We start from the raw sequence: 72,089 nt of genomic DNA on the forward strand, positions 1-72,089 counted from the left end.
ATGACGAATGTCCATGAAATATAACACAAACCTGCAATAAAAACATGTTAGAATGCAATAAACATAACAATATAGTTGGCTTTCTTGGCTTGTAATAGAGAAGATGTCTATAGTTCAACTTCAGTCCTGTTCATCCTGCAGGAACGTTCTCAATTGGTAATATCAAAATGAGTTCGTTAATTGGCCTTGCGAATGTTTTAAGCTCGCCCTTCCTGAAGATCTTCAACTCCACTTTTAGGACTTTGCCATCCTTGCTAGGGAAAACCTTTGTAATTAGTCCCATAGGCCAAGCAATCCTTTCGGTTTGTTGCTCCTTCATCAATACAAGGTCTCCTTCTTTCAAGTTTGGTTTTTGGTGTTGCCATTTTCTTCTTCCTTGAAGAATATTGAGATACTCCTTTCGCCATCTGTTCCAGAAGTAATCCGCCAGGTATTGTACACGTTTCCAGTGTTTTTGGTAGATATTTGCGTGAGTAAATTCTTCACTAGGCATTAGTATATTCTCGGTTTTTTGGGTAAGTAGAGTAGCTGGAGTCAGTATGGCTGGTGTTTCAGGATCCATAAACACTGGCACAAGGGGTCTTGAATTGATAATAGCCGAAACTTCAGCAAGAAGGGTGACAAGAGTCTCATGTGTGAGTCTTGAAGAGTTTACATCCATCAACATAGAATTTAAGATGTTGCGTGAGATCCCGATCATTCTCTCCCAGGAACCCCCCATATGGGAACTATGAGGAGGATTGAAGATCCAGGTGCAACCTTTCTCCGCCAACTGATCTTGAATGGGCTTAGTGTCGATGTTCAGTTCTCTACAGGCTCCAATGAAGTTACTTCCTTGGTCTGACCTCAACTGTTTCACTGGTCCTCTGATTGCAAAGAACCGTCTTAAGGCATTAATGAGACTGGATGTGTCCATGGATTCTATCACCTCTATGTGAACGGCTCGCACACTCATGCAAGTAAATAGCACAGCCCAACGTTTACTGTTTGCGTGACCGCCACGGGTTCTGCGTGCGGACACCAGCCATGGCCCAAAGACGTCCAGGCCAGTATAGGTGAAGGGCGGTTCTGAACATAGTCTATCCGCAGGCAAATCGGCCATTTGTTGGTGTAGCAATTTCCCTCTTGCTTTGCGACAGTGCACACAGTCATGCAGTATTCGGGCTACAAGTTTTTTCATACCTATAATCCAAAGACCTGCAGACCTTAATTTGCCTTCGGTGATTTGTCTGCCCTGGTGTTCAGCCTTTTTGTGGTAATATCGGATCAGCAACACGGTGATATGATGTTTGCTGGGAATAATTAGAGGATTTTGTTCTGCAACTCCTAGGTGGGCTTGATTCAAACGACCACCAACTCTGAGCAGGCCAAAACTGTCTATAAATGGATTTAGGTTGGCAAGAGGACTCTTTATAGGAATCTGCTGTTTGTTGTACAAGCACTTCCATTCTACGTTAAATTCTCCCTGCTGGACGTGACGTATTATGAGAGACTCGCTATGAGAAATGTCCTCAGCAGAGAAGGGTTTATGGCAGACATGCCAACCATGACAATCTTTATCTTCCTGAGCATTTCGATAACATCTAGCGATGTGCACTAACCTTGCAATAGTTCTGATGAGTCTCATCCAACTGGAGAAATGTTCAAAGCGATGACAATGGAGGCTGGAGGCTTGCCTTACTTCAGTGACTAATGCACTAACTTCAGCGTGGATTTCTGGATCATTATCCGGATCCTGGATGCTGAAGTCTTCCTGTACACGTTCATCCGCCTCTCGTAAAAGAAACTCTGGACCTGTAAGCCAAGAAGAGTTAGTAAAAGAACCTATAGACATAGGCCTAGTGGCATGATCTGCTGGATTGAGTTTGGATGGTACATAGTGCCATTTTTCAGGTTTGCTGTTCATGGTACACTGAAGAGAGTTAAATCTGGATAGCGCTTGCTCTCGATTGTTCGGGAGTCTTACCCTGGTGGCTCGGAAGGGTAATGGAGAAACCCAGTGATTGGTTTTGTCTTTAAAGAACTCACTGTCCATTATCTTGACAAACTCTCTGTCCTCTACTGACAAGGCTACTTTATCGTCATCTTTGGTTGTGTGAAAGACCGATCTCCCCAAGTTGTCAGCAAAGAGAGGAGAAATTATGTCAGGTGGTTGTATGAGGTCTGGAGACTTCTCTTTCACTTCATAGTGATGAGGACATGGCTTAATGCAAGTTGTGCGTCCATCTCCACGCACGTACGTTTTGAAGGAGTTAATTCTTGGTTGATCCAAGCATACATTTCCTATGACTACCCATCCCAAGTCCAGTCTCTGGGCATATGGCGCGTAGTCGGGACCATTACATTGTTGGCGCACCTTGTGCACCCTTAGATTGTCTCTGCCGAGCAGGAGTAGAATCTCTGCGTTGTTGTCCATAGGTGGGATAACGTTAGCAAGGTGCCTTAGGTGTGGCTGGTGAAATGCAGCTTCTGGGGTAGGGATCTCATCCCTATGGTTAGGTATTTGATCGCATTCGATCAGTGTTGGTAGGGGTATTTCTGTATTCCCATTGATGGGAGAAGCAATGAATCCTTGTGCCCTCCTTCCGCTAGTCTCTATGCGGCCCGAGCAGGTGTTTAAGATGTAGGGTTCTGATGGTCCCTCTATTCCAAAGGCATCGAAGAATTTAGGTCCTGCTAGGGACCTGTTGCTTTGGTCGTCAATGATAGCATACATTTTTACTGCCTTTTCTGGTAGTCCCTCTGGATAGACCTTGATTAGGCATATTCGGGCACAACATTTCTCACTCTGGCTGTCGCCACATACTTCCAAACATGAGCAGGAAACAGCGGTGGCTGTGTTAGCGTGATTCTGAGGCTCCCCGCCATGACTTGGAGCAGGACTGGTGGTGAAGACAGCTGGTGAGTCTCTGGTGAACGGAATTGGGTGCATAGCTGAGGCATGTCTTTCACTATGACACTCCTCACACTTGATGATGGATTTACAGTCCTTAGCCATGTGCTCCAATGAAGCGCAGCATCTGAAACATACCCCAAGCTCGCTGAGAACTTTCTTCCGCTCCTGCATGGTTTTAGATCTAAACCCTCTGCATTTGTTCAGTGAGTGTGGTTTTTTATGAATGGGACATTCACGATTGAAGGACTTGTCTACTGATGAGGTATTGTACTGTTTACCCGTGGGTGCTGCAGGTGATGGTAGGTTAGTCTTTCTGACACTCACACTGCTCTTAAAGTCTCTGTTTTTATGCAAGACACTTTCATACCTTGAAGATGGTGTCGCTGAAGCTGCAGTGTTGAACTCCAGGAAGTCGAGGCTGGGGTCATTCCTCATCTGGGACTGTTCATCGATGAATCTGCAGAAATGAATAAATGGGGGAAAGGTGACGTTATGCACTCTTTTGTACCTTGAGACTGATGCCGCCCACTTTTCTTGCAGACTGTAGGGTAACTTCACGACAATTGGGTTCACTCCATGGGCTGTATCCAGGTAGCACAGGCCGGTCAAGCGAGGGTCTCTTTTGGCAAGCTCTAATTCCATGAGCAGATCACTCAAATCCTGAAGCTTATGGACATCCTTGAGATTGATTTTTGGGACGTTCTGCAGTCTCTTGAATAGGGCTTTCTCTATTGCTTCTGCACTGCCGAATGTACGTTCAAGTCTCTGCCAGGCGGCAGCGAGACCTGCTTCTGCTTGTCCCACATAGACAGTTCTGAGGCTCTTAATACGACTTGTGGAGCCTGGGCCCAGCCATTTGATCAAGAGGTCGAGCTCCTGCTCTGCGGTCAGGTTGAGGTTGGCAATGGCGGCTTCGAAGGTTGCTTTCCAGGCTCTGTAGCTCTCTGCACGGTCATCAAATTTTGAGAGACTTGTGTTAATTAGCTCTCTGCTCACCATAAACCTGGCAAACTCGGACATATCCGATTTCTCACTGCTTGTTGCCATGACAACTTGTGATGCCCCCAGGGCGTGTGGGCTGCGTGGCGTGAAAGGGTGAGATGCTTCCGGGTAGAATGATGTTGCTGCAGGGTTGAGCTGTGGTCTAGCCTCTGCAGATTGTGATGACTGCTGCTTGAGCTGTGGCGGTAGGCCGGGAAATGCCGGGTAGCCTTTTTGCTGTAACACCTGTCCTTGAGAGAGCACATCTGGGTGAACGTCATCAGGTTGCTCAGGTGCTGTGAGTGGCACTGGCACTGTAGGTAGAGTCGACTTGAGCATTTCAGTGTTGTCGGCTTGGACAGTACTGCAAACTGGGGGTGGTACAGGTAACTGTTTCAGTACATAGTCACTGGTGCGATCAGCTGGATCATCTATCTCCTGTGGTGGCAAGCAGACTGGGTCAAGGCCTTGGCTCAATGCTTACTCAAGTAGTCTTACTTTAGCTAATGCAATTTCCTCTTCCATCTCTGATTCAAGAATCTTTATTCGAGCCTCTGCTTCTGCCCTCTTAGCCTCTGCGTCTGCTGTGGCCCTCTTAGCCTCCGCCTCTGCTTCTGCTATGGCCCTTTTAGCCTCCGCCTCTGTTTCTGCCCTCTTAGCCTCTGCGTCTACTCTTTTTGTCTCTGCTTCTGCCCTTGCGAGAGCTTCTTTTTCAGTGAAGGAACGTCTCACCTTGGATTTCTCTGCATTTATGCGGGCCTCTAGTAGTCGGTCGCTTAGGGCTGAGCTTCTTGAGCACGATGATCTGTATGACCGAGAGGAATGTTTAGATGAATTTGATCTGTGGGATCTAGTTTCTTGCAGATGGGAGATACGGAGTTCCGCTTTATCTTTAGTGCGCAGCACCATGGCGTCTCTTTGTCTGTCTATTAATTCTGCCTTGCTCAGTTCTGACGGGGCTTCATCATTATTAACATCTTTTAGAAAGGTTATATACCTTGTGGACAGTCTCTTATATCTTTCATGAGCTGTATTCAGCCGCCCTATAGCGACTTGTAAGCTTGTGGCATCACCCGAGGATTTAAGTCCTGACATGATGGAGGAGACCCGTTCCCATAGCTCTTCCAGGCTATCGCATAGCTCATCTTTCCTTGTTTGATAGTTTTCTCTGACTTTTATTGTCGGTTTGAGAGAGCGTCTTGGTCGCACGACTTGGTCTGCTGGAAGTGTGGAATCTGCTTCCTGTTCTTCATAATGATCAGTATCAGGTTGCATTATCGTTGTTTCATCACTGGGGAACTGTGGGAGGTCTTTTTCGGCCATTTTGATTTAAGGTGCGCTGTCTCTTTAAGAAAATAAACTTTTGAATTGGGGGCTGTAAATAGCAGTGCAGCTCCGCCGAGGCACCCTGACAAGGTTCCTAAAGTGTTTTCAGTGAATTGTGGGGTTTGGATGGAGGGGGACCCCACGTGCATTAACAGTTCTTGTACTATGCGAGCAAAGGTTAATACAGGACGTAGAAAATGGCTTGATGGGTTGTGGAGGACTTTCAGGTGAGAGTATAGATACTGCAGACACGTGGTGCTTGCTCTTTGGCTTCTGTGACGTGCACTGTATCTGGGCAGATTTGCTGCAGGTGGGCCTGTTGCCAGGGAGATTCCTAAGTGTGGTACTGAACTGTGAGGTAATCTGTGGCCAGGGTATGGGCATTAAGGCAGTTTTTGACTGTTCTGTCCCCACATGAAGGCGAATGAAGGTATAACTAATAGTAGCTGTGTGACTTCCTACCTTCGTATCCAAGCAGTGGGGCAGACCGGACCGGCAGACGCTCAGGTTGGATGGATTCAAACGTAGACACAGGGATGAAATCAGCCTGGGTTTATTTGATCCAGAATACAGCAATATATGGTGATACAATACTGTCTGTAGTAGTGGTATCAATACTGTCCTGTATATGACTTTCCTGAGGCTAACTGCTGGTCAAAAACTGATGCCTTCACAAGCCCAAAATGTCTGAATGTCCAGTCACACAGTAATGAGGCACTGAAAATGGCTGCCGGAAGTGAGAAGGACTGAGCTGCAGAAAACCACGCCCCTGAGAGGAAAAACTTTACTAACAAGAACAGAGGTGTGCAGCATGCAAATTTTGTCCAGCAGAAAGCAGCAGTACAACAATGCACAGAAAATAACATAGATAAGAAGGATTGATAATAATGTAAGCAATTAACTATGAGGAGAACAGCACAGAAACAGTCCAGAGCCACTGAGGATTATAATGCTGTTAAACAAACATATTCCTTCTTTTTTTTGGCATGGTTTTACAAAGAATACATACTCAGCTTCCAAATCCTTTCCTTTCCATTGGTCTAGAAAAACACCTAATGATGTGCTGGTTAAAAGCAAAATATTAATTGCATAATTTAGTTTGTGTGTACTGTAACCAGCAGCAGATTATTGAATTCATTACATTTCTCAGGCACAAGTAATATTTTCTGTTACAGACTGTTAGATCTGGAAAATATTTAGTAACATAGAAACATAGTAAGTTAGGTTGAAAAAACACACACGTCCATCAAGTTCAATCATTTTATTTTTTTTAAAATCTGCCTATCTGCCAGTTGATCCAGAGGTTAGCAAAAAAAACCCATCTGAAGCCTCTCCAATTTGCCTCAGAGGGGGAAAAATTTCCTTACTGACTCCAAAATGGCAATCGTACTAGTCCCTGGATCAACTTGTACTATGAGCTATCTTCCATTACCCTGTATTCCTTCACATGCTAAAAAGCCATCCATCCCCTTCTTAAAGCTATCTAATGTATCAGCCAATACAACTGGTTCATGGAGAGAATTCAACATCTTCACAGCTCTCACTGTAAAAAACCCCTTCCGAATATTTAGGCGGAACCTCTTTTCTTCTAATCGGAATGGGTGACCTTGTGTCAGCTGGAAAGACCTACTGGTAAATAAATCATTAGAGAGATTATTATATGATCCCCTTATATATTTCTACATAGTTATCATATCACCCCTTAAGCGCCTCTTCTCCAGCGTGAACATCCCCAATTTGGCCAGTCTTTCTTCATAGCTAAGATTTTCCATACCTTTTACCAGCTTAGTTGCCCTTCTCTGCACCCTCTCTAATACAATATTATCCTGTGTGAGTGATGGGGACCAAAACTGTACAGCGTATTCTAGATGGGGCCTTACCAGTGCTCTATAAAGTGGAAGAATGACCCCCTCCTTCCGTGAATCTTTGCCCTTGATGCTGCTAACTGCCAGTGCTTGCTACAGCCAAGTTTATAATCTACAAGGACTCCAAGGTCCTTTTCCATAATGGATTTGCCTAGTGCAGTCCCATTAAGGGTATAAGTGGCTTGGAAATTTTTACATCCCAGGTGCATGACTTTACATTTATCAACATTGAATCTCATTTGCCACTTAGCTGCCCAGATTGCCAGTTTATCAAGATCCTGTTGCAAGGATGGCACATCCTGTATGGAATTTATTGGGCTGGATAGTTTTATGTCATCTGCAAACACTGATACATTACTTACAATACCCTCCCCTAAATCATTAATGAACAAGTTAAATAAAAGTGGACCCAATACCGAGCCCTGAGGGTCCCCACTAAGAACCTTACTCCAAGCAAAGAATGTACCATTAACAACCACCCTCTGTACACGATCCTGTAGCCAGTTTCCTGTCCATGTGCAAATGGCTTCATTAAGCCCGACAGACCTACTGCCCTCCCACTGTCCAGCATCTTACTTACCTCATCATAAAAAGCAATCAAATTTGTCTGACATGACCTATCCTTTATAAAGCCATGCTGATTGCTGCTCATAATGCCATTCACTAGGACAACTATTTGAATGTGATCCCTTAACAAGCCTTCAAATACTGTAATTTGCCCACCACAGATGTCAAATTCACTGGCCTATAATTGCCAGGCTGAGATCGTAATCCCTTTTTAAATATTGGAATGACATCATCTTTTCTCCAATCCATAGGTAGCATACCAGATGAAAGTGAATCTGAGAAAATCAGAAATAGGGGCTGGTCTAAAACTGAACTAAGCTCTCTTAGAACCCGGGGGTGTATGCCATCAGGCCCTGGAGCCTTGTTTACATTTATTTTTACTAAAGCTTTATGGATCATATCCTGAGTCAGCCACTGACTAGAATGAGCTGAGCCATCAGTGCAGCTATGAAGTAAGCCTGGGAATTCAGACACCATTTTGCGAGGGTGGTACACGCCTAAAGATGGAAGGTACCAGCACTCTTCACTTTCTAAGTCCCTAAAAAACGCTGGATTCTTTTACTTTTTATAGGGTGATTTTTAAGGTACCCTCCTTCCCACCTACATTTGATAACATATTGCACCTAAACTATACTGTGGGCACATGTGTAGAGCATTAGAACACATTTATTAAGGTTCCCTGGCCTTGTGTAGTGTAATGTGTTTGCGGCTGCATATACGGCCATTGTACTTTAACTGCACGCCGTATGCAAATTTGCCAACGCTAGAGCAACTTCGAACCTCTGATCGTAACATTGGTAGCGCAACTTTGTAAATGATCGGTAACTTGTGCGCAACTTCGGATTTTCGTCAATTTGCGCAGCCCTGGCAAATCTACGCCTGGGAAGTGCGACGAAGCCAACACTGTCGCAACTTCAGAGGTAAGTAAATTTGCCCCATAGTTGGTAATGCATTCAAAACCCTTTATGCCTGTTGAACTGCTACAATTTCTTTCACTCTCGTGAGCCTCTTGTTCTAAAACATTCATCCGTGCCAGAGCTGTGGCATGTTCACACTGCTTTTCCAAGGACTCCATTTCTTCTTTCTTGCGTGCAGCTTCTGCTTCCATTTCTGCTTTCCTTTGCGCAAAGGCTGCCAGGACCTTAGTAACTTCAGCGTCGGCACGTGCCTGAATAAGCTGTTTGACGGAAAAAGGAAGATCCTGATTGTAGGGATTTAGAGGATCTTGTGGAGTGTCTACTAGATACAGAACGATGAGATCTGGATTCATGAAGTTGTGCAATTCTCACTTCTGCCTTTGTCTTTGTTTGCAATAACAAGCTGTTTAGATTCAGCTCATCAAATTCCTTTACTTCTTTCTGTGACTCAGTAGTGTTGTACCGCTTTAAGAAGTCGGTATATTCCAAACACAATTACTGGTAGCTCTCATGGGTAGCAATTCATTGTTTAAGAGTGCCCTCGAGTTGAAGAGGATTGAAGGCAGTTTGAGAAACAGTAGACATACAGTTAACAGTCTTAGAACACAAATGGTTAATACCAGAAAGCAATTCCTCTTTATCAGTCTCAAACCTTTGCTGAGCCTTCGAAGTCAATTTGGTTGTGTGCTTTGATATTGCACCAGGTTCAGGTTTTACTCCCTGATCTGGAAGGAATTCTAATTTTTGCTGTGGATCAACTTCCCCAGAATGTGCAGCACTGTGCTGAGACATTGTATCAGGAAAGGAGAAAGTTTTCAGAGCCTGTGTTTGCAAGGCAATTCAGACAGGTTTCTCTTTAGCTTAATTCATAGAATAGCGACAGGAGTCAGGATGCCAAATGCTAATGAATACAGCTATACCATGCATGTATGATACGCGGCTGATTTGAATGATGAGTCATTACAGGGTTGATAAACTGAAAGCTGCCGTTAGTTTGCTGGCATATACAGACTATATGGCAATGGCTGTGATGCTGCACTGTCTTTAAATTGATATATCTCTAGTGTCCATGTATAACATTATATTCCAGAGTTATCAAAGAGTCTTTTGAAAGATATTTTGAATAGTCTTTTGACTGTTCTGCCTCCCTTCCTAAGCATTGGAAGTGTGATCTCTTTAACTTATCAAGTTGTCTTTAGATAGCAATAACTTCAGGGATTTCAGCAGCCAGTTGAATTCAATCAGAATGACACCCTGGAGATCGTTGAATAGTTTATTTCATACTGTGAGGATCTTGACAGCAGTAAACATCCAAATAGGTCAAAAGACCAACTTAAAGATCAACTCTAGCAATATACATGTAGTTCAAAATGGAGCCTAGCATATACTACTGGACAAGTGGAACAAACCAAACGGACAGAGATCAGAGGGGTTAACAGGAGGAGAGATGGGACAACACAAGGAAAGCAAACCATGAAGCAAATTATGCATGCGTAACATTACACCCCCCATCTGAAATCTTTACATTTCAAATAATATACAAACATTAGAAATAAATCCTAATGAACATGGCAATCACTCTGCGCTAGGCATCTGAAAAAGAGAGGGAAGGGGAGAAACAAAGAAGATAATGAAAACATCAGTGTCAGTAAAAAAGACTGATATTCTGTCTACACCCACTTCAGTTCCTGGAAAGGCTTATCAAAACAACAAAATTGAGGACCCAAATCGTCAGTGCCCTTTACATAACAAGCCACATCCGCTTAGGAAATGTATTGGCTTCAGGAAAAAACCCCTGCAAGCACTGCCGGGCCAGGCCAGCCAAGCACCCTAGGCAGCCTGTCTGTCCCCGGCGCCGGCTGAGAGCACGCAGGCGAATTGACTTTCGTGCGCGCACATGCCCCTATTGGCGCACAATGGAGCTCTTTCGTGCGCACCATCTGAACTAGCTCCTGCGTGCGTGCACAAAAATGGACCATGGGCATGCGCAGGAGCGCAATAGGTGAAGAAAATGCCAGCGGTAGCTGGGGAGAGAGGGGACCGGACATGGGGTAGGCGACAGGGAGGTACGTGCCTGGCGCCCTCTGGCTTTGCGCCCTAGGCACGTGCCTACTCTGCCTACCCCTTGTTCCGGCCCTGCCTGCAAGAGCGCAAGGAACTTTTAAGGAAATTTGGGGTCTGCTTCAAATGCTGTGCCTCCACAGAACACCTTGCCAAAGACTGTAAGGCGATTATTTAGTGTATAGAATGTAATAGTGATGATCATGTACAAGCACTTCATCCACTTCAACACAGTTCCTCTGTGTTGCCAGATGACTCTCCTGTGGCAAAGCAAGGTGGGGAGAGCACAGATCAGACAGCACCTTCCACCTCAGTATCCTCTACATGTACTAAAGTATGTGGAGAAGGACTGCATAAAAAGTCCTGTTCAAAAATATGTTTGGTTCGTGTATACCCCAAGAGACAACCTGAAAGGGCTGTGAGATTGTATGCAATTCTAGATGATCAGAATAACCAATTTCTTGCAAGTTCAAAATTTTTTGACCTGTTAAACATTCAAACAGATGCCCTTCCCTACATCCTGGGCACCTGTGCCGGCACTATGGAAGCCTCAGGAAGGTGAGCCAGTTGTCTCGTAGTTGCTCCTCTGAATGGCAGTACGGAAATACCATTGTCTACTCTCACTGAGTGCATCAGATTCCAACTAACAAAGAAGAGATCCCTGCTCCCGCAGCTGCCTCTCACCACCCTCACTTGAAAGTTATAGCTGATCAGATACCTGCCTTTGACAAAAATTCTGATATCCTTCTCCTACTTGGCAGAGATATTCTAAGAGCGCACAAGGTCCGTCAAAAAATCAATGGACCTCATGATGCCCCGTTTGCCCAACACCTGGATCTCGGCTGGGTAATCATAGGCAATGTCTGCCTGGGAAGAGATAGAAAGCCTGCTATGGTTTCTACATTTAAGACATACTTTTCATCTAATGGAAGCAATACTTGTTTTGAACAGTATCCACACCATTACTGTGAAAGAAAGTCTATGCAGTAAAGGTATACATCAGAGCCTCGCACAAGGAGATAACCTTGGCACCACAGTTTTTGATGAAACCACTCAAGACAATGAGTTGGCAGCCACAATTGAAGACATGGAGTTCCTGAAAATGAATGACTCCAACAGCTGGGTAGCACCCCTACCATTATGTGTCCCTAGTAGGAGAAATAATAGCCAGCTTGCAGAATCACAATTTGCTTCCTTAGAGCGCACCCTAAGCAGGAAACCTGAGCCTGCACCACCACTTGAGAAAGGAGAGCAGTGCTGGTACCTTCCATCTTTTGGCGTGTACCATCCTCGCAAACTGGTGTGTCTCCAGGATTGACATGTGCTGTTCTCTTCCTGGCACAGTTTGCACTTTCAGGACATGACAACAATAATTAATGTTGTTAATGTTTGCATTATCTTCTTTTGTTTCTCCTCGTCTCTCTCATTTTCAGATGCCAAGGACAGTGATCGTAATGTACATTAGGACTTATTACAAATGTTTATTATTTGAAATCTAAAGATTTTTTTAGACTGGGAGTGTCATGTTACAGATGTATAATTTGTTTCATGGTTGCTTTTCTTGTTTTGTTCCATCTCCCCTCCTGTTGTCCCCTCTGATTTCTGTCTGTTGGTTTGCTCCACTTGTCCAGTAGTTTATGCAAGGCTCCATTTTAAACTGCATTTATATTGCTAGAGTGGTTCATATTATAGTCTTTTGACCTATCTGGATGTTCACTGCTGTCAAGATCCTCACAGTTTTCAAATAAACTACTCAACGATCTTCAGGTCTTCTGAGGTTGCACATTTGCAATACGTTCTGGGTCATTTGAGATCACTAGATCCAGAATAGCATTTTTCCTGGTTGGCTCCTCAACAACCTGTGCCATAAAATTGTCATGCAACAAGTTTATAAACTTGTTCCCATTAACTGATCTGGCAGTACTATTGCTCCAGTCAATATCTGGCTAATTAAAATCCCCAATTATCATTACTTTACCCAAACTAGCAGCCTTTTCTATTTGCATTAAGCTTAGCCTCCTCCTCACTTACATTAGGGGGTCTATAGCATACCCCTACAATTAATGTGCTAGAATCTTTACAATTGGTGAAGAAATCCACCCATAACACTTCTGCCCCCTCATTTTCTAACATAACCTCCTTCTTTGTGTAACACTAATTTGGTTACTGTCTCTTTAAATCACCACTGGAGATCACACACAGCTCTGCAGCAGAAACAATCTCACTAGTGGCACCTTTCTCCTTCTGAGTTTGCAGCAACTTGGCAGGGGACAGGCTGGGCTCAATCTCCCCAGATTCAGCAGCTTCTTCTCTGCACCTCACAGTCTTACAGCTACTCACGCTGGCTCTCTCTGCTCTCTCTCTCTGGGAGACCCCGTGCTTTTGGCTCCAAAGTCAGGCACACCCTTTCTCCCCAGGATGCACTGGGGTTCCCAGCCAATTGGGTCACTATCCAGCATGCAACTGGGCTGGATGATGTCACTGGAAGACAAACAGGGGAAGGATTCTTCCTGTCCCCTACATTTGTATAAGCTTTGAAATCCTGCCTATCAAACAGACATACCCTTCTCCTTTTCTATTGCCTCTGTCCCTCCAAAACAAAGTACAGCGCTGATATTAACTGCCCAGTCATGCGAGTCATTCAGCCATGTTTCGGCCACACCAATCACATCATATTTTCCCTCCAGCACCAGCACCTCCAGCTCTCCATTTTACCAGTCAGACTCCTTGCATTTGCAAACATACATTTAATACTGGTACCATATTGAACAAATGACATGTGGTCCTCCCTATCCTTAACAGTACCCCCAACCAAATCTCCACCCCCATTTTCCCTTCCTTTGCCCACTATCTCATCTAACCTGTCTTCCACCGAAATGGGTTCGGCTTTAGGTTAACTTTTAGTATGTTATAAAAATTTTAGGGGTACAGTCATATGAAAAAGTTTCAGAACCCCTCTCAGTCTGCATAATACTTTTCAATACGTTCAACAAAAAAGATAACAATGGTATGTCTTTCATTTCCCAGCAACATCTGAGTACTGGGGTGTTTTCTGAACACAGATTTTTAGTTAAAGGGATACTGTTATGGGAAAAAACTTTTTTTCCAAAATGAATCAGTTAATAGTGCTGCTCCACTAGAATTCTGCACTGAAATCCATTTCTCAAAAGAGCAAACAGATTTTCTTATATTCAATTTTGAAATCTGACATGGGGCTAGACATTTTGTCCATTTCCCAGCTGCCCCTGGTCATGTGACTTGTGCCTGCACTGTAGGAGAGAAATGCTTTCTGGCAGGCTGCTGTTTTTCCTTCTCAATGTAACTTAATGTGTCTCAGTGGGACATGGGTTTTCACTATTGAGTGTTGTTCTTAGATCTACCAGGCAGGTTATCTTGTGTTAGGGAGCTGCTATCTGGTTACCTTCCCATTGTTCTTTTGTTTGGCTGATGGGGGGAAAGGGAGGGGGGTGATATCACTCCGACTTGCAGTACAGCAGTAAAGAGTGATTGAAGTTTATCAGAGCACAAGTCACATGACTTGGGGCAGCTGGGAAATTGACAATATGTCTAGTCCCATGTCAGATTTCAAAATTGAATATAAAAAAATCTTTTTGCTCTTTTGAGAAATGGTTTTCAGTGCATAATTCTGCTGGAGCAGCACTATTAACTGATGCATTTTGAAAAAAAAATTTTTCCCCGTGACAGTATCCCTTTAAGCAGTATTCAGTTGCATGAACTTAAATCAAATGTGAAAAACTGTCTGTGCAAAAATTTGGGTAGCCTTGAAATTTTGCTAATTTGAATGCATATAACTGCTTAATACTGACTACTGGCAACACCAAATTGGTTGGATTAGTTTGTTAAGCCTTGAACTTCATAGGCAGATGTGTCCAATTGTGAGAAAAGGTATTTTAGGTGGCCAATTGCAGGTTGTGCTTCCATTTGACTCTCCTCTGTAGGAGGGTAGGGTAGCCTTGAAATTTTGCTAATTTGAATGCATATAACTGCTTAATACGGACTACTGGCAACACCAAATTGGTTGGATTAGTTTGTTAAGCCTTGAACTTCATAGGCAGATGTGTCCGATCGTGAGAAAAAAGGTATTTTAGGTGGCCAATTGCAGGTTGTGCTTCTGTTTGACTCTCCTCTGTAGAGTGACAGCATGGGAACCTCAAAGCAACTCTCAAAAGATCTGAAAACAAAGATTGTTCAGTATCATGGTTTAGGGGAAGGCTACAAAAAGCTATCTCAGAGGTTTAAACTGTCAATTTCAACTGTAAGGAATGTAATCAGGAAATGGAAGGCCACAGGCACAGTTGCTATAAAACCCAGGTCTAGCCAGGCCAAAATAAATACAGGAGCGGCATATGCAAAGGATTTTGAGAATGGTTACAGAAAACCCAAAAATCACCTCCAAAGAGCTGCAAGAACATCTTGCAGCAGATGGTGTATCTGTAAATCATTCTACAATTCAGCCCAATTTGCACAAAGAACATCTGTATGGCAGGGTGATGAGAAAGAAGCCCTTTCTGCACTCACACCACAAACAGAGTCCCTTGTTGTATGCAAAAGCTCATTTAGAAAAGCCACAGTCATTTTAGAACAAAGTGCTTTGGACTGATGAGACAAAAATTTAGTTATTTGGTCATAACAAAAAGAGCTTTGCATGCTGGAAGAAGAACACCGCATTCCAAGAAAAACACCTGCTACCTAATGTCAAATTCGTTGGAGGTTCAATCATGCTGTGGGACTGTGTGGCTAGTTCAGGGACTGGGGCCCTTGTTAAAGTTGAGGGTTGGATGAATTCAACCCAATATCAACAAATTCTTCAGGATAATGTTCAAGCATCAGTCACAAAGTTGAAGTTACGCAGGGGTTGGATATTTCAACAAGACAATGACCCTAAACACACTTCGAAATCTACAAAGGCATTTGTGCAGAGGGAATATTCTGGAATAGGCGTCACAGTCCCCAAACTTGAATATCATGGAAAATCTATGGGATGATTTGAATCAGGCTGTCTATGCTCGGCAGCCATCAAATTTAACTGAACTGGAGAGATATTGTATGGACGAATGGTCAAAAATACCGCCATCCAGAATCTAGACACACATCAAAGGCTATAGGCTATTTGTAGAATTCCTCTGGGTTCCACCTAGGGAAAAGGCTGAAAGCTGGGTGTACCTTTATTGCTGCTGTGTATGTTCTCTTCCCTGTGGGGATTGATACTGACTAAAGGTACTGTGATGTCTATCCGCTGTTCTGTATGATCCTGTTTTTTTTGCTATTATGTACACTCTATTATTGTTCAATAAATATGTTCATTGGTTAAGTTATAAGAACCAATGGCGCCCAATTCTTGCACCCTGCATATAGTTACAGTTACACTTCACCCTGCCTCCACATCGTTTGCGAGGGCTTACTTACTAAGATTCAAGGTCTCATCTGGAGCACAGTATTGGGAGTGGAGCCTATAGAAAGAGAATGGTGCACTCATTTTACTATAGCGCTACATATATTAAAAGGAAGTTTCTACTTTGAAATCTCAGCCAATGAAGGGGTTCCCAAACTTTTTCATATGACTGTATATCTATCAATGGGTGAAACTTAGAGTTCACCATTAAATAAATATGACTATAAAGGCAGATTTATCAAGGGTAGAATTGAAAATTCAAATTTTTGATTATTTTTTTTTTGTCAAAACTGTCAAATTCAAAAAAGTATTTGAATTTGATTTTCAAGATTTATCATACTCTGCCCCTTAACTCAAATTCCACTATTTGCCACCTAAAACCTGCCGAATTGCTGTTTAAGTCAATGTAAGAGGTCCAGGGATCAATTTGGAGCTGTTTGCAGCCTTCCTGACATTCAAATTCGATTTGAGTTTTCAGGTCAATTTAATTCATCCGAGTTTAAAATTAGATTTTACTGATTGGTACGATTTTGTATTTAAGGGAGTTTAGGGGAGTTTTCAAAAACTCACATGAATTCGAAATTCTACCTTTGATAGCTCCACTGTCTGAAAGATTGGAAATAAAGAAAGAAAAGAGAAGCTGTCTGACCAAAGTCAGTAGGTAATATATATATGATATACCGGTAATATCTAATATATATAAAATTACAAAGCAAGATAGAGGGTGCATTCCAAGGTTAATTAAACATATAAGTAATAGATAATATATACAGGTATGGGACCTGTTATCCAGAATGCTCAGGACCTGGGGTTGTCTGGATAACGGATCTTTCTGTAATTTGGGTCTTCATGCCTTAAGTCTACTAGAAATTAATTTAAACATTAAATAAACCCAATAGGCTGGTTTTGCTTCCAATAAGGATTCATTATATCTTAGTTGGGATCAAGTACAAGCTACTGTTTTATTATTACAGAGAAAAAGGAAATAATTTTTAAAAATTTGGATTATTTGGATAAAATAGAGTCTACGAGAGCCATTCCGTAATTCGAAGCATTCTGGATATCGGGTTTCCGGATAAGGGATCCTATACCTGTACAAAGAAAAGAAGGAATGTATGCACAGTCCTTGGTTTACTGTTTTAAAAATAATTATCTTCAAAAATCATAATTTTCATACGGTAATAATTGTCTTTAAGTTACAAATTTCTGAACATAAATTGGGCAAACCACCATAACAATTAAAGGCAAACCCCATATGACTTGTGCGGTGAATTTATACGTTTCGCCGCAAGCAAATTAATTTGCAAAACTGCAGTGCTAATTCGATGGCAAAAAATCCGATGCAAAAAAAAAAATTGTCACGCATCAAGATTGGTATGTGCATAAAAATTGCCATGCAGCAAAATTATTTGGACGCCCATTGACTTCAATGCGTTTCACAAATTTTTGTGAAATCCACAAAACGGCACAGATTCGCCCATCACTAAATATGACGGCTCTAATTATTTATTGTTGGTTTTATTTTCATCTGCTGGCACCTCAATGATTTACTTTTTTAGTGAAAGGTGTCTACCAGACAAAGCATTGATCTTAAAGATTGATCCTTCCCTTCTGTATCTTTTATTGGGTAAGATCTCAGATTGATGGATGAATCTGACCTGTTTTGCTTTTGTCGAAAATCCGCAAAAACAGTGAAAAATTTGGCAAATGCATTGAAGTCTTTATATTTATAGATAGATGAAAGAGGGAGAAGATGTGACCTGGAGCTCAGCTGACTAAATGTAAAGAGTAATTGAAGTTCTTTTGCTAACCCTAACCAGCACAGTAACCTATTGTAAACAACCAGCAATTAGCTTTGATCAACGTGCAGGAAGAATGATGAGTGTAAATCTCAGTCAGTAAAACTCAGATTTAATATGTTAGTAAATTCTTATGATCCATAATTTTTTGGGGAAATGTATCTATATGATTGGTGGCCAAGCAGTTAACAGGCTCACTCACCATTATGTTTGAACTTCTGCCTAATGCCCGAATCATGACCTCCACTGCCCAGTTATGCTCTGTCATTAGCGAAAGTGACCGATGATCTTCTACTATGGGATGTATTAGGCTTCAAAAAGTATTTTAACATAATACTGTTTATTTCTGCTTCTCTTCCTGTATTCTCCTGCGATGGAACACATGAAAGATCCCTTGCAAGAGAACACAGGTAAAGTCATTCATATATAAGAGGCCTTACATTTGCATTCAGTTTTTATAGTGTGTGTGCGTTCATGTTAATTTTACATGCATGCATTCCTTTGCTTGTCCAATTAAACCAGTTAGTCACAGTTCAAATAGTCTAATCTAAATCACCTGTTAAATGAAGATGTGGCACTGTCATTCATTACCTACTTTTACAAGAAATATGTTACAGTATATACAGTGCATTATTAAATTATAATTGTGCCTTTGTGTTTTAGTTTGCTATTAGCACATTTGTTAAACACGTTAATATTTTGTTATATAATTAATATTGTGGAATTAGTAACAATGTGAGAAGAGATTGCAGTTCATGAAGCAATTCTAGCAGTAACCAAAATATGTACTTTATATTTTACTCTGTACAAACTACAAACAATACCCTCCTACTGTTTTTTGAAAGGTAAATAAATGGTTTAACCCGTGCCTATAAATAGGCTATATCACATGCACCAAAACATGTGTTTGCAATAAAATGTTATAAACATAGAACACCTGTGCATACATTGTACATAATGTATTAAATTAAATAATTACCTTAAAGATTTAGAATACCAAGAGTTTTATCTATCTGATAAAATGACTCATTATTCCATGTATGGCTGATGGCACCTACAAGCAGCAGATGGATTGGGAAAGCAAAAATATTAAAAAACAGAGGATTTCAGTAATATCATTAGTGAGTCTTGGCTTTTCATACTTAATGGCATTGTCATGTGTCCCCCTATTTCTATTTTTAGTGCAAATCTGTAATCAAAATGTTCTAGTTATCTGGATTAACAACAAAAAATCCCCATGCTGTGGAAATCAACTCAGAACATCATGACAATGTAAACTGAGCCTTGTGTATCAAAGAGACTTGTGGGAGATACTGATATTAAAGATTTGTAATCTGGGCAGACATCAGTCTCTTGGGAATACGAGATAACATTTTTTAGGCTCTGTAACTACATTTTCATGCAGAAAAATGTACCCAAACTCTGCTGAAGAAGTTGGCTAGGCATTTGATACAACCAGTCTGCCTCCATATTCTTCCTTACAAATACATGGGTAAGTACATTAATGTTCTTCCATGATGTGTGTATGTCAATGCTAAAATGTGTAATTATGACTTCACTTTGTAAAAATATATGATTTTATCATATTTTTATTAGCCATAAATGGTCAGCTTTTTTGGAGTTTTGTCTAAACACATTGTTATTCACAAATTGGCAAACTTTCAACTGTTTTACTACTCATTCACATATGGTCAGTTTTTGCATACTTCTTTGATCAGCCACTAACCTGATCAATCAATTATCAATTTAGCCACTGATAGATTGCCCAGACACACTAATCTGCTTCCCCAAGTCTTCTACAAATCCTATACATGAACAAAGGGAGGGAATCAGTTGGCCAGATGCTTGCTTTTGCCAAATCTACTGTGGTGGGAATGCACCAACTTGTTCAACAAAAACACTGTAGGGTAACCTCATCATCACATAGTTCTGAAAAAAATGTATGCATTATAAATCATTCCATATGAAGTCGGCTTTGCATTCATACTAAACATAAAATAAAACAAGTTAGCAAAATCATGTTGAACTGTTAATAATATATGCCATTTTCCGCAAGAAAAGTAAAAAAATATAGATAAATTGTGGGGATATACAATAGCTTATGATAACAAATGCTGTTCCCACTAATGAATAAGACATTCTAATGTGTTTTACTAAAATCAATAGAAGTTGCATAATTGCTAGTTAGTGCTTTAGCTATGCTGATTGGATTAAAGAAAAAGACACCGAGACACAGCATAATGGTAGTTCTAGACTGTATTACTACTTACTGATTCATCTGTTCTCCTAGCTTTGTGTTCCATTCTTGTCTTCTTTTGTAAACTAAAACTTGTTCCACTTCTTCTATGTCAGGGCGTGTTTGGAGAATTACAATGGACTGATAATCAATAAAGCTTTTTGATTATGGAAACAGAATGCATTAATCACTTTATTTATTGAAGTGTTAGCTAAAATTACATTATTCTGATGAAACTGAGTCTGTTTGATACAGATAACTTCAGAGAATAAACCCCCCTCCCCCTACTATACTAGGGATACTAGGCTCTCTATGTAGTTATTTGTTAAAATACATAAACCAAATAAATGATCTGTTAGCAAATACTGCATCTACTCAGCTCATTATGGATTCCCAAACTGATGCATATTACAACATAGATATCATGTGAATCCATATCCTTCAAAAAGCACAGGAATTTGGTCAAATTCAGAACCAAATCTGGATTTGGTGGATTCCTATACATTTGCACACTAAAGCCATTTCCGTAATTGCTGTGTCAGAAATTACATAATTCAGATTCTTATTGATGCCAAAAATACAGAAACACGACTTGCACATGATTTATCCTTGTGCACTATAGTTTTGCAAATGTTCAGTGTTTGAACAGTGCATATTGATTCACATATTGTTTTGAAAATGTTTTTTCCGAACACTTAAATAACGCACTGCTGTGCCCATCTTTCCTCTTTTTGTTTATCACAGTGAGATGCACATTGCTTACAAATTTTTGCAAATGGCTTCAAAATTAGATGGTTGTATGCATGAATCCTAATGCATGGTCTTTGCGTGACTATAGTGTTGACGGTAATTTTGTGAATATATTTGCAATTTGCGGCATAAATCAGTGTACGCATAAATATTCATCATTTGGGATTATGCCATAATTAAAAGGCCCTTAAGGAAATTCACAGCACCAATATAAATGTGCAATTATGTTTGTATATTAAATATACCAATCTTATCCAGCTTTATAAATAATAAACATGCACAGGGCAACTATGTTCAATGTGCAAATCATTCTGCACTGTGCAATGTTTAAAAAGCACAATGCTTTTGCTTAAACCTTCTTTCTCAACTGCATTTGAAAAATGGGGCATAACCCACATTTATTTCTGCAGTGTCATTTACTAAACCTTTATGTAATATTGTCAAATAAATATAGCTCTTAAATAACAAGGTCAGGCAGGGCAGCCATCAGGGCGGGACAGGGGGAGAGATGTAGGGGGGCCCCCCATCTTTCTGAGAGCTGCTGACTTAGGGAAGGTATGGACGTTTAAGGGGCCCTGGCCACCAATTTTCTTATAATGTGGGGGTGGGGGCCCTGGCCACCAATTTTGGCTACCAATTTTTTTTCTCATGTGGGGTCCTAGCCACCAATATTTTTTAATGGGGGGGGGCCCTGGCCACAAATGATTTTTTATGGGGGGGCCTGACCACCAATATCTTTTTATTTTTTATTAACATATGGGAACCCTAGCCACCAATATTTTTTTTGTTTTTTTACTGTGTGGTGGGGGGCAGACCTGTGGGGTGAGCGGACCTGTAGGTGGGGCTTGCGGTGGGCGCAGCCCAGGGGGCCCAGGAAATGTTGTTGTATGGGGCCCTGTGATTTCTGATGGCGGTCCTGAGTTCAGGCAAGCTTATTTACACCAAGCATGATTCTAAAGCATGAGATGAAACTGGCAGCTTGTTTCCATCAGACCATGGATTAATATTTCCACTATTGAACCATTTAATTGAATTAACTCACTTTTGCCATGTGATGCAACATATAAATATCCATAGCACAGGAAACTCAACTTAAAGCACCCTTGAGTAAATATCCCTAGTTTTCCTTATTAAGGATCATGCTGCATTTTCATGCATTAAATTAATCTTTACAGAAAAAAGCATCATTTGATACTAAACTACCATCCCTTGTATTTTTTTGGCTTAGATGCTGTGGATATGCTGGGAGTTGCAGCATTAACGTCTGTAGTAGTCAGAGCTTGGCCAACGACAAGCTCTAGCACCCTAGGCAAATATGTAATGCTGTACATGCCACCACCTACTGACTACCATACTAGCTGTAAGGCATAATCAGTGGCATACCCAGACTAACGTACACAGGAATAGACAGGAGAGACAAGGAGTAGTTACTAAAACTTCATTTATTGTCACCCCCTTTTCCAAAATGATTATGCAATAGACCAGTTCCTTCCACTAGGTCAGGGGTCCCCCAGCCCTGGGACAGTGCTTGGCTGCAGGCTTAGCTGAACGGGGCTGCTGAACCAGGCCGGCTCTTCAAAGCTTCCCAGTGTAAATCGTCTTGCGTATGACAAGCCCGTGGCATCTGTATGATGTGGGTGCGGTGTGTCCAAACACCCCCAAATATCCATTCCCAAATAATCAAGTTTGCCAATGTACCCCATTTTTCAACCCATATACATTAGCCTTTATATATGCAACAATAGTTGCATATACGTTCTGCTAATGAGTAATAATTTACTATATTTGTAAAGCATATTATTTGAAATACAGGTATGGTATCAGAAACTAGGCTGATCTGATAGGGAACAAAAGCCTTTCTTTGCGTCTGTGAATGCAGGGCTGTGATTGGCTATCCCCTCCTACTGCGCCGCTGGAAGGGACCATTAGTACATGCCTACCCCTCATCTGAAACATGAGAACAAACCCAATAAGCTATTGAGTTTATTTAATTTTTAGATCATTTTAGCAGAAAGGTACAGAATGATCCTTATCCAGAAAATCTCAGCTCCCAATCATTCATTATAATCCTATAATCCTATACCTGTATCCAGTGGTAAAACAGAAGAGACCTAATATTCTCACACCATCACTACACACTGCAGAAGGTACATATTAAGCGAGGAAGCACTAAGCTCTGCATGCAGCCAAATCATTTACCTTTCTTTTTCTTGGTGGCAGTTGCAGCCCTGCCACATTTTGCACCCAGAGCTAAGGTAGGCACATAACCAAATGGCAAGACTGTCCAAGACCAGTGTTTAAGATCTTTTGATTTTTGTTCCTTGAGCGTTCAGATTTCTTTATTTCGTGATGTTGCTGTCCTTGTGTATGAAAATACTTCTGGATAGGTAAGTATTGTGGCAGTTTTCACTCATATAATGCATACATGCATTGCAGACAAAAAAAATAAATGTTTTTAGTAGCAAAGTGACAATTTATTGTATATCTAAGGAAAATCAGGTATTATTAACCTTTCAGGCAATGAACTTACTCAAGTTAAAGTCAGGCAGTGAAAAGTAAAGTCTAATGCTGTCCTAAAAATAGAAATTAATGTTTATACAAAAAAATCATGCAAGATACTACGGTGACCTAAAGTTTCATAACCATTCACAGTAAAAAAGAGAACTGCAACAATTACATTTATTTGTGAGCTGGAACTTATATTAGATTGCAAAAAAATCTAGGGTGGGCTGGTGTTGTTTTAGGGTTGCATAGTAATGCAAAGAAAGAAATTTGGCAACCACTCTTTATGCCACTCGTTAGGATAAAACAATGGCTTTATTTTAGCGGTTTAATACCATCAACATCCTGACGCGTTTTGTATTCAAAATACATAATCATAGGCAATCCTGGATATTCAGGACATTGGATGGTTTTAAACTGCTAAAATAAAGTCTTTTATCCTAACAAGTGTCATAAGGAGTGCTTGCCAAATATCTTTCTTCGATTGCATTTCACCTCCAGCTACGAGTTCAGGGCGATGCACCCAGGCCACTTATCTAATTTGGTGAGTGTTTTTCCTTTCAAGATTTATGCATTGTCAAAGTGACTGCAAACCCAAAAGTATGGGACCTGAGGTGTATACACGAAGGGGCACATTTACAAAGCTCGAGTGAAGGATTCGAATTAAAAAAACTTCGAATTTCGAAGTGTTTTTTTGGCTACTTCGACCATCGAATGGGCTACTTCGACCTTCGACTACTACTTCGACTTCGAATCGAACGATTCGAACTAAAAATCGTTCGACTATTCGACCATTCGATAATCGAAGTACTGTCTCTTTAAGAAAAACTTCGACCCCCTAGTTCGGCAGCTAAAAGCTACCGAACTCAATGTTAGCCTATGGGGAAGGTCCCCATAGGCTTGCCTGCGGTTTTTTGATCGAAGGATATTCCTTCGATCGTTGGATTAAAATCCTTCGAATCGTTCGATTCGAAGGATTTAATCGTTCGATCGAACGAATAATCCTTCGATCGTTCGATCGCAGGATTTGCGCTAAATCGTTCGACTTCGATATTCGAAGTCGAACGATTTTAGTTCCTGGTCGAATATCGAGGGTTAATTAACCCTCGATATTCGACCCTTAGTAAATCTGCCCCCCAGTGTCTAGGGTGAGTGTCTTATATTTTAGGAAGTCATCTCTGCCTCATTAATATTCTTATTCTTGTGTTTATAAGTTGCAACTTAGCATTTGCTAGTGGTAGTGATACAGTTCTATGAATATAGTTTATGAACTAAGCTGCATCTATTGATACGTTTTGCATTGTAATGCATAGAATACACAGTACAGGTATGGGGCCTGTTATCCAGAATGCTCTGGACCTGGGATTTTCTGGATAATGGTTCTTTACATGATTTTCTAGTAGACTAAAGGTATGAAGATCCAAATTATGGAAACATTTAATAAATCCAATTGGCTGGTTCTGCCTAAAATACGGATTAATTGTATCTTACTTTGGATCATGTACAAGGTACTGTTTTATTGTTCTGGAGAAAAAGTTGTTTTTTTTAAATTTGATTATTTGGACAAAATGGGGTCTATGGGAGATGGCCTTTCTGTAATTCTGAGCTTTCTGGATGATGGGTTTTCTGGATAACAGATCCCATACCTGTATTACCTTTAAAGGGGTTGTTCACCTTGAGTTGGAGTATGATGTAGACAGTGATATTCTCAAATAATTTGCAATTGGTTTTCATTTTTTATTATGTGTATTTTTTGAGTTATTTGACTTTTTGTTCAGCAGCTCTCCAGTTTGCAATTTCAGCAATCTGGTTGCTAGAGTCCAAGTTACCCTAGCAACCATGCATTGATTTAAGCAAGAGACTGGAATATGAATAGGGGAGGACCTCATGACTATTAAAAAGTGGCAACAACAATAAATATGTAATCGTAGAGAGCATTTGCTTTTTAGATCGAGTCAGTGAACCCCATTTGAAAGCTGTAAAAAAGAAGGCAAATAATCAAAACTATAAAAAATAAATATTGATGACCGATTTAAAAGTTGCTTAGAATTGGTTAATCTATAAAATTTTAACTGTTAACTTAAAGGTGAACAACCCATTTAATTCAGTTAATAAAAACACTGTATGGGAATTACAGCACAGCATCTGAGAAAACTTCTCAATTGATTCAGTAATCTCTAACAATATTTGATGAGCTCAAAATAACTGTTAAGCAATAAAGGTAACAGATTAACTGCCTATAATTTGGGAATAATGTTATTTATATTACTGGGGTGTGTATATTGGAGATAAAGTGGCACTTTATGGCACTTTTACTAGGGATGCACCGAATCCACTATTTTGGATTCGGCCAAACCCCTCATCCTTCGTGATAGATTCGACTGAATACCAAATCAAATCCTAATTTGCATATGGGGTGGGAAGGGGAAACATTTTTTACTTGTTTTGTTACAAAAAGTCACATATCGTTGCAGTGCTCCTTAGTTATACAGCATACAGAAAAGGCTGATTTTTGTGCAAAGACTGCTTTGGTAAAAGTCAGGGATACACCAAATCCGAATCCTGCTGAAAAAGGCCGAACCTCAAACCGAATCCTGGATTCGGTGCACCCCTAACTTTTACCAAAGTAGTCATTGCACAAAAATCATCCATTTCTGTAAGCTGTATAACTAAGGATCACTCTAACGATACATTTGTATGTGCTTGGAGAGCTTACTATCTACAGAAAAAAAGTTTATATGCACATAATGTTTCAGACAACACTGGGATTGCCACATCAATATATTTGCTCCATAATGTTTTCCCTATATTTTAACACTATTCATCACCTTTGTCATAGAACAATATGTGAATATTGCATCCAGAGCTCCCCGTCTAAACAAAATGCACTCAAAACAATGCAGAGAGGTAAGAATCTTCTCTTTTTCTCCTACAAACTGTGATATAGAGACCAAGGGTTGAAACTGCACAAGGGCAAGGTTCACTGGAGAAAATGGATACTGAAGCAGGTGAAAAAATGTGAAATCATACAAATTAATTGGCAGGACTTTAGACTTAACATTCATAATGGGAGTGGCAGTGAAAGCATAAATGAACATTTAATGGGCAAGGATTTGATCCCTGCTCCAGTACTTACATCCTGACATAAGAATATTGCATTGTTATGCAATAATACAGTAGGTGCAACATTTGCTGAATGTGTGGCTTTAGATCTTATACCTGGAGCAAAGTTTCCACCTCTTCGTATCCCCATTTGACACAGTTGAATCACAATGTACATTGCTGTAGGGACCCATAAGTGTAATGGCCCTTATGGCTTCATTCTCTGCCAGTGCCTCCTTTCCCCATTGCTGGGTTAAACCCCATGTAACATATTATACATTATTTGCATACCCATTCTATTGGTTCTATGTAGTGACCACTTCCTGCAGTTCTGTAACAAAGTGGTTTGCAGGGTGGGACATTTCCTCTTTGGCCTGCAGGCTGCAGCAGTTGACCTGGGCAGTCGTTCCACTGAGTCTAGAGTCAACAAGGCCCCAACAAGGGGACAACCCCTTTAGTGAAGTCAGGGTACAGGGACCCCGTGAACGAGGTGAAGACAGTGTATAGGATAGCTCTTTTCATAGCACTTTTTAGTGAGTCGGAGAGGCTCAGTGTCAGACTGGCCCAACGGGACACTGGGAAAAAACCCGATGGGCCCTGACCCTCGTGAGCTCTCGCTGGGCCAGACCCCACTCTCCTGATGCTCTGGGGTTTTTTTTTTTTAAAAAGTATTTTCAGTGGCGCGCTGTGCCATGTGCGCATGTGCACTGAGTGGTGCTGTGTGCGCATGTGCGCTGAGGGGTGCCGTGTGCGCATGCGTGCCTTCGTGCACGATGTGTCACAGGAGGGGGAGGGGGGGCCCTGGTCAGCAGTCCTGGTGGGCCCCAGGCCCCCCAGTCCGACCCTGGAGAGGCTTAGCTAGTAAGAGCAGCTCAAGCTCCAACAAGGATAGAAGCTCTACCCCAGGCTCTGCTTTACCTGTAGTGAAGGGTCCACAGTACTGACAAGGGATTCAGGCTATATTCTAACCCTGTTCCACATCTGCTGTATGGGATCTGGGCCACGAGGTACTGAAACCCTGGAAGATGATCATATCAACTTTCTTTGCTATTCCTAATGTGGATGTCTTTCCATGCTGTGTCTGCTACACATTTAAATGTACCTGGCATGTACTTTGATCCACCTCAGTTGTATTATAACCTCTTGGTGCTTTGTACTTGAATTAAGCCTGTTCTATTTGATTGCAAAGAACCCCTGGTGTCCAACATCTGTTATTTTACATCTTTGGCAGTAGTGAGTTGTAGTTCAACAACATCCACACGTGTTATTTCCATTTTGCGAAAGCCCATCCTGGTGAAGATGCTCATGTACTAGCCCATGCTCTATCACACTAGTTGGTATTTGTCTAAATCAGCCAAATAGGTGCTACATTGCAATACTGACAGCAGAAAAAATATATATATATTTCAACAGAGGACAATTTTCCTATTCTGTGTATAATGTATATCTTGCCCACAGTACATTGATGTCAGTATCACCACAGATGGGTTTGCACACTAATTAGTACATTAATACAGTTAGTACCAAACAAAACATACAGTGTTCTCTTCCCTTTAGTTGGTCATAAATAAGACAGTGGTAGCCTAATTGTGCTGTTTGAAATATGGTCCAGAAGACTGTCAATTACATTGTTAAGCATGGTCCTACCTCTAAATCAGTCACACTTTGAATGACCTACTTGTCACTGTGGCCCTAGCCTGAATATTTTGGTATGCGCTGTTCAACATCTCTCCACTTTGGCATATAAACATGCTTTCTGGTGGCTTCAGAGACAAAATAGAAGATGAATAGGATACGGTCTGAAAGATACAAAAAGGAAATCAAAAATTGGATTATTTGATTATAATGGGAGACAGCCTTTCTGTAATTCGGAGCTTTCTGGATAACGGGTTTCCGGATAATGGATCCTATACCTGTAATACAATTTGACCTCCTTAGTTGGTCTGTATTTTTGTTGGCACTTACTCTAGGATCTGGGGTTTCCAGATAACAGATATTTCCATATTTTGGATCTTTATAACGTAACTAGAAAATCATGTGAACATTAAATAAATCCAATAGGCTGATTTTGCTTCCATTAAGGATTAATTATATCTTAGTTTGGATCAAGTAGATGGTACTGTTTTATTACAGAGAAAAAGGAAATCATTTTTAAATATTTGCATTTGGTTAAAATTAGGGATGTAGCGAACGGCGGAAAAAATGTTCGCGAACATATTCGCGAACTTGCGTCAAAAATGCGAACGGTTCGCGAACGTCGCGAACCCCATAGACTTCAATGGGAAGGCGAATTTTAAAAGCTAGAAAAGACATTTCTGGCCAGAAAAATGATTTTAAAGTTGTTTAAAGGGTGCAACGACCTGGACAGTGGCATGCCAGAGGGGGATCAAGGGCAAAAATGTATCTGAAAAATACATTGTTGACACAGCGCTGCGTTTTGTGCTGTAAAGGGCAGAAATCACACTACGTCACTCAGGTGATGTTTCTGGACACGGAATGTGAAAAAGCTCACACAGCTAGGTGGCACTTGGTTAAAGACTGGGCAAACAATGCCTGCAAGGGCAACGTATACAGTAGTGGATACGGAATATATTATTGCTGCTGTAAAAACATCACTCAGGTGATGTTTACGGACACGGAATTATTATTGTTATTTAGACAGAATGTGAAAAAGCTCACACAGCTAGGTGGCACTTGCATACCTCCCAACTGTCCCTCTTTTGACCACTCAACCCCCTGTCCCTCTTTTGTACTGGAAAGTCCCTCTTTTCTCTGCACTGAACAGCCAGAAAAAAAACAGTTTCTAACTTAATTAGCTTTTGGCAGAGAGCTCAGAACAGCTAACAGGTGCAAATAAGATACTTTGTAACAATTTTGACTCTGGTTGGTGCTGGTGGTGGTGAACTACTAGGAGGAGCAGCACACCAGTCCCTCTTTTCTCTGAACTGAACAGCCAGAAAAAAAACAGTTTCTAACTTAATTAGCTTTTGGCAGAGAGCTCAGAACAGCTAACAGGTGCAAATAAGATACTTTGTAACAATTTTGACTGGTTGGTGCTGGTAGTGGTGAACTACTAGGAGGAGCAGCACACCAGTCCCACTCCCCAACACAGCTAGACTAATAGCACTGGGCTCTTACAGTAGCAAAGTAAAAAAAACAAAAAAGAAAATAAAAGCAGTCCTTAGAAGGACTATTGGGTTACAGGCAGCAGTCAGCAGATGAGAGATCAGAAGCAGTGCCCACAGCAGCTACATACAGAGCACTGCAGTAGAAGGTAGATTACTAGCCAGCAAAGCTACCTAACCTAAAATGTCCCTCAAATCCCTGCAGAGTTCTGTCCCTACAATACAGAGCAGTATCAAGTAGATTACTAGCCAGCAAAGTTACTATCAACTGTCCCTCAAATCACTCAACAGCTCTCTCCCTACACTAGCTCTTCCAAGCACACACAGGCAGAATGAAAAAACGCTGCAGGGCTTCAGTTTATATATGGAAGGGGAGTGGTCCAGGGGGTGTGGGGGTGGTCCAGGAGGGAGAGCTTCCTGATTGGCTGCCATGTATCTGCTGGTCTGGGGTGAGAGGTCAAAAATAAGCGCCAGCTAAGGCGAACCCAAATTGGCACACGTCGCGCGACGTTCGCGAACATTCGGTGGACGCGAACAGTCGATGTTCGCGCGATTTAGTTCGCGGGCGAACAGTCCGCGACATCCCTAGTTAAAATTGAGTCTACTGTAGATGCCTATTCTGTAATTCAGAGCTTTCTAGACAATGGGTTTCTGGATAACAAATCCCATACCTATACTGTTTTATTGATACAGAGAAAGAGGAAACCCTTTTAAAAAATTTGGATTAGTTGATTATAATGGAGTCTATGGGCGAATGTCTTTCCGTAATTCTGAGCTTTCTGGATAACGGGACAATGTAAGAAATGCTAAAATCAAAAGCTAAGTAGTCTGGATAATGGGCTTTCAGTTAACAAATCTTCAATTCTGGTCTATATTGGATAGAAAAATATTTTAGCTTTTTTATTATTGAAAGAGAAAATTATAATGAAAAAAAGAGTGAAAAATGAATGAGGGCCATTTGTAAAGTTAATTAGATTATAGAGTATAACAAGGGCAAAAAAAGGTGAATTCATCATATACAGTTATATGCTTGCTTAGCTTTTTAGTTCCTGAACTGTGGGGCTGCCCCCCCCCCAGGGGGGGCCAAAGAAAAGTAGCAGGAGTGGGTCAGTATGAAGGCCAGTAAGGGGGAGATGTAAACAAATTGCCTATTTGCTCTCCTAGATATTCCTGAAAGCCCAACTTGGAGGTCAATTGGGGTAAGATTTGGAAAAAAGTATATTTGCTTTCCTAGATATTCCTGGAACTAGTGAGTTAAGGTGGGCCCTGATTAATGGATGGACCTTTAGGGCAATGGCACATTGGACATTATCACCTAGGAGATTGGCTGGAAAAACTTCTGGATTCCCAGTTTTATATTTATTAAGCCTGTCCCTTATAATTATGCAGGCAAGCTTATCACCCTACCAAGGGATCAACAAAGTGATTTTGGGAATATATGGAAAGTGCTTATGTTACTAAAAATACAGAAAGCAAAATGTCCCAAACTTTCTCTGTTTGCAATTGCCGTATAAACTTATTGTACATTTAACTTCGACTTGAATCGTGTATAGCTAAACAAGACAAGGGGTCCTTTTACCAATAATCAAATTGGGCTTTTTTCCACGAATCAAGAAAACTGTGAGGTTTTCCTGTTTTTCTAAAAGGCTCTACAAATTAGAGATTTATCAAGTGATAAAAAAAACCACAAAAGCCTTTCATACCAAACTACACCAAGTAAAGCTGTCAAGGTGCTATAGAAGTATGGGAGGTTCCTATTGGAGCATTTTTAAATCAATCAGAATGTTAGAGGTTTTATGATTTTTTTTCGCTTTGAATTGTCCAAAAAACTTTTTTTTAGAGCTTTTTGTGGTATTCTGATTTTTTTTTAAAATCGTTCAGTGCATTTTTTCATTTATTCTTTTTTTTTTTGTAAATTCTTTCTTTATTGCAATTTTAAACAAAAAAGGGGGAAAGTAGGGAAGGGTACAGAAAGCAAGAGGGGAGGGAAGTGGGGGAAGTTGAGTACATCAATATTGGCATGTAGATAATACAAAAGTGATGCAAATAAAGAATACAGACACGTACATCAACCTTATGACAAGGCAAGGGGAAGGGAAGTAATGAGTCACATATGAAGCACTCTAGAGGTAATTAAAGGAATTATTCAAGAGAGTAATCCAGAAAATTCACATCTTAGGTACAACCTGCATATTGATATAAGAATCCCAGTTCGCCCAGACCTTTCTAAATGAGCCAAAGGAACCTTGACGCATTGCTCTAATTTCCTCAAATTTCCTAATCTCTTCCATAGAAGATTTCCACTCGGCCCAGGACGGAGATTGAGTGTTTTTCCATTTCCTAGGGATAAGCGCCTTTGCCGCTTGGATCATAAACAAAGTTAGACAATTGCGAATCACCTGGTGAGTCGACGTATCATAGTGGAGGGTTATTAGGGGGGCTAGTTTTATATTTCCCTGTAAGGGTGTTATTTGTTGAATACTATCCAGAATTGCCTTCCAAAAACTTTTAATCTTGCAACATTCAAACCATATATGCATAGTAGTCCCTGTCTGCCTGTTACATCGCCAACACTTATCGGAGACACTTGGAAACATTCTATGAAGTTTTGTAGGTGTGTAGTACCAACGTGTAATAAGTTTATAATTGGTTTCCTGCGTTTTGGTAGCTACAGAGCTTTTATGCAAAGATTTGTAAATTTGGGACCACGTTTCCTCCGTGATCTCAAGATCCAACTCTTCACACCACTTTTTCTCAGTAGCATCACCCGAATCTAATACATTTAAAATACATCCTTTATAAAACCTCGAGATTGGTTTCTTAATCTTTTCAGGTCTTTGCATCAGTTTCTCCCACCAAGTTAGCTGATTATCACAAGAGTCTGTCACAATTGAGGCTATATAATTGCGCAATTGTTGATAGCACCAGAAATCTCTAGGATGAACCTGTCTAGATTCTTGTATGGAGCATAAGTCTAGGATAGTTGTACCTTTCATGAAGTCCGCTAAAACCGATGGTCTATCATCTGTATAGGCCCAATGGGCAAACGCCTGTCTATCTATGCTAGGGGGGAAATCCAAGTTACCTGAAAGCGGCGTAACAGAAGGGCTACAGGTGGACAGATTCAATATAGTCAAGTTTTCTTTCCACACTCTCAGTGAGGCCCCTATTAATGGGTGTCTCGTTAATTGTTTAGGAATGTTTTGTGTTACAGCCCAAATTGTATTACACAGGGGAACCACTGAGAAACACTGTTCCGTATTCACCCAAAACTTTTTCTGACTGTCTTTCAGGCTCCATTGGAGGATTCGATTCAAATGGGTCGCTATATAATAAAGGTAAGTGTCTGGTACCGCTAGGCCACCCTGTTGTTTTGTCAAAATCAGTTTACTATACTTCAATCTCGGTTTCTTTCCTTTCCAGATAAACCTGTTGATAATTGTTTTTACCTTACAGAAAAAGCTCTTGGGTAAATAAATGGGAAGCATTTGTAAGTGGTACAAAATTTTTGAGGAAATCATCATTTTGATTATTTGAATCCTACCGGACCAGGATATCTGCATCTTGGTCCAATTCAGAATTGTCTTTTCAAGGTCTTCCAAAAGGGGTATATAGTTGTATTTGTACACTTGCGTCAAGTCATGTGGTATGTTTACCCCTAGATAGCTGATCATATTCTCAGACCATTTAAAGGGGAAATTCTTTTTCAACTGTCTCTGGACATCTAAAGATAGGCCAATGCTCATAGCTTGCGACTTGCTGGCGTTAATCTTAAAGTTGGAAGCAATACCAAACTTGTTAAAACGATTCATAAGGTTTGGTAGGGTGACATGGGGATTCGTCAGTATTAACAGAAGGTCATCCGCAAAGGCGACTGATTTATGTTCCTGCCGATTAAGTGTCAGCCCAGATATGTCTACATTTAGCCTAATATGCGACAGGAGGACCTCCATTACAAGGATAAATAAAATCGGGGACAAGGGGCACCCTTGTCTGGTACCATTGTCAATATGTACGGTCGGAGATAAAAGACCATTAACCCGTATGCGAGCCGTTGGAGTTTGATAAAGTGCCATGATCTTGTCGATCAATAAATCTCCCAACCCAAAGCCGGATAATGTCAAGCGGAGGAAATCCCAGGACACCCTGTCAAATGCTTTTTCAGCATCTGTAGTTAAAAGCATACATGGGACAAGTGCAGTTTTAGCATAATGTAGGAGAGATATAATTCTTGCGGTATTGTCTTTCCCTTCTCTTGAGGGTACGAACCCCGATTGGTCCACATGGATTAATTGGGTTAGTATTTTCTTCAGCCTATTAGCAATCATCTTGGCATATATTTTAAGATCGATATTAATTAAGGAGATTGGACGGTAGCTAGAACAGAGGCTATGGTCTTTCCCTGCCTTGGGGATGATTGTTATGTGTGCTTCTTTAGCTTGTTGGGGAAAAGGATGTTCAATGTTGATATAGTTATAATATTTTAATAAATAGTCCGATATCTCCTCCTTGAATAGTTTGTAGTAGTTAGAGCTATACCCATCCGGGCCTGGACTCTTATTATTGGGAAGGTCTTCTATTGTTTTATGGAGTTCCGATATGGTAAAGGGGGTTTCTAACTGTTGGGATTGTGTTATATCCAATTTGGGTAACTTCGCCTGAGCTATAAATTGAGTGATAAACTGTATATCTTGTGGGGTATTGCCCGAATCTTTAATCTTATAAAGATGCTGATAGAACTCCTGAAAGCATTGAGCTATCTGTTTTGTACCTTGTTGTAAATTTTGTTGTCTATCTTTGATCCCTGCAATGTAGGTTTTGTTTTGCTGACATTTTATCCTGTTTACAAAAAATTTGTTGCATTTATTGTTAAATTCGTAAAACCGCTGTCTAGTGCCTAAGTAAGCTTTATATGTTTTGATATCCAACAATGCTTTCAATTCAGCTCTTTTAGCATCTAATAATGTTTGTACTTGAACTGCCAACGATTGTTTGTGAGATTGTTCCAATTTACCTATTAAACGTTCCCTCTCCTTATTTCTGTCTTTTTTTAGTTTGGAACAGAGCGCAATGAGATGACCTCTTAGGACACATTTCTGTGTCTCCCATAGGATACCTGGGTTGATATGAGGTGAGTCATTATCTAGAAACGTCTGTGATATTTGTTTTTTGATCGCATCCACATTATCTTTGTTTAAAAGAATATGATCATTCAGCTTCCAAAGGAATTCTGGTCTTAAGGTACTGGGGATCTCGAATTCTATCATGATAGGGGCGTGGTCAGATATGGTAATTGGTTCAATACTAGTAAATTTCAATAAATGTAACCAACGTTGGGACATAAAGATGTAATCCAGCCTGGCATAGCTGTTATAAGCCTTTGCGTAATGGGAGTAATCCTTAACTTTAGGGTTAAAGCTTCTCCACGTATCTATGACACCTAGTTTCTGTAAAACTAACTTGAACTTTTTCAAAATCTTGAATGAGATGTGGGGTTTGCCTGAAGACGAGTCTTGTAAAGGGTTCAAAGGAACATTCATATCCCCGCCCATGATCAATAGGCCCTCCGAGAATGTGGCTAACTTCCCTGCAAATTCTATTAATGAAGTCAGCTGGCCTTGATTAGGGAGGTAAACATTGGCGAGGGTAATGATATTGTTAGCTAAAATACCCTTAAGTATCAGATACCTACCCTGTTCATCTTTAAGCGTGTCTATAACTTTAAAGGGAACATCCTTATGAATTAAGGTCATAACCCCTAGAGATTTTTTGTCCGGATTATTGTTAGTAAAAATTTGAGAAAAATGTTTAGAATTTATTATAGGTTGTTTTCCCACCTGAAAATGGGTTTCTTGCAGAAACACTATTTTAGCTTTCAGCCTACCACATTCTCGAAGGACCTGTGCCCTTTTCACCGGCTCGTTTATCCCATTAACATTGAAGGATACCAATGTACATTTTGCGTTAGTCATATCTACTGTTTAACATTAGGTGCATAAACCAAAGACCATATTGTATGTCCACGTTGTACCTACTACGTGATTCCCTCATTAAATAATATTGGTGTGACTCAGAAAAAAATTCAAAAAAGCAAACAGATAAAAGCATAACTAGACATATGCAAAACAACATTTGTCAAAGTCAAATAACCAACTTAGTACGTAAAGCCACGTCACTCAGTGAGGTATAAGAAAACACAGAGAGACCTCACCAAGGAAGATAAAGTGGCAGGTAGAAGTACTGGGGGGGTGAAGGAAAACCTGCTAGCCTCCTTCCAAATTCTTCCAGCTCCACAATCGTAGCAGTCTCACCTAATCAAACAAAACAGATGTCAAACGCCAACGTCACCTGTAAGGGAGAGATTAGGAGACAAAAAAAAGGAAAAAACATGGTTGCTGCTGAAAAAAAAGGTGAGAATTTGTGTTTCAGATGAGAACCGTCCAGGACCATAAGTGGTGAACATGAGAGAACGTCCAGAGAGGTGGGAAAGTATCCACTTGTGGTCTATGTATGAAGCATCAGTCCTTAAGTCTTTTAGGGGTCATATTATAATCTTTCATCAATTTATGTCTAGGTGTTCTCGGAGTACGTTTTGGAGCTGGCACTTCTCTCCAGTCAGCATCCGAGTCCATCTCAACGGGAAGGACCTCCTCATCTTCTTCCATCCATCCAGGTAGAGGAACTTCCCCCAGTTGTAGCTTGTGGCCTGCCTTTGTATCCTTAGGCGAACGGAGGACTATTTGTGTACCATTCAGCATCACAATTAGGCAGAAGGGGAATCCCCAACGATATTGAATGTTTTTAGCTTTAAGTAGGTCCGTCAGGGGTTTCAGGTGTCTTCTGTTGGTCAGGGTGTACCTAGACAAGTCCTGAAATAAAAGGATGGTCTGCCCTTCATAGGTAATTTTCGTTGCGCTTCTCGCTTTTGAGAGGATTTCCTCCTTAAGACAAAAGTCGTGTATGCAACACAAAATGTCTCTCGGGGCATCTACAGGTGCATTTCTGGGCTTTAGCACTCTGTGTTCCCTATCAATTTTGATAGCGGTTTGCAAGTCCCTGTCCAGAACGCCATTAAAGATCTGTAAGAGGGCCGAGTGTATGTCTTCTCTGCTCACAGTTTCTGGCACCCCCCTGACTCGTATATTATTTCTCCTACTTCTATTTTCAATATCGTCTATGTGTCTATTCGCCTCCTCAATCTGCCACTTCTGTTTTTGTATGATTTGTGTCAAAGTTTTTTGGTTATGCAGCAGCTTACCCTGCTTCTTTTCAACTGCGTCAGTGCGATCCGCCATCTTGTTTAAATCAGTCTTGATTTCTTTCAGCTCCGCTCTGAGGTCGTCCACTGTTTCACGGAGTAAGAGTTTGATATCCTCTTTCGTCGGCAAAGCTTTCAGGTAAGTCTGAATATCGAGACCTCCCTCTCCGTCGCTATCCGCATCGGAGGAATCCTGGGCCTGATAGTCGCTCTGATCTGCAGTATCTTCCGCAGCCAGCGCCATTTTAGATGACATGCGGTTACGCTTCTGATGCTTGAAAATCGGAGCAATTTCTTTGCCAGCAGGCGTTTGTTTGTCGGATGTATATTTCTCACGATCCGTCTTGCTTTTGCTCGTTTTCCCCATGTTTAAAGCTGAGATTTAGGTGGGTTTTCGTGAGACGCTTGCGGAGCTCCTCTCTTATGCTGCCATCCGGTTCACAGGCTAAGCCACACCCCCCTCATTTATTCTTTTTAATATCAGAAATTTTAATAAATTCAATGACAGTAGGGGTTTTAGAGTTTGAGTTTAGTTGTAGTTTCAAAAACGTCCTTAAAATAACGATGTAGTATACTGTAAAATAGCGATGCTGTATAACAATTTCAACAAATACAAAAAGTATTGTAGAAGTGATACCTATCATTGGCAACGCCGGATTCGCTGGGCGGGCGCCCCTAGGCCGTGCGCTCCGCACGGTCCTAGCGCCCACCCGCACTACCACACGCTGGCGCAAAAGAGGACAGGCTCCCCACAGAGCGGCTGGGCGGCATGCCGCCCCCAAAAATGTGCCGCCCTAGGCCCGGGCCTATGTGGCCTCGCCACAAATCCGGGCCTGTATATTGGCTTACAATAAAAATACATTGCAAGCTGTTTCACCAATGTATATGCCTCCTGTAGAGCACCTACTACATGTAATCATGTATACCACAGTAGGCATATACATTGGCATGTATACCACAGTAGGCATATACATTGCTGAAACAGGACAAAACCTGCGCACCAGGATGAACCATCACAGACATAAAATCAACACCAAATCATGTGATAAACCAGTGGGGCAACACTTCTGCAGTCAAAATCAGTCTACAGGACATGCAGGTCTTAATTCTAAAAGAGAACTTTAAAACTGAACTGGAAAGGAAGATTTAGGAGAATTCAAATGCATGGAGTTATTTAAAGGGCATGTAAAGGCAAAAATATAAAATCCCATTTTTACTTTCTTTAATGAAAAAGAAATCTATCTCCAATATACTTTAATTAAAAGATGTCTACAGTTTTTATCATAAACCTGACTGTATGCAGTGCAATTCCCCCTTCTTTTACTGCTGTTGATAGGAATTGTCAGATGGTCCCCAACTGCTGTGCAGGTAAACGATCATACTTTCAAATGGCAGGGGGAGCCCCCCCCACCTTACTTGCCAGAACTCGAGCAGCATTGTTGGATTTCCTGTAGAGATTTGTATCCAGAGACGCAGTGCAGTCTCTATATTATGATTATTAATCAGTCTTGCTGTATTGGCTTCTATGGCAGATATTATTTGACTTGTGCTGTTTTGATAATTTATGACGATCCCTAAGCTTAACCTCCCAACTGAAGCCCAGACCACACTGAGCATGTGCGAGTCTTGATATTGCAGAAATGTCTAACAAAGTTACAAGATGACAGCCCCCTGCGCCAACTTTGAAAGCATAAATCATTTGTCTTATTAGGCTGCTGGTGCAGTAAGTTCATGTTTATATTTAGTATACATAATACAGCATTTCTAACATTATTCTATTTTAGACTTTAGTTGCCCTTTAACACATTAAGACATGGCCTATGTGACCTGACTGAATCCAGACTCCTGGACTATTTACAACCCACCCTAATTCATTGTATTATCTCTACATTTGATCTCTATCTATCTGTAACTTCCTAATTTATTGCCCATGAATACCTTTCAATTATTTAATAGTATTTATGCTGTGCCTTTCTAGCTTTCATTTGTTTTTTGCCTGGCGAAGGGGCCTTGGTGCTTCGAAAGCTTGCAATGTATTTTTATTGTTAGCCAATATAGATATCAATTAACTACAATAATTTGTTTGATATTTTATTTGTTATTTTTGCTACTGGCTAACACAGTACCACCGTTTTTGTTTTATACTAACATTTTATAATAGCTCATTCCTGTATGTAGCGGTATAGTTTGCTGCAAAATATCCCTAAATATGGAGATTTTCATAAAAATATTTGCCTTTACTGTCACTGTACTAGTTAGTTAGAGAATGATATTTCACTGACAGGAAGAAAAATGACTCGAAAAAAATTGCATTCTTCCTGTTAAGAAATGCTTAGTAGGTGGCAGAGTGGTAGCGACTGTTGAACAGGGGGTGCCTGCCCCACCCATTGGGTATCCGGCTGAGAGGGAAAACCAGTCTCAACAACTTGACTCTGAAACTGATGACACAAGTCACTGTGAATGTCTCGGGCAGGCGCCACAGCAGCACATCTGTCTCCTGAACAAATAAAAGCCTGGCAGACAAAAGCCCCCCTCAATGCTTACTTTTCCGGTTGAGCACGGAGTCCTTCAGTTCGCTTTTTCCTGTGTTAACAAGGAAAACGCCCCCATCCCAAGAACTCAGCAGCCAGGGAATCCGCTTTAGTCTGTGCACTTGCATCTGAACTTGCATGACTTTGGCATCTCATAATTGCTGTCATTTGAACTGTGATGCAGCAGTGGGCAGAGCTACACAGCCAATCTTTAACTGTTGACTTATCTGCTCTATGCTAATCAGTGCTGCTGTGGGTTAATAAGCTAGCTTGCAGCTCCACACAAGCTCCTTTTCCCCACAGAGAGGATCACATTCAGCCCTTTGTTGGGGGGAGGGGGAGGACTGACTGGCACCTTGTGGATAACATTACTGGCCAGTCAATAGCTGCAACATCAGGATGAGAACTAAAAACAAAAAATCTCCTCTGAAAGGTAAGTTGGAATTTTTGGATGGCCCTGTAATAATGCACACGGCTGTTAGCGCTGGAATCAGATAATGCCCGTAGGCAGCTTTGTGTTTATTAGCAGGGGCCTTGATTGTTGGCACCGACTGTACCAAGTGTGATGACATGCTGAAAAGTACGGAGATTAATTATTTAGGAAGCGGCAGAGGAGATTTAAATATATTGTTGCCCCAGGGATCGCATTGTTCTGTCCGCTGGACAGTAAACAAGGGAAAGTGCCATATTGTCTATGTACAGACCACTGATCAGTTACCCGGGACTGATCCCCCACATTCCTGCACTGTTTCATGTGTTTATTTGTCTCGGCTAAAGTTTTAATGGGGGTGGAGAAGTTGGATGAAGAACCTTTGAATCAATATGCCCCAGGGCCAGTAAGCGGTGGTGTTTATTTACATTTATCGAAACTTGACTTTAGTTGTGCGGATCAGCTCTGCACGCCAATGAATGGGAAGCTGCACTCCAATGGCTGTTCCGTTTCTTTCATAAGAATACACATTATGGATAGCTATTTTCCAGTGTGAAGGGGACAACGAACCGACTGCTACTGGAACCTTTGGATTTCGTCTGACCAACAATGCCTAGTATTCCGGATCCGGGGAACTTGCACAAAGAAACACCAACGAGTGGATCAGAATAACAAGTTCCGTTTATTGAAGGTCAAACATAGGCTTATATAGGTTATAAGTAAAGACGTCCCAATATAGTGACGTATCAGCATAGTTATTATCATAGTATATGTCTGTAATAGGTATATCCTTCAGGATGGACAAGATAGAAAAGAGACAAATATGTGCATGCGCGTTAGCTAAGATATTTTGTCTGAGGCAAGCTGATAATATTGTTTATAGTACATGATGATACTTATGCAAGGTTGTCTAAGAAGAGACAGTACAGAGTCGTACAGAAAAACAAGTACAGAGGCCTACAAGGGTCTGCACGTAGGCATGTTAACCCTTCAACCCCCTCTTTGATCATAACATGATCATCTAATGTGAAAAAGACATATGAGAATGTATTTTCTTCAACTGAGAATTTTCAGAAGTACGTATCATAGAGCGGATACGCTTCCTAAAAAAGCAGGAAAGATATAAATTTAAAATAACAAGAAGAACAAGAATGACTGTAACAATAACAAGGGGGTAAATAATAGAATGCACGATAGCAGAACCAGTAGGTGACCAACCAGTAAACACATCATACCAATGGTGTTGTAAATCATCTTGTAACTGAGAACCTAAAGAAATTAATCTGTGTTTGGTAGCAACAGTTTTAACAACAGTATCATAGAATTTATCAGTGTGTTTGTGATATGCAGCAACAGTGTTAGTATGATGATGAATAAGTGAATGAAACAGAGAAACAGGGAGTTGATCATTGGCAATAGGTAAAATTAACCTAAACTATAAACTCACCTAAATGCAAATAACCGTATTGAGACTCCTATGCTCTGAAGAGGGGCTAGGCCTGTCTTCAAAACCAAGAACTCGTTCTTGACCAGCAGAATTAACACAACTACATGCTGGAGAATTCCTAATCCATCTCAATCTTGTTATTTGCCTAACTATACAAACTTCTTCATTTAAAAAGAATTATCATGAAGTAGTACATATATAATTCAACCAACACCCAAAAGATTCCATGCCATGTATTTCGAAATATTGCGTTTAGTAAACATAAGTCTCTTTATCCATGTTCCAGTGCCGTTTAGAAAAGATGGTTTGAATAAAGGCATCTGCAAAGATATTGTCCCAAGTATAGTTCTTAGAAGTGATGAACTTAGTATACTTGCATCTCCATGATATAGTCGTGTTCTTGTAGAGACAGGTGTCATCAAACTTTTTCTATATAGTGCTTTGGAAAGAGACATGGAAAAGATGTCCGTAATTAAAGGGAACTGTGAAATAAGAATGGTTCCCATCTATCACCGATTTTGAATTATCAATAAAGAGTGTTCATTTGAAATCATCATCATCATAAACATGTAGCAAGAAAAACGATTGCCAAAATCTTCCACATGCTCAGTTGTTCTATAGAAGTAAACAAATTATAATGTTAGAAACTACTTTTATAAAGAATTTCAGAGTCAGGATCTTGAATCCTGATACGGTAGATTTGTTTAGCATTAGGTTTTGTACTTTGAGAAATTATAAACACTGTAAGTTTATAAAGGGCATAAAATTATAGCAATATAATGAAAACCATGAACAAGAAAACACTATCCTGCTTAAGTAAAACGAAATATATTACTAAATTTGAAACCTTTAAAAGGGTTCCACCCCTTATGCTTAATTGCCCTTGCTTCATATTGTAACTCTTTAATCTTATTTACAATTCTCCAAAAAATATTAAACTTTACTATGGTAAACAATTCTCTTAAAAAGATTGTGGCGTGATATTAAAAAATTTGCTGTTACATTATCCCAATCTACAATTGCTATGGCAGGAGCTGAAGTAGCAATAATACAGGTACCATATCTATTCTCTGGTAAATAAACATAAGCCCATGTACCACATATAAAGTAGTAGGTAGATTTCTATGTTATTAATCCATAAATAGCTAATTTTATTTTTTAATAGAATAGGTTCCAACACTCTATACTTTTCTTAAAGTTAGTATCTGTCAAATTAACAGTTGTTTTATAAATACCATCTTCTGCTTGATGCTAAATTCATTAGCTTCATCCTTGGTTGCCTGTAAAAACACACTTAGACCAATCATTATTTTCCATGTGTCATTTAAACATGTTTAATGCTTTAATAGTGCTATTTCCCAAGTATATAAATAATAATTGTTATTGTTAAACTAGTTTATGAGCAGAAATTGGGAAAACTACCATGGGTAGTCCCATTGAATCAGTTGGCCTAATGCCAAACACCCAACAATTAGTTCTATTTGCTTCCTTAGTTATTCTTTTTTTTTGTAAAGTTATGTAATGATTTGATTGTTCATAAAAATTACTTTTGCTAAAGGACATATGAACGAAACCAAAAATCAGTAGTACTTAAAATACAAATACATGCTTGTCAGGTACACTTGCTCTACTACAATTTGAAACATGTATCTATATATCTTTGTTATGTAATTTTACTGAAGTAGGTATTACTGATTGCACTTAGAAAGGACCTTCAAACCTTGGGTCCAACCTGTTCCTCATATGCTTTTTAATCACTACCCAGTCACCCGGTTTAAGATAGTGTGAACCAGTATTGACATTTGGATCTGGAATAGAATCAAAAACATATTTGTGTATTTCATTTAGACATTTCTGTACAACAGCTACATATACAATCCCATTCTTAGGGCTGACCCAGACAGAATGTCATAGGGTGACAGTTTGTAAGGCCTTTGGATTGGTGCATATTGAAAACAAAGCAATGGAAGGAAGTTCAACCCAAGATTTGATGTTTCTTTCAGAATCTATTAATTTTATTCTATATAACACCATTTAGGCTTTCAACCTCCCAAAACTCTGCAGGGTTATTTTTATTAACATTATCTGACCTGTAAATGTGTACGGCCCCTGTTACTTTCAATGTAGGTTGGTAATGAATACTACCACATTACCTCAATTTAAAGTTTCTTAGCAGTTGCCTTTTGTTGGTAGCCCTTAGCAACTTGGCCAATGCCTCAGGCCATCCTGAGCATTAACCTTACTTCCAATATGGACCTACTTTAGACAGTTGGATAGTTGATCATATTAAGATAAATCGGAAAGAAGGATAAATTACTGATTTAAGCAAAGTGACCAAAAAATTGATCTCGGAGATAATAATGACTAATAACTGAACACAGAGAAATTAAATGAAGAACAAACAAAGGATAAACACAAAAAAAATAACATAATTAATATGAACAAAATTCATAAGGGACAAAAAACCACAGGTGACATATTCACTTATCTATAACATGAAAGACAGACCATTGCTACATATAAATAGAATGCGCAAGATCCCAATGAAGAATATAAGAAGAGAGAAATAATAAGACACATAAAATAAACAAAAATAACAAAAAAAATATAATATAATAAGAAAATAAAAAAACAAGAAATATAAAAATAAACAAACAATTATTAATACAAACATAAATACAAATAAATAAACAATACCATTAAGAGGAATAAAAGAGCTACAACACACTATAATATAATTATAATCAACATAAATCAAAGAAGAAGACCTAGTCCTGTATTGTAGCCAGGATATCCATGGTGCAACGGCCCTTTGTGGTCTTTTCTGGATGCAAATTACTGTCATTATAGGCAAGAGTGCAGCTGACTTGGCTCTCTCGTCAGCTTTTGCATTTCCTTGTAGCTTCTGGAGTTTGAAGCTTTGTGTGCGCTTGTAGTTTAAGAAATGGCTACCTCAGTTGGAAGCTGTAATGCTAACAATAGCTGTTTTACTAAATTTGTATTTGTATTCTTATTTGGATTACCTGATGATGTCATAACATTTCTGGCCCTTCAAATCAGAAGATAGTCAAGACAAATACCAATAACAGACCTGTATCAGAAAAGATTGTTTGCCCTTTTGACCTATCTGCTAGAATATGCAATGCAAAATTGAGTGCATAAAAATAATAGAATAAGATAATCAATAGAAAGAAGAAAATAGAGAATATGATGAGAAAAAAATATCATGAACACATAGAAACATAAAAATCAAAAACAAAAAGATATAACAACAGAAATAATAGATAATTTAAGCAAATACACTACAGAATAACCAAATAAGAAAATAAGACAAGAAAAAAAACTAATACAAAAAACAAAAGTAAACAATAAAAAGAAAATATTAACAACAAAAAAGAGTATAAAACAAATAACATAAAAATTAATTACAAATTAAATCAAAAAACACCAATGATAACACTACAACATATATAATAAAGAAGTAGAATAAAAATTAGAAAAGACATAATTAAAATAGAGAAAAATAAAAAATAATCCACCAAAAAAAGTCAATCTAAAAGTACTTAAGAAAAAATATAGAAATAATATCATAAACAAATAATAGTCTGAAAAATAAGAAAAGGATTACTAATGAGAAATAATAATAACATTAATTAGAGCAATGTAGAAATTAAGATAAGAACCACAAAGAGAAAGGACAAACAAACATACATTGAAATAATAACAATAGACAATACAAACACATCACCCTGATTATTAAATGTGAAAGAAACAAATGAAAGAAAAAAGACCAAAGCAACCAAAAAAAAAATATAAAAAAACGAAGACAAAAAGAGAGCGAAAAAAAGACAATTAAGACTATAAGAACGACAAAAAGAACAATAATACAACAAATAATACATGAAAAATATTAATAGACAAAAACAATGAGACAATATAGAGATAAAGTAAAGAAATAATAGCACATAACCAGGAGGAAATGCAATAACAACTTAGAATTAAAATAGACATAGAATAGAGAATCAAATGAATAAAAAAAAATACAAAATGCTGACGGCTTTTATAAAAATGGCAAGAATGAGGGCTGATCTTGTGAAATTAACACTCCCCTGTCAAGAAACCCTTGAATGACTGGGCGAATCCCCTCTCCTTGCGCCCTGGACAGTGGGTGCTATGGGATTTTGGGCAGGGGGGGCCGTTGGTCTACTTGTTTGGACAAAGGTGGGATGGATGACAACAACTAGATATCCGTCGGTGATAAAGCCCATACATCACCTAGGGCACATTGTAATTCGGGAGGTACGGAAGGTTACTCCTTAGACATTTCTTTGAGTGACAGAAGATTTGCTGTATCTGGGGCATTAGTTATCTCAGACATTTACTGAGGTGGGACCGAAACACACACACTCAATCCGGAATGCAGTATATGGTGCACCCTAGTTTACAAAGGATGTCCCTACCTATGAAACTGTCAGGGATGGGGGCACTGATAAGAAAGGCAGCTTGTGTAGATACGGGACCCCTACTTGGGCTGGGTTAGCAGGGTTAGTGTCCCAATTCATTTTAGCTATCAGATGTTGGTAATCCAATGGACCACACACATGTATGATTACAACTAACATATCATTCCAATTAGGGTTATGGGCACTATGGATAAACAAGAGTTCCTGTTCAAATTTGTGTGGATTAGTACGAGGCTGTGGAACGTCTTGAAAAATCCTTCTAAGATTTGGTGCTGTCCATGGAATGAGCTTTCTGTCTGTGTTAATGAGACGTGCTGCAGGGACGCCCGCTACCCCCCTTTTTCTCTACGGGCAGGGTAGAGCTTGGCTGCGGGGCTGAGAACTGCCTGTATCAGCGCTGCTGTTTTCAGCACTGAAAGATAAAATTGTCTCTTCTCACTATTCTCTATTTTCTAACTTAACCCTTCTACTAGTAGTTTTTCTCTTTGCTTTATAGCTTCCTCTGATTCTACGGCACTTTCCTGACCTTCTTCTATGTCACTTACTTTACCTTCTTCTACTGCACTTTCTGATTCTTGCTCTCCCCTGCTCTAATTACGGGAAACATTCCTAGCATAGGGAGTTGATGGCTCTATGTATGCCATATGAGTTACAACCACTCAACTCTTGTGGGGCTAGAGCTTCTAATACATCACTTTAACATTCCCATTTGATTCGATTATTCTTTGTTCGGACCAAAATTCTTTGTGTAAGCATTTAGCAACTTTGAACCACGCTTCAGCGGTCTCTACAAGACCCTTATCATTATGATGTACAGAGACAGAGTTGTATCAGCGTCCTATTGACGTCTGGATACCACATGCATTAATCATCTAATTCTACTCTCTCAGAAAGAGAATATCACAAAACATAAAACACAAACCGGGTAATAGATAGCTCTATACAGGTTCAATAAAAAGCTGCAGGCAAGAAAATACCTGTTTTTGCTGGCTGCCAGGAGTCGATTTAGACAACAGGTATGAACAATAATAGCAGGTTTGACACGAGTAAGAAACTATAAAAATAGGTCTTCCCGTGTCCCGGAGGTGATCAGTCTCCGTCCCGTCCTCCATTGGTCAACCTGTGTCCTTTGTATCGGCTGATGAGCAGTCAGAACCTGCAGCCTCACTATGGGCATAAAAATTGATAAGGACACAAACAGTCCTGAGGATATCTATTCCCGTCCTAATTAGATTATGGGTGTAAACCAGAAGAACCATACTGACACAAGATGTTCAGTATAGAAAAAGCTTCTCCCCATCCTGCTATTTTATCAACCCAGGGATCAACATAAAACCCTACTGTGGGACTGCATCTATACACATATTCTTTACAAGTTTCACCATTAATGGGTGGTGGCAATTTCTTTGAATCTTTCACACCCATATTGAAATAAAACACGCTGTTTGCTTGCACCAAATAAGTAGTGAGTTTCTTAGTGAGAAAAGAAGAGAGGGCGGATAGAAATACTAAAATTAAATGTATGTAGTGTTACATGCAACTCGCAGAGTTCCTAAGGAAGACTACTTATTTGAAAAAATACTATATAAGTGGTTATTACAACTTATATCCTAGATTTCAGAAATAATAAAAAAATACAGCCTGTCTCTGAATGGCAGAGCTCATGTGCACTAATAGTGATTTATAGGGAACGTGTGGTTTCTAAACTCAAATACTACTACTGAGCACAAGCAAGACGTCAAAAAGAAATAGAGTAAAGCGATCGCAATAAATCAAAACAATTTACGGGCTGTCTTGGGATCGAGGGACCCAACAAAACCTTGTCAACTCACAGAGGTATTCCTTAATAAAGCGATCGTTTTACATGTAATTATACACAACAAAAAATATGCCTTAACCTTTAAACATTGTCATAACATACAAACAGTAAAACACAGACACAAACAACATGCAGTTGAATACAAGGCAGTGACGTTACAGCAGAAATCCGTTCCAGGAGTAATAATATATGAACCGGGATCCTAAAACTTGTGAAACCGGGAGTTTACCTAAAACTCCAGAAACCGGGAGTTTACCTAAAACTCCTTTGGAATCCCCCGTCAGGGATTTCCTTTATCTAACTTGAATCCCTCGTCAGGGATTTCTTTTGTCTCCCCTTTAAGCTTAAGAATACAGCATTAAGCATATACGGATGGTAAGAAAAATATCGTCTATAAGACAGATGCTTTCTTACCTGTCCGTGCCGCTTGCTATTTCCCACTTCTGACACCAGACTGAAGGGGACAACGAACCGACTGCTACTGGAACCTTTGGATTTCGTCTGACCAACAATGCCTAGTATTCCGGATCCGGGGAACTTGCACAAAGAAACACCAACGAGTAGATCAGAATAACAAGTTCCGTTTATTGAAGGTCAAACATAGGCTTATATAGGTTATAAGTAAAGACGTCCCAATATAGTGACGTATCAGCATAGTTATTAGCATAGTATATGTCTGTAATAGGTATATCCTTCAGGATGGACAAGATAGAAAAGAGACAAATATGTGCATGTGCGTTAGCTAAGATATTTTGTCTGAGGCAAGCTGATAATATTGTTTATAGTACATGATGATACTTATGCAAGGTTGTCTAAGAAGAGACAGTACAGAGTCGTACAGAAAAACAAGTACAGAGGCCTACAAGGGTCGGCACGTAGGCATGTTAACCCTTCACAGTGTTCATATGGTCTGACATGCTGCATGTTCGTGCTAGATTGTATTTACTAAACGTACAATGGCTATCCTACACTTGAACACGCCTTTCGTGCAAAGACAAATGAACAAATCCTAATGATTTCAGAAAATTTGCCGTGAAGTTATGACCCAGTAGTTAAATTAACTCCTCAGCGCCCCTACCTACTCGAGATGTTTGTGGCCAATGCGAAAAAACGCACTAAGAAGTAATTGGCAAATGGGTGGACTTCATATCATAAAAGTTTGAGGCTGATCGAGGATTTCGGATGAGACAGAAATACTCTTGACAAATATGTCATTTGATATTTTCTTATATATGGCAAACTGTGAACTGTTTTATATTATTAGATTAGTGCCTACTGCCTATAGATACATTATATGGCTCTTTACTTCGTGACGTCACGTGGGTGACGTGGGTGCAGTGTTCCCATTCAAACAACCTTCATTACAACCAGTAAAACTAAACCATGGCTGGGCCAGCCGCCCGGCTATTTCCTGTTCTCAGCATATTGTTTTAGCCATGGCAGCACCCCCCTCGCTGTGCTTATTGGTTCAGTCTCGCAGAACACCCTCACTTGTCTGGGTGCAACACTTTACAGAGATACTTGGTGTTAGGAACTGGTTAGAATGAGTGGGAAGCGGCGGCGCTATTCGTGTTTTTTGTTAGGGGTGATACATTGGGCACCTTTGCCTCCTAGTACTCATGCGTTGTTGCTGCACACGTGCTCAGTAAATAGGTCACTGGAAAGCATACGTTAGTCAGCTGTTGTCGGGGGCTAGATTTAGTGTGGGTACTCGGGCAGAATGTGTGTAGGCATGCAGGCAGTTGCACTCAGGAACTCATCAGGTTGTGTTACACACGCGTACCACTTCATGCTCAGTACTATTTTGGATCATCTGGCGCCGCTTATTTTATGTATAAGCACGGGTCTGTAGTAAAGAATGGAACAAGCATTTAAAGTTACCTTTCGGTCAGCAACACAGACCTTTAGCACGGTCAGAAATGCGCTGTGTTTTGCAATAACGGGTATGGACGAATCAGCAGGTGTGATATTTGCACTTAGGGTTATTTGTTATAGTGACAGTGATCTGCTGCCAGGCACTCCCACTGTGCTGAACTGCACCTTACACAATCGCATGGCTTGTTCAGCAATAGCATGGCTACTTTGTCAATGCGCATTGGCCTTGTTTATTATGGCTGTGTGTTCATCGGGCCAATGAGTTTCATGAATGCTTTTGCACGTGTCACCTTTCAAACACAGGCCATTTGCACCTAGAAACACTGCCTTTGTCTCATGCCCTTTGATATGGCAGCTAATTGCCTGGCTCCCTGTGCATATGAAAGGCACTGCAAACTAATTTGTCTGCTGACAATTTTCACACTGCTCCGGTGTTCAGGACACTATGGCAAAGGTATCTTGACATTCGTTTTTAAGACAATAGTAGCAATTGCCTTATTTATTTTCCGAATCCGTACCTGAAGTTCTTTTCCCCAGTGGAGAAGGTAACACCTTCAATAGTTACTAGTGCCCTTATGGCGCCCAGGCCTCGCCTCTCCTCTCTTGGCACAGGCCGTACTGTACAATGAGTTCCTGTCCCCACCATAGAACATAGCGAGGAACACTCCCCCTCTGCCCTACTGACGTCTAAAGAACATTTAAAGGCGGAGCTTGTGTTAAGGCGCCAGCTGACTGGTCCTATCTAGAGCTGTTCTTCCTTGTTGTCGAACATAGCCACGCCCTAGCTCTCTCAGATATAAAAACCCTCCGCAGCCGCCAGTGTTTCAGATAGAGTGGTGCGCTTCAAAGTGTTTTTGCTTTTGGATTATTCACGACATCAGCTTTTCTCACACACTAAACCATGACTGTAAAGACAGAGACGGCTGCGGGTGCCAGCACACTAACTTACTCTAAGATGAGGGGAATGGTGGCTTTGCTTATTGGTGAGTCCGGAGGATCGAATCTTCTCTCTGCATAGGATTTATTAACCCTGGATCGCAAATCAATCTACACTTTGTACTCGGGGATCATTAATTTGGGATGCATTCTGAGACCCCCCTTCTCTTTTATATTTGCAGCTTTTATGAAACAACGAAGAATGGGGCTGAATGAATTTATCCAGAAAATTGCAACCAACTCTTCATATTCATGCAAACCGTAAGTTTCATTTATTATTTCAAGTGTGGGCTCAAGCATGGTCAGCCTTTTGTTGTGATGATCTGAGTTACTGTCCTGCAGCATCTAGTATGCAATACACGAATTTTCCCTTTCTAGTGTTCTAATGCAGGATTCTGATGCGACATAGATACTGCTTGCATGATAAATACTGCTTATCTTACAGTTGCCAAGCTGCTGACATTGCTGTCATTTATTTCGGGCTACATTGTTTTAAGATTAGGATACTATAAGAGTCATTCTGCTACTATGCAGTCTTTATATATTCAGTTCCTATTTACACAAATAGTATGATTTGATTTATCAGTAGTTTGTCTGTAGGATCCATAGATCATGTTTTTCTTACCTGCAGCTGTTGCATTGCATTGCTACAATAGTTGGAGGTTCCACAGGTCTCTGATTCATATTTTATAGACTGTTATAGTTTTAGTCAGCCTAAGATGATGAAGCGTTTTGTAAGCTTTCAGCCAAGCAGTTCACTGCATCTTTAAAGGGATACTGTCATGGGAAAAAAAAAATGTTTTCAAAATGAATCAGTTAATAGTGCTGCTCCAGCAGAATTCTGCACTGAAATCCATTTCTCAAAAGAGCAAACAGATTTTTTTATATTCAATTTTGAAATCTGCCATGGGGCTGGACATTTTGTCAATTTCCCAGCTGCCCCTGGTCACTTTAGGAGAGAAATGCTTTTTGGCAGGCTGCTGTTTTTCCTTCTCAATGTAACTGAATGTGTCTCAGTGGGACATAGGTTTTTACCATTGAGTGTTGTTCTTAGATCTACCAGGCAGCTGTTATCTTGTGTTAGGGAGCTGTTATCTGGTTACCTTCTCATTGTTCTTTTGTTTGGCTGCTGGGGGGAAAAGGAAGGGGGGTGATATCACTCCAACTTGCAGTACAGCAGTAAAGAGTGATTGAAGTTTATCAGAGCACAAGTCACATGACTTGGAGCAGCTGGGAAATTGACAATATGTCTAGCCCCATGTTAGATTTCAAAATTGAATATAAAAAAATCTCTTTGCTCTTTTGAGAAATGGATTTCAGTGCAGAATTCTGCTGGAGCAGCACTATTAACTGATTCATTTTGAAAAAAATTTTTATTCCCATGACAGTAAACCTTTAATAACTGGTTCCAGTAACTTGTGGAATGACATGTCTCTGCCCTCTGATGGTCACAATGGTGCAGTGCCTTGTATGTAGTTTTGGCTTTTTACTCTTGCAGCTCTGAAGTGCAGTCAATCCTGAATATCTCACCCCCCCAAGAATCAGAATTACTGAATGAAAATTCCTCACCTCCTGTAAGTACTACACAAAGAACATTATTTATGTGCTGCCACAGAACGGCAAATAAGATGTATTTGTTGCCTTCATTTGGATGAAATGGATGCTATCTGGGAATTATTTGAAGGAAGGAGTATATTTAATAAATATGGTGTTTCTGTAACAACATACATGTACTCTGTGTGTTACTATGAGATTACGGCCTGGAAAATCCCAGGACCTTTATTATCTTGTTTTATTTTTCCCATGCTGACTCATTAGCAGTAACCAATGTTCAGATCTGTTATTTCAGTCATGTATATGACATGTATATTCTTTTCTCATACAGCCTAGCCATTCTCAACAGATCAACCTTGGTCCTTCATCCAACCCTCATGCAAAACCATCTGACTTCCAGTTTCTGAAAATCATTGGCAAGGGTAGTTTTGGAAAGGTTCTTCTGGCAAGACACAAAGCAGATGAGAAATTCTATGCAGTGAAGGTGCTTCAGAAAAAAGCAATTCTTAAAAAGAAAGAGGTAAATAGTTCTGTTCTTCCATTTTTTTGCCTCACCTGTGTGCACAACTGTCACTGAACACATTTGAATATATATCATCATCTATTTATATAGCGCTGTCAAAATATATATATAGCACAATGGTGCACTCCGTTAACTTTGTTGAAACCCGGGTGCCAGTTAGGTAAGTTATGAATAGTAGGGAAATAATGGCACTTGCATGATTTGTGCTTTATTAAGCTCAACATTTCAAGTCTGCACAGGACTATTTGTCAGGAAAAAATTGTCAAAAAAGTTTTGAAAACTTCTCCTGATGAGTCCTGTGTGGACTGCACAAATCCTGAGTGTCGTTATTTCCCTAATAAATATATATATATATATATATATATATATATATATATATATAGTGAATAAAGTACCCCCTCTTGTAAATTATAAGGATATTATAAGTTACAGAGGAGTTTCATGACCATATACAAACATGAGGCCGAAGGCATCGTGTTTTTATACAGGTCATGGAACTCTGAGGTAACTTCTAATATCCTAATATTTTGCAACTGGGAGTACTTTATTATAATACACAAATTTTATTGAGTCGTGACAGAAATGACATCAGAACCCACCGTTTATAACTGATGACATCATAACTCACCATTTATAAGGATATAATTTACAAGATATTCATAGCTTTTGTGTGTATACTGTATATATATATATATATATATATATATATATATTCGTTTTTGCTTAATCTATGCTTTTGTTACTTTTTTTTCTATCAATTGTAGGAGAAACACATAATGTCAGAGCGCAATGTACTGTTAAAAAATGTGAAACACCCTTTCTTGGTTGGGCTCCACTTCTCTATCCAAACAACTAGCAGACTGTATTTTATTCTGGACTACATCAATGGTGGAGAGGTAAGCATAAGTTAAATGGGTGGTGGGGGGAGCTTTTTCATGCAGTGACTGCCAATTGTGTTGTAGCATCCTTGTATTATGGGAAAGTACAGACTGAGCTTTGGAAAGTTTCTTGATTTAGTATTTCCCTATGGGTTGCCAAGCTTCAGTCTACTAGCCAATGATTTCCAGCCATTGTTTTCTCAGCAGTATACATGTGTACTAATTAATTGTGGTGCAGATGATTCCTGTAATTTTTTTTAAAGTGCTATTTATATTTTTTCTCCAATAGTTGTTCTACCACCTCCAGAGAGAACGATGTTTCTTGGAACCCAGAGCTCGTTTTTATGCTGCTGAAATAGCCAGTGCACTAGGATACTTGCACTCTCTCAACATTGTTTATCGGTAAGTATTTTTTTTTTTTGTTTAGCCAGTACTGTGTATTTTTCATGTGGTTAAACATTAGTCGGAAACTTAGCTGGCACTACCAACAACATGATGCATTTGTAAATGTACTGATGTATCTTAATGTCACCTAAAGAGTACACAAATTCAGCTTATAGTTAATTATGCCCTAGAAACTCTTGCAGCAGTCAATATTTAAACTGTTTCTAACCACTCTTTTTTTTCCTTTTTTTTGTAGTGACTTGAAGCCAGAAAACATTTTGTTGGATTCCCAGGGCCACATTGTTCTGACTGATTTTGGCCTTTGTAAGGAGAACATAGAGCCAAATGGTATTACATCTACCTTCTGTGGTACTCCTGAGGTACGTTACTGAAGCCTATATAAGACTTAGTAAAGGCCTCTTTTGTGTTTATTTGTGACTGTGGTGGAGCTAATTGCTGTTCTTTTACACAGTATCTTGCACCAGAAGTTCTGCACAAACAGCCTTATGACAGGACAGTTGACTGGTGGTGTCTGGGAGCAGTGTTGTACGAGATGTTGTATGGCCTGGTAAGTAAGAAAAGTCCTTCTGTACAGTATGGTATTCAATTAATTTAACAGTGCCCTGTCTGTCAATTCAGATTCCCTGTCCTAATCCAGGTATCATAACACCATTTTAGTCCAGTGCACAGTACAATTGTTTGTCTCTGTGAGATCTAAAAATGTATCTCTAAGACACAATTTAATAACCACACCCTTCTGAATATGTTAAACTGAACCCTATTTTGTTAAAAATATCTGACATGGGGTCAGAAGGTCCTATAAAATCAATGAACTTTCAAAAGTTTACAATTGTATTCAAATGGCCCTGGCTGGATTTTCATATTTTGATTATGCTACTATCCCTTAATGTGCCAGGCTTGTTAAAGTTTGATGAGCCAATTCATTTTTTTAATGATATGCTAATTTGTATTTGTCTTCTCTTTCCACAGCCTCCTTTCTACAGTAGAAACACTGCTGAAATGTATGACAATATCTTGAACAAGCCACTGCAGCTAAAACCAAACATAACCAACTCAGCCAGGAACCTCCTGGAGGGTCTTCTGCAGAAGGACCGGACAAAAAGGACTGGTGCAAAGACCGACTTTGTAAGTAAAGTTTCTAAATATAACCATGCGATGTTCCACCAGGCATGTGTCTAATTACTTCTGATTGGTCTAATCCTATTTCTCCTTCTCTGGCAGATGGAGATTAAGAACCACATATTTTTCTCTCCAATTGACTGGGATGATCTGATTAATAAGAAGATTACACCTCCCTTCAACCCAAATGTGGTACGTTGTCACCATCTTCATCAAGTAACAAATCTAGAAAATCTTACAAGAAAATACAATAAACCATTTTGATAGGCTTCATAGATGCTATCTTTGAATGTTTTTCTTGTGAATTTGTCCATTAAGGTCATTGGATTGGATTCAATTGATGTTACCACCAGATTTTACCTTTGTAGAGCAAGCAGTATTGTAGTTTACATAATGGCTAAAACAAAATGTTATAGATAAATAAGAAAAATAGCAGCTTCCATATTTAAAATTTGCGGCCCAGCTATTGCACATTAGTAACTCTCGGTATCTTCTGTGAAAAATGGAAAACAGTCATACATTACCTTGATTTATAGCATAAAGAGTAAACAGTAATGAAATCTAATCCCTATAATTTAGATTAAAGCATGGAATTGTAGATGTTGAATAGATAAAAAATACTAGCATTTCATACCCCCCCATAAAACAGTCTCAAGTGTTAAAGGGTAAAAATGTTGCAAAAACCGTGTTCTAACTGATCCATGTTCTGTTTCAGAGTGGCCCAAGTGACCTGCAACACTTTGATCCTGAATTTACAGATGAGCCTGTCCCCAATTCTATTGGCCAGTCTCCGGACAGCATCCTTATAACTGCCAGCATTAAAGAAGCTGCAGAAGCATTCATGGGCTTTTCTTATGCTCCACCTATGGACTCATACCTTTGAGTGATCCTACCTTCTCATCTTGTAATTATTTACAATCAAGTCACTTGAATTTATATTTCCTTTTGATGAAATTTGCACATCCTACCCGACCGCATCACAGCCTTAATTTCAACATCCGTGGTATTGATGGAAGCAGCAAATCAGTGGAGCTAAGAAAAGGATAGAAAGTGACTTTGGATTTCATCTTCTGTTGGGAGAAATAAGAAATATCTGCAGAAATGGCAATATACAACCCTTATATTATCATACAGAGAGATACATGAGGGCTTGTTGAGTGTGGGACTTTTGCAACGTGCCTTTCTCTTTTGAGAGATCTTGTCTAGCTTAAGAATCATCCATATGACCTGGAGGCTCTTTGGTTTTGACAGTGGTTTTACAAGTGAACAATGGTATGAGTGTGACGCTTATCACAGTAACTGCGGTTTTGCACACGTTAATGTGACATGCATTGATCACTAACTTTGGGGCATTGTATATTTCTTCCATATGTGGAAGCTAAATTTAATGTAGATACATTTTTTTTTTCCTATAGATTGTACTAACTAAATGTATTGTAATGCACTTACAATGACCTTTGTTAGAATGCTTTAAGAAAAGCATTGCTGCTATTGAGATTTCTATTTTAAGAAAAAAAAAATTTCTGGACCAAAATGCCCCACATTTAGTTGTTCAAGTCTGCAATGCCTCGTTTAACAAACTTTATTTATGTTATGTTTTTGACATTCCAGACCATTATTGTGCATATTGTATATAATGAAGAGTTGTATATTTAAACTGACAGATATGTCAATGTACTGTAATTAATAAGATATGTATTTTTTTTGTGACCAAACCTGTGGGTTTGCATTAAAACTTAAAAAAATACATTGTCATTTATTTGTTTGTTTATAAACAAGTGGATTTGTAGGTTGATATGATAGTGCAGAGCATTCCGTAAATAGGTAAAGCATTCTCTTTGTTTATTAATAGGTTTATCCTGTGCTTGGCTACATTTTCCATTGACAGATCAACATGTTGGTTTTAAAACTGGATAAAAAGCAAAGCAACATTTTAGGGTTATGCAGCAATGAAAAATGCTTTTTACCTATTAAGTGTGGCTTCCCAGTCAAAGACAGAACAGCACTGGCTGAGATAAAAATTACTGCTGCAGTTACATCCAATAATATCATTGGGAAGTGATTAGCAGCAAATAATGAGAGAAACTGATAGAATTCCACATGCTATACCATATTAAGTGGGTCTCTCTCATATGCTAAATACAGTATTTGGCTGTCTGCATGCAGATATTTCAGTTCAGACAAAAAAGCCCCACTTTAAGCAGATGTACAATCTGGCCGAAGGCATTCAAAATCAAGTCTAGGCTTTGAGGGATAGCTGGGTGAGTTTTATTAATCAACATGGGAAATTTTGCAGAAAATGATTTTGAAAAGACCACATGAGCAAGTGTTTTGGTGGAGACACAATTAAAGTGGACCTGTCACCCAAACAAAATTATTCCAAATCCTATTTTATCACGTTAGTCAAGCAAAATTAACTTTAATTACACTGTATAAATTATTTCAATATTGTTTCCATCAGTCTGGGAACTCATAATTATAGCAACCAGGAAGGAGGCATTTTGTGGACACTGTTAATAAGGCAAGCCTTGTATCATCTCAGAATCTTGTTTGTGCACCAGGGGACAGGGACTCAATGTCCATCCCCATGCCCTGGTTACACAATTAAATCGTTAAGAGAGCTGGGCGAATGTAGGGAGAGCAGTGACATCTAGGAAGTGCTGAATGTAAAGTGAAAGTAATTGCTTGCCCTGCCTCTATGCCTAGGCATAGAGGCGGGGTAGGCAATATTTGATTGACAGCTAAAATTTTTAAAAGCGTTTACAACAGCGATGAATGGTTTAAAAAAAAGAAAGAAATTGGATTACATATTTAATTTAAAAAGGACTTTTATTATACAGATTTTTATGTCTGGGTGACGGGTCCACTTTAATGGACTTCTGCTACTAAGAAACTTCTGTTTTTAAATTGGCTGTCCGAGTCCATTCCTTCACTGGCAGACATTCTGTCTCTCCTAAACCAACTCTGCTGGCAAGAAGCAATAAGGATTAAATCAGCAGAACCACATCTCAAACAGTCATTTACTGAAACTTGGTCATTATTCTGGGATCAAATTGACTCTAGTTTCAAAGTACGCACATTGGGTTTGTTACATTTATAAGCTAATCTTTGCTGGTTCAATGGATATGTTTATATATTTTCTTTGTTTACAGCCGTTGCTTTATGCTGGTACAATTTTAAAATGTAGTAACATTCGCTGAGCGTTGTTTGGTGGTTTGGTTGCTTGGTTATATGATTAGATTTTAGATGGCTTCACCAATCATATTTACTCTTCATTTTCCTATTAGGCATTTTTGCTACAAGTTGTACTGGTGTGCCTCATTGTTCTGCTTTGATCTTTTGTTGAAATTACTTCTTGTTTAATGTGGAAAACAATAAAAACATTTTCAACTATAATGGACTTCTGCACAAGGTCTATCAGTTACAGAAAACCTCATAGGAATACCTATTAATTTAGCTTTTTTTCCCTATTAATAACTTTGGCATGAAGCATAATTTTACTGGCCAGGTGGCAACCTTACCAAAAGCAAACCCACACACGGAGAACTGGACAGATTAAAACTCAGGAAAGCAGCAGTGCTACCAATGAAACCACCATGCATTTGTGGAGATTTAAAGGAGGCAAATTTGAGGGTTAAAATTTGTAGTTGGTAGCCTGCCAATTAAAAGAGAAATATCATTAGAAATGTGCAGGCAGCTTAGTTTGGGAAGTTCTCTTTTAAAGTGGTGGTTCACCTTTACATGAACTTTTAGTATGTTATGGAATGGCTAATTCGAAGCAAATGTTCAGTTGATCTTCATTATTTATTTTCTTATTTATTTTTTAATTATTTGCCTTCTTCTGACTCTTTCCAGCTTTCAAATGGGGGTCACTGACCCTATCTAAAAAGCAAATGCTCTGTAATGCTTCAAATGTATTGTTATTGTTACTTTTTATTAGTTATCTTTTCATTTGGGCTCTCCCCTATTTATATTCCAGTCTCTTGTTCAAATCAATGTATGGTTGCTAGCAGGTCCGGACTGAGAAATAAAATAGGCCCTGGCATTTCAGGTACACAGAGGCCAAATCAGCCCACATAGAGGCCCAAACAGTTCCCACCAGCCCACTAAATACTGACTTTCTATGGGACCTTACAGCAGCCCCTCTGGCATTTGCCAGAACCCACAGATTACCAGTCCGGGCCTGGTTGCTAGGGTAATTTGGACCATAGCAACCAGATGGCTGAAACTACAAACTGGAGAGCTGCTGAATAAAAAGCTAAATAACTTAAAAACCACAAATAAAAAATAAAAACCAATTGATAATTGTCTCAGAATATCACTCTCTACATCAAACTAAGGGGTAAATTTACTAAGCAGCGAAAATAGTCACTTCGCCCTTTAGTAAATCTGCCTCTATGAATGTTTGTACTGCTCATATAATAAATGTTAGGTATAGAAAGATATAGAAATAGAAAAACAGCACAGGATGTTAGAAATTCTAATATATATTGTGGAAAGAAATAAGCTAAGGGTGTTTTTTGCTTAGGCGAGAGAGGACAGAGGAACAGTAGGCAATTATATTCTCACCAGGATGCAACCTGATTCAGCTTTGCATGTTATCTCCATTTTCCTCTGACATTAAAAAAACATATAGACAGTTTCCTTTAGAACCTTAAAGTTAATTTGAATGTTGATGTCTAGCTACTAAGCACACTGTGCTACTTTATCACTTCATTGGTGTTGGTTTTTATTGTTGCATCTGTATGCTAAAAGAATGAGTCGGTTTTTTTTGTGCCATGAAACTATTTTCCAGTTGATTATGCAGTAAAGGGGGGCATCATATGGTGAAATCTAGTATTGCAGTCATGTTAGCTAGCCAAACTCACAAACACCAGATAAACTCCCAACTTTGCAAATATTATTTTACAAAGGTGATGGCTAGATATCTTTGCTACCATGCATGTGTGTGTAATTATGAGTCTGTCATATCCTTATGCTAAAAGAAATGTCCTAGGTTGGCACCATATGAATAAAAGCCTTTGAACTACAGTATCTTGCACATCAGTTTGCTACAGGGTAGTATTTTTGGTATAAAACAGCAAAAAGTGTCATAAAAGTGATTTATTTATCACCCAAAGTTGCCTTCGGAGGAAATCTTCCCCTGTGCCACTACCCTTATGGGTAAGCACCAGTAAGCAGAAGTATCAGAATATATTGCGGCACATATTGTTTATATCTTTTCAAAGATGGCTTTGCATAGTTCAACTAAGCCCCTGTCAATAAAATTAGCCAAACAATATTATATATAATTTTTACATAACAACCTTAATATCAATAGAAAGCCCACAAGTTTTATCAGTCCATTATCTTCATACAGAGCAAGGACATGCACTTACCTGCCCTTCAATCGTTAATTATTTTGAAAGCAAAAAAGTGTGTAAGTAAGTAAGTAAGTATGGAGGACTCCTTTCTGTGCTGTGCACCTCTGTCATACACTATGGGTGTGTTGACATTAGGTGCAAGTAAACATATATAAAACCTCTTTAAGTATGACATTTTGCCACTCTAACCGTCTCATGGACAGTTAAATGCTAAAAATAATAAGAAGCATTGGGGCCACATCTAAAAGCCCCTAGGCTCCTGTACAAATGTTGTATAAACTCTACTTATTGTATTTCTTAAAGAGCCCAGAAATATCAAAAAATTAAAGAGTTTACATGTATTTAAAATACATGTTCTGTTGAACAGGTTACACAACTGTGCACTGAGAGAAGCTATGATATAGTTACAGTATACTAGGTATGTATGTTTCCAATAGAGCTGTAGGGGTAACACACTTAAAAAGGTTGCTCAGCTTCAAATGCTTTTTTTCAATTGATTTGGTTTCAGATTGCTCACCAGAAATAAAGACTTTTCTAATCACCTTCTATATTCTACTTGTGACCGTTTTTCTAATATTGAAATGTAAAGTTTCATTTTTCACCTTCTAAAGCAGCTCCGGGAAGGGGGGGGGTCAATGACCCTGTATTGGCTCTGAATTGATACATTTAGTTGATATATTTGTTATTTTTGTCCCTGCTAAGCAGAATCCCTGAGTTTCATTAAAGGCAGCTGTTATAATTGATACAATAATTGCTAATATTCTACAGATGCTGCTGAGACATGTATCAACTAATTATATCAACTAAATTTTAAATTTAGCAGTTCAGAATGCTCCTGGATCACTGAACTGCTAAACAATAGAGTCCAGAGGCGGGCCACGCTGGCCAGGCGCCCTAGGCAAGCCGGGCAGTAGCGTCGCCTGCGCGAATCTGCGCATGCGCGAGTGTGCAGAAGCGAAAAATAAGCGATAACAACCAGACAGTCAGGAACCTGACTTGGGGTAGGCGACAGAGGAGGTACGTGCCTGGCGCCCCCCCCAGCATTGCGCCCTAGGCACGTGCCTACTCTGCCTACCCCTAGTTCCGGCCCTGATAGAGACAGGAACTTTAAACTTATATTTTGGGAAAACAGTAAAAAATAAAAGATGGAAAGCAATTGCAAAAAACGTCTTTGTTTATGCTGAACAATCTGAAAACAACTGAACTGAAAAAGTGTTTGGAAAGTGAACAACCCCTTTAAAGGAGTTGTAAAGCCTCCATTAAGTTGTCTGTAGGCACCCCTAGGTCTCTAATGAGGATTACAAAACACTTTTTTACAGATGCAGTTGAAATAAAAGTTAAGTACCAAAGCAAGATAATTTACAATTAAAGCACTGTCCCAGCACCACCAGGCTCTCTGTCTACTTACTACTTCCTAATTCCTAAGTCTAATGAAAGTGATATCCAATAAATATATTCACTGATGGACATGCAATGGTATCAAAATATGTATGACATTTTTCTGAACAAGACAGAGAACTTAAAGATTAGAATGCTCATTTACAACTGCAAGCACAACTGCAAAAAATTGGTTTGGAAACATTCATGCTGTCAGTGATGAACTGCATACTGTTGTGTGTATGGATGATAGCCAAACCTGGAAGTACTAGCAGCCTAGACCTGGCGGTAATTCCATGTTTTGTCCAACTGGTTGCATCCACAGACACAAATGCTTTGAACATACCATGTTCTGAAATAGAAGCAGACGTTTCATAGCAATGACACTGAAATTCTGGGAGGAAAACACTGTATTGTGGTATGAAAACACAGTACATTGCACTTTGAACTTTTTTTTAAATAAGCCTGTATGCTTTACCCCTTTCTCTATTGGGATTTTTATGGGATATTTTTCACCAGCTGCAGGAGAGAAAGCAGAGCAATGATTGATATGGTTAATATAAAACCCCTATTGCTGGTAGGAACACAGTATAACATCTCAAGAAGAACAGCTTAAATAGTCAACACTATTATATATATACAACACTATTATATATATATTTATACAATCGACTCTTGTACACATGGACTGTCCATCAAAGCCTGGGTTTGGTTAAAAATTAGTAAATATTAGCACAGTGAAACAAAACCGCACTGCACAGAACTTTTAGGTGCAAAAACGTATTCCATGTATTCCTTCTTTTTTAGGTGCAAAAACGTATTCCATTCATTCCTTTCACCTTTCGGCTCCTCATTCAAGCCATCTTCAGGAAGTGAAATACAACAAACCAAACTGTTTAAAGGCCAAATTGGTGAGTCACATTAAAAAGACAAGGTATAGTGTATATTATTTATCAGAGAGACCCAAGTCTGTAATCCCTGTGAATCAGTATAAACCCTGTGATATAAGTGACCTTAAATGTTAAAAAAGAGGGCATCCTTAGCCCTTGTGTCCAGAGTCCCAAATTAGGAGCAGAAAACCCCACGGAGTATATCTGATGATTAGTCGCACTGTTACCTCTTTGTCTCCCTTGTTCTAGGAGCCATACTACGAAGATCATCAGGAAACCCCTACTATGTAGTGTTCATTGACCTCAGCGCTTACCCACCACAGGCTCTACACTCGCAGTGTAGAGTCCATGACGTCACTTTGACCTATAGACACCAAGGCACCATCACGCAGCTTATACCCTTCAGACCGAAGTTGTCCGGGACCATCTGGGAATCTTTCAAGTGTTAGTTTGAACCTGGGCCTCTTTCCTTTTGTGGTGAGTAATCACTTTAAATCTGGAGACCCTATTACCTCAGATTTTTTCTGAAGCAGGGGCATAATGCTCGTCCCCACGTAGATAGGTAGATATCACTGGGGACGGATTGGAATGGAGGGAAAGGGTGTTGGTGAAAGCAGAATGTGTGTAACTGGGGCGCTAAGGGGCTTTTACTTGGTCCTATGCTCGTATTATCGCTATCAGCCCACCAGGAAAAAAGTGGAGGGTGGACCAAAGACTCCAATGGGGCTACCGTGAGACTTTGTCTTGACACTACCACGGAGTATAAGGCATGGAGGGTTATATGACCAACACCTGTGCAATTTATATGTAATTTCTATTCAGTGCATAAGTTAAATATCGGCCATTTGGGAAGGAAAAACACTCAACCACACCACTGGTCCACTCTATGTTTTTTAATTAAGTGAAGTGGTCCAGCATACAGACAAGGGCTGTCTTTAGTGAACTGTGTTGTAGGGCAGCGTTGTTTTAAAAAAAAAATTAATAAGGGGTTATTTTACTGCTGGTAGCAAACAGCATTTTTTCCCTCTCTCCCTCTTTCTTCTAATTAAGGGGGAGGAGTTAATTCTGTTCAGGCTTTGTGTGCTCTGGTTGAAACCGTGAATTCAAAGCGATGTGGGAGCTGCTAAGCGAGTGTTGCATCTGACTAAGTGTTGCATGTGAATTAAGTGTTAAGCAGCGTTAAAAACCTTAAGGCGTTGGTGTCTGCTGTGCATGCTGGGAGTGCTGGGTGCAAGAAGGGAGTAAGTACAAATAACTGACTGCTGTGTGTTCTGTGAGTTATCTGACTGAGACAAACCGCTTTTTCTTTTTTCTGTTTGGGGTAAACTCGTAGATACATTGAGTGCATTTATTTTCTTTTGTGTTTAGCTTTAGAGTTTCTAAGGGGAACATTTTTTAAAAAAAAAAAAAAAAAGTTAATAAGGGGTTATTTTACTGCTGGTAGCAAACAGCATTTTGCCCTCTCTCCCTCTTTTTTCTAATTAAGGGGGAGGAGTTAATCAGGTAAATTCTGATCAGGCTTTGTGTGCTCTATTTGAAACCTTTGTGAATTCAAAGCGAGTGTTGTGGGAGCTGCTAAGCAAGTGTTGCAGGTGATATAAGTGTTGCATGTGAATTAACCCTTTAAGTGCCACCCCACGTAGAATCTACGTTCTGTGGGGATGGCACTTGAAATGCCACAGAACGTAGATTCTACGTTCTGCAGCATTTCAGGGTTAGGGAACGGAGGAGCGGCTTTTCAAGCCGCTTGCTCCGTTCCTCTTCATTCCCCAGCCCCCAGGCAACGAGCAGGAGCCTGGAACGAGTGGCCCCTGAGGCGCGATCGCCCAGGGGCCCCAAATAGGGATGTAGCGAACGTCGGAAAAAAAGTTTGCGAACATATTCGCGAACTTGCGCAAAAACGCGAGCGGTTCGCGAACGGTTCGCGAACCCCATAGACTTCAATGGGAAGGCGAACTTTAACATCTAAAAAAGACATTTCTGGCCAGAAAAATGATTTTAAAGTTGTTTAAAGGGTGCAACGACCTGGACAGTGGCATGCCAGAGGGGGATCAAGGGCAAAAATGTATCTGAAAAATCTGCCTGTGTGTGCTTGGAAGAGATAGTGTAGGGGGAGAGCTGTTAGTGATTTCAGGGACAGATGATAGTAAGTTTGCTGGCTAGTAATCTGCTTGATACTGCTCTGTATTGGAGGGACAGAAGTCTGCAGGGATTTGAGGGACATTTTAGCTTAGGTAGCTTTGCTGGCTAGTAATCTACTGTTCTCTTTAAACAACTGCCATACGTTGACCTTGTAGGCATTGTTTGCCCAGTTTTTTTGGACGCAGCCACTGAAGCACAGTTGCCAGAAAAAATATGCCATATAAATGCTGAAAATAGTAATTTTTCGCCATACGTTGACCTTGTAGACATTGTTTGCCCAGTTTTTTTGGTTGCAGCCACTGAAGCACAGTTGCCAGAAAAAATATGCCATATAAATGCTGAAAATAGTCATTTTTTGCCATACGTTGACCTTGTAGGCATTGTTTGCCCAGTTTTTTTGGTCGCAGCCACTGAAGCACAGTTGCCAGAAAAAATATGCCATATAAATGCTGAAAATAGTCATTTTTTGCCATATACGTTGAGTCAACGTATGGCAAAAAATGACTATTTTCAGCATTTATATGGCATATTTTTTCTGGCCTCTGTGCTTCAGTGGCTGCGGCCAAAAAAACTGGGCAAACAATGCCTACAAGGTCAACGTCGTTGACCTTGTAGGCATTGTTTGCCCAGTTTTTTTGGCCGCAGCCACTGAAGCACAGAGGCCAGAAAAAATATGCCATATAAATGCTGAAAATAGTCATTTTTTTGGTCGCAGCCACTGAAGCACAGTTGCCAGAAAAATTATGCCATATAAATGCTGAAAATATAAATTTTTTTGGTTGCAGCCACTGAAGCACAGTTGCCAGAAAAAATATGCCATATAAATGCTGAAAATAGTCATTTTTTGCCATACGTTGACCTTGTAGGCATTGTTTGCCCAGTTTTTTTGGTCGCAGCCACTGAAGCACAGTTGCCAGAAAAAATATGCCATATAAATGCTGAAAATAGTCATTTTTTGCCATATACGTTGAGTCAACGTATGGCAAAAAATGACTATTTTCAGCATTTATATGGCATATTTTTTCTGGCCTCTGTGCTTCAGTGGCTGCGGCCAAAAAAACTGGGCAAACAATGCCTACAAGGTCAACGTCGTTGACCTTGTAGGCATTGTTTGCCCAGTTTTTTTGGCCGCAGCCACTGAAGCACAGAGGCCAGAAAAAATATGCCATATAAATGCTGAAAATAGTCATTTTTTTGGTCGCAGCCACTGAAGCACAGTTGCCAGAAAAATTATGCCATATAAATGCTGAAAATATAAATTTTTTTGGTTGCAGCCACTGAAGCACAGAGGCCAGAAAAATTATGCCATATAAATGCTGAAAATATAAATTTTTTTGGTTGCAGCCACTGAAGCACAGAGGCCAGAAAAATTATGCCATATAAATGCAGAAAATATGCATTTTTTTGGTCGCAGCCACTGAAGCACAGTTGCCAGAAAAAATATGCCATATAAATGCTGAAAATAGTCATTTTTTGCCATACGTTGACCTTGTAGACATTGTTTGCCCAGTTTTTTTGGTTGCAGCCACTGAAGCACAGAGGCCAGAAAAAATTAAACCAGTAGGGTTTGCACCCTAGTTTGTAACGGTGGCGGAGGGAGGAGGACGCTAAAGGACAGCTGTGTGTGGAGTCATGAGGCTTGAAGAGAAGGACAGCTGCATAGAAGTCAGAACAAGTCTTCCGGCGTGCAGTAACCCTCCGAGATCCACCCCTCATTCATTTTAATAAAGGTCAGGTAATCAACACTTTTGTGACCTAGGCGAGTTCTCTTCTCAGTTACAATCCCTCCTGCTGCACTGAAGGTCCTTTCTGAGAGCACACTTGAGGCTGGGCAAGACAAGAGGTTCATGGCAAATTGTGACAGCTCTGGCCACAGATCAAGCCTGCACACCCAGTAGTCCAGGGGTTCATCGCTCCTCAGAGTGTCGATATCTGCAGTTAATGCCAGGTAGTCCGCTACCTGCCGGTCGAGGCGTTCTTTGAGGGTGGATCCAGAAGGGTTGTGGCGCTGCCTTGGACAGAAAAACATTTGCATGTCTGACGTTACAGACTGGCCAAAGGGCTTTGTCCTTGCAGGTGCGCTCGTGGCAGGATTACTGGCACCTCTGCCCCTGGAATGTTGATGAGTTCCTGAAGTGACATCACCCTTAAAAGCATTGTACAACATGTTTTGCAGGCTGGTTTGTAAATGCCGCATCTTTTCGGACTTGTGGTATGTTGGTAACATTTCTGACACTTTATGCTTGTACCGAGGGTCTAGTAGCGTTGCGACCCAGTACAGGTCCTTCTCCTTAAGCCTCTTGATACGGGGGTCCTTCAACAGGCATGACAGCATGAAAGACCCCATTCTCACAAGGTTGGATGCAGAGCTATCCATCTCCGCTTCCTCATTATCAAGGACTGCATCATCCACGGTCTCCTCCCCCCAGCCACGTACAAGACCAGGGTTTCCCAAAAGGTCACCACTAGCCCCCTGGGAAGCCTGCTCCTGTTGGTCCTCCTCCTCCTCCTCCACAAAGCCACCTTCCTCCTCTGACTCCACTTCTGGCACCTCTCCCTGCGTTGCAGCAGGTGCCTGGGTTCGTTCTGGTGATTCCGACCAGAAATCGCGCGCTTCCAGCTCCTCGTCACGCTGGTCTACAGCCTCATCTGTCACTCGTCGCACGGCACGCTCCAGGAAGAAAGCGAAGGGTATTAGGTCGCTGATGGTGCCTTCGGTGCGACTGACCATATTTGTCACCTCTTCAAAAGGTCGCATGAGCCTGCAGGCATCGCGCATAAGCACCCAGTAACGGGGGAAAAAAATCCCCAGTTCTGCAGATCCAGTCCTACCACCCAGTTCAAAAAGGTACTCGTTGACGGCCCTTTGTTGTTGCAGCAGACGTTCCAACATAAGGAGCGTTGAATTCCAGCGAGTCTGGCTGTCAGAAATCAAACGCCTGACTGGCATGTTGTAGCGCTGCTGAATGTCAGCAAGGCGTGCCATGGCTGTGTAGGAACGTCTGAAATGGGCCGACACCTTTCTGGACTGGGTGAGAACGTCCTGGAATCCTGGGTACTTGGAGACAAAACGTTGGACTATTAAATTTAACACATGTGCCATGCAGGGCACATGTGTTAAATTGCCCAGTCTCAACGCTGCCAACAGATTGCTTCCATTGTCACACACCACTTTTCCGATCTGCAGTTGGTGTGGGGTCAGCCACCGATCGGCCTGTGACTGCAGAGATGACAGGAGTACAGATCCGGTATGGTTTTTGCTTTCCAGGCACGTCATCCCCAAGACAGCGTGACAACGGCGTACCTGGCACGTCGAATAGCCTAGGGGGAGCTGGGGGTGCACAGGTGTGGAGGAGGAGAAGGAGGACCCAGCAGCAGAGTAAGAAGAAGAAGAGGAAGAAGAGGAGGTAGAGAGCGATGGAGGAGTAGAGGTGGTGGCAGAACCGCGTGCAATCCGTGGCGGTGACACCAACTCCACTGTTGTTGTTGAGCTACCCATTCCCTGCTTCCCAGCCATTACCAAGTTCACCCAGTGGGCAGTGTAGGTGACATACCTGCCCTGACCATGCTTGGAGGACCATGCGTCAGTAGTCATATGGACCTTTGGCCCAACACTAAGTGACAGAGATGCAGTAACTTGGCTCTGCACATGTTGGTACAGGTGTGGTATTCCCTTTTTAGAAAAAAAATTGCGGCTGGGTACCTTCCACTGCGGTGTCCCAATTGCTACAAATTTGCGGAAGGCCTCAGAGTCCACCAGCTGGTATGGTAAAAGCTGGCGGGCTAAGAGTGCAGACAAGCCAGCTGTCAGACGCCGGGCAAGGGGGTGACAGTCAGACATTGGCTTCTTACGCTCAAACATGGCCTTCACAGAAACTTGGCTGGTGGCAGATGACTGGGAATGGGAACAGGTGGTCAAGGTGGAAGGCGGAGTGGAGGGTGGTTCAGACGGGTCAAGGAGAGCAGAGGTAGAGCAGTAAGATGCTGGACCAGAAGGAGTGTGGCTTTTAGTTTGCCTGTTGCCTTTGAGGTGTTGCTCCCAAAGTGCTTTGTGCTTGCCGCTCATGTGCCTTCGCATAGAAGTTGTACCTATGTGGCTGTTGGGCTTACCAAGGCTCAGTTTCTGACTGCACTCATTGCAAATTACAATGCTTTTGTCAGAGGCACACACATTAAAAAAATCCCACACTGCTGACTTTTTGGAAGTGTGCGATCTGGCGGTAACAGTAGAAGTTGGCGGCATTGGCGGCAATGGCGGGTGCGTTGGCCGGCTGAACACAGGTGCCGATACATGTTGTTGCCCTACTGATCCCTGCGGGCTGTCCTCCCTGCTTCTTCTAAGTCTTATTCTCCTACTGCCTCTCTGACTCTCCGTCTCTCCATCTGAACTACCCTCCTCTTGCTCTCTTCTACTAGGCACCCACAAAACATCAATCTCCTCATCATCATTCTCCTCAGATGCATCAATTTCTTCTGACACATCACAGAAGGAAGCAGCAGCGGGGACCTCCTCCTCATCACTCATTATGTCCATCTCTATCGTGTTCTCTGCCAGAATTAAATCTGGTGTAAGGTCCTCATCTCCTTCATCTTCTTCTGGCAATAATGGTTGCGCATTACTCAGTTCAAGAAACTCATGGGAAAATAACTCCTCTGACTCCAGTGAAGAAGGGGCACCGGTGGTGGAGGAAGTGTTACGTGGGGTGGCCATAGCAGTGGAGGATGAGGAGGATGTTGTGGTAAAGTTAGAAACGGTAGAGGATGGGGTGTGCTGTGTAAGCCAGTCAACTACCTCTTCAGCATTTTGGGAGTTCAGGGTCATTGGCTTTTTAAAACTGGGCAATTTGCTAGGGCCACAGGATTGCATAGCAGCACGGCCCCTAGCACGGCCTCTGCGTGGCGGCCTGCCTTTGCCTGGCATTATTTTTAAAAAAACAACAACAACAAAAACTCAGTTGGTTTTTCTGGAAACGATAATACACACAGCTAGATGGCAGTTTGAAGAAAACAGTGTGCAAATAAGGCCTACAAGGTCAACGTATACACTACTACAGTGGTGGATACGGATTACGTAAAATATATGAATGCTGCTTGAAAAAAAGTAACTCAAGTGGTTTTTCTAGAGACGATAATATTATCAATATTTAGACAAAATGTGAACAAGCTCACACAGCTAGATGGCGGGTTGAAGAAAACAGTGTGCAAATAATGCCTACAAGGTCAACGTATACACTACTACAGCGGTGGATACGGATTACGTAAAATATATGAATGCTGCTTGAAAAAAAGTAACTCAAGTGGTTTTTCTAGAGAAGATAATATTATCAATATTTAGACAAAATGTGAACAAGCTCACACAGCTAGATGGCGGGTTGAAGAAAACAGTGTGCAAATAATGCCTACAAGGTCAACGTATACACTACTACAGCGGTGGATACGGATTACGTAAAATATATGAATGCTGCTTGAAAAAAAGTAACTCAAGTGGTTTTTCTATAGACGATAATATTATCAATATTTAGACAAAATGTGAACAAGCTCACACAGCTAGATGGCGGGTTGAAGAAAACAGTGTGCAAATAATGCCTACAAGGTCAACGTATACACTACTACAGCGGTGGATACGGATTACGTAAAATATATGAATGCTGCTTGAAAAAAAGTAACTCAAGTGGTTTTTCTAGAGACGATAATATTATCAATATTTAGACAAAATGTGAACAAGCTCACACAGCTAGATGGCGGGTTGAAGAAAACACTGTGCAAATAATGCCTACAAGGTCAACGTATACACTACTACAGCGGTGGATACGGATTACGTAAAATATATGAATGCTGCTTGAAAAAAAGTAACTCAAGTGGTTTTTCTAGAGACGATAATATTATCAATATTTAGACAAAATGTGAACAAGCTCACACAGCTAGATGGCGGGTTGAAGAAAACACTGTGCAAATAATGCCTACAAGGTCAACGTATACACTACTACAGCGGTGGATACGGATTACGTAAAATATATGAATGCTGCTTGAAAAAAAGTAACTCAAGTGGTTTTTCTAGAGACGATAATATTATCAATATTTAGACAAAATGTGAACAAGCTCACACAGCTAGATGGCGGGTTGAAGAAAACACTGTGCAAATAATGCCTACAAGGTCAACGTATACACTACTACAGCGGTGGATACGGATTACGTAAAATATATGAATGCTGCTTGAAAAAAAGTAACTCAAGTGGTTTTTCTAGAGACGATAATATTATCAATATTTAGACAAAATGTGAACAAGCTCACACAGCTAGATGGCGGGTTGAAGAAAACACTGTGCAAATAATGCCTACAAGGTCAACGTATACACTACTACAGCGGTGGATACGGATTACGTAAAATATATTATGGCTGCTTGAAAAAAGTCACTCCGGTGTTTTTTCTGGAGACGGTAATATTATGGATATTTAGACAGAATGTGAACAAGGTCACACAGCTAGATGGCAGTTGGTTGAATAACACACTGGGCAAAAAATGCCTACAGGGCAAATAATGCCTAAAAGGTCAACTTATACACTACTACAGCGGTAGTAAAATAAAAAAAAGTAAAATAAAAAAAAAATGAATATTAAAAAAAAAAATGAAAGTTGGTGCTGCTGAACTACTAGGAGCAGCAGATTAGCACACCAGTCCAACTCCCCAACACTGCTAGACTAATAGCACTGGGCTCTTATAGTAGTAGTAGTAGTAGTAGTAGTAAAACAACAAAAAAATAAATAAAAGCAGTCCTTACAAGGACTACTGTTATTGCAGCAGTCAGCAGATGAGATCAGAAGCAGGACAGCTGCCCACAGCAGCTACATACAGAGCACTGCAGTAGAAGGTAGATTACTAGCCAGCAAAGCTACCTAAGCTTAAATGTCCCTCAAACCCCTGCAGACTTCTGTCCCTCCAATAACAGAGCAGTATCAAAACGATTACTAGCCAGCAAACTTTCAACTGTCCCTGAAATCACTAACAGGCAGCAGCTCTCTCCCTACACTATCTCTTCAGCACACACAGGCAGAGTGAAAAAACGCTGCAGGGCTTCGGTTTTTATAGGGAAGGGGAGTGGTCCAGGGGAGAGCTTCCTGATTGGCTGCCATGTACCTGCTGGTCTGGGGTGAGAGGGCAAAAAAAAGCGCCAACAATGGCGAACCCATAATGGCGAACGTCGCGCGACGTTCGCGAACTTCCGGCGAGCGCGAACACCCGATGTTCGCGCGAACAGTTCGCGACATCTCTAGCCCCAAATGCAGCAGCAGACACGTGCACACTGCGTGTCCTGCTGCTGCTTTCACTTCCTGAGCCGAAGCTCCGCCCCCTCACAACGGATCTTCCTGGGTGATGCAGCATTTTCTTCCTCCAGCCCTGCACAACGATCTGGACCTGCTTCCCCCAGGTTAGTGCCCATCCACACACAGAAACACACACAAACACACACAAACACACACTTATTTTCCCATTACACACTTACATTCACACTTACACACAATCACATACATTTTTGGGGGA

The 72,089-nt window shown here is 40.3% G+C and overlaps 1 protein-coding gene across 3 annotated transcripts; it reads left to right on the plus strand.

Moving 5' to 3' along the window:
• Window positions 1-36,143: 36,143 nt before the first annotated feature.
• sgk1.S (serum/glucocorticoid regulated kinase 1 S homeolog) lies at window positions 36,144-57,771 on the plus strand. 3 transcript variants are annotated; one of them, XM_041564013.1, is made up of 12 exons: window positions 36,144-36,213; window positions 36,866-36,937; window positions 50,482-50,560; window positions 51,798-51,873; window positions 52,185-52,373; window positions 53,141-53,272; window positions 53,544-53,656; window positions 53,895-54,018; window positions 54,111-54,206; window positions 54,629-54,784; window positions 54,881-54,970; window positions 55,494-57,771. In XM_041564013.1, the coding sequence occupies exons 3-12, from the start codon at window positions 50,487-50,489 to the stop codon at window positions 55,659-55,661; spliced, it is 1,218 nt and encodes a 405-aa protein (XP_041419947.1). In that variant the 5' UTR covers window positions 36,144-36,213; window positions 36,866-36,937; window positions 50,482-50,486; the 3' UTR covers window positions 55,662-57,771.
• Window positions 57,772-72,089: the final 14,318 nt, after the last annotated feature.

Source organism: Xenopus laevis, chromosome 5S (assembly GCF_017654675.1).
Source record: "Xenopus laevis strain J_2021 chromosome 5S, Xenopus_laevis_v10.1, whole genome shotgun sequence".
Lineage (NCBI taxonomy): Eukaryota > Metazoa > Chordata > Amphibia > Anura > Pipidae > Xenopus > Xenopus laevis.

Excerpts from the sequence above, each read along its gene's own strand:
- sgk1.S (XM_018264431.2), top strand. The coding sequence starts at position 39,729 with ATGAGAACTAAAAACAAAAAATCTCCTCTGAAAG. Across the intron at positions 52,374-53,140 it reads CAATTCTTAAAAAGAAAGAG|GAGAAACACATAATGTCAGA; the intron begins GTAAATAGTTCT and ends TATCAATTGTAG. Across the intron at positions 54,019-54,110 it reads CCTTCTGTGGTACTCCTGAG|TATCTTGCACCAGAAGTTCT; the intron begins GTACGTTACTGA and ends TCTTTTACACAG.